The following is a 72,089-nucleotide window of genomic DNA, read 5'->3' on the forward strand; positions in this document are numbered from 1 at the left end:
CTGTGATGCAGGGAAGGGGAATGCGGGCTATGACTCACAGTTATTCCACAGTTGATTTCCTTCCAGCTTCCCTCTCGCACTCCACAGAGCCTCTGTGGGTCTGCTGCCAGGAAAAATAGCTCCAGCCCCTACTGCAGCCTTCTCCTGTGAATGTGATTTAATCTGTTAATATAATTCCAAGTATTTTTTACTTTCAAGAGATTTGTCTGTATCTCTAGTTTCCAGATGCCCTTTCTCCTGCCCCCAGAGCTGTCTTTAGTATTCTCTGTTCCTCTTTACTAATATTTCTGTGCAGTTTCGGAGCAGAAAAGAGGTATATGTAGGTGCTCCTGTCTGCCATCTTGAACAAGAATCCCTATTGCATCTTTAGACATCTTTGTGATATCTACCTTATTTGGGGGCAAAAGGCTCCATGTAGTTTGCACATAGGGCCATGGGACCATACAAGCAAGGCTAATTTCTCTTCTACTTGTCAGCTGTCAAGATATTTTAAAACCAGTTTTGTATCCTCCTATCTTCTCCAGGTCAAATATTTCTATTTCCATTAGCCATGCCTCATTGAATTTTTAGTCCTCCTCTCCTATCATTCTGATCATTTTCTCCTGAACTTCCTCCATCTCTCTAAAAGAATTCAATGGAATGCCTAGGATAGTAATGCTGGAAGCTATTTCATAGTGATCTAATTCTCCCTACCATATCACACATCCACATTGTCCAGTTAGTTTTTCTTCCCTGCCCTAGACACATAAAATGAATGCTTTACCATGAGCAGTTGCTGGGAGGCACTGTACACTATAATGATACATTTAAGAGCCATAAAATTTTGGGAAGATACAAGAGGAATTTCTGTCCAAGAATTTCTAGGCTCTCAACCACAGCTTCCAGCTTTATACACAATTACTTTATCACTTAAATAAAGGTTATTTAAAAACTCTTAATTTTAGTCATTTTGTAAAGAATGGTACTATGTACTGAAGAAGAAATTTGGTATAAATTGTTCCTAAACTGACTGAATCACACAGTTGAGCTCACTATATATTTTTTTCCCAAGTATTTGGAATGCAACTTAAGAACTCCAGCACATTTCCCATTAGCAAAAGGGAACACTTCTAAGAGCCTGAGATTGTTGTGAAATCACTACCAACTAAAATATGTAAAACACTTAAAAATCAGTAAGAAGACGATGAAGACAAACATATACCAATCTAAAACATCACAGCTTTGGTGACATCCCGTTATAGCAGACAGAGTTTTAAAATTTAAATACAATGTTGTCTGACAAAATTACATGGTATAGTTCTCAGATAACACAAAGATTCTTCTGATATGTGCACCTTCCTTGGAATATCCCCTGCTCTTGGTTCCTTGAAGAGCATATTTAAAAACTGTAAAAGAAAAAAAAAAGATTTACAAATATATTAATATATAAGGAATTATTTATAAATCAGGTGTATTAAAAGAATAAAACTTTTCATACAAACTTTAGAGATAATGTTTTCAAAATCTATTTGTTTAAAAGAAATGTTTAAGAAACTGCTTTGTACTAGGGACCTGTGATTCAGTAATATACTAGAAATCTGCAGTTTCTATTTTCAGGGAGCTTAGTTGAATGAAAGATCCTCAAATTTGTTAAAGTGCATTCTTTCTACAACTTCGGTTAAAGAGGATAGATTCAGATGTACATGAAATGATGCCACCAACCTCTAGAAAGCAAGAAGCCTAGCATCTTTTCCATTCTCTGGGCCAAGTGGACTGTGTCAGTAACTTACGGAATGTTGACTAGGAGGAATCAGAGCTTAAAAGTTAGCTGGAAGTTGCTGGAAGTTAAGAAGCCATCTCAGGAAACATTTGTTGGTCATTCCCGTCTTATTTCTTCTGATCAGTGGGAACTTGGGGGAGAAGGCATTCTAGTTTCTGCAAGTGTGTGGCTGCACCTGGTACTTGGTGGGCCTCTGAGATCTCCTGCCTTTACAACTGAATCTCCTACAAGCCTCATGAAACACACGCTGTTCTTGGTGGGAGAGCTATTTTTGGTCCTCTGTGCACATTATGCTCTTTGACACTTCCTTTCCTTCTCCTGAAATGCCCTTGCTCTCCTCAGTCACCTGGAGTCCTCCTCCTCAGGTTGAAAGGCTCTGCTCAAACACTGTTTCCCCTGGGAGGCCTTCACCGACCTCCGGACCGGTTAGTCAACTAGTGGGGTTGTGGCATTATCTATGAGAAGAGACAGATGGGGAAATGTATCCTGGTTCTAGCTTTTACCAGGTGTGGAGTTACACGAACCTTCTGAACCTTACTTTTTCCCACGTATAAAATACAGATATTTGCCTGCCAGGGCTGTTTTGAAGATTAAATAAAATGGTGATGGTCAGGTCCCTAACCAGAGAGCTTGGCACACAGCACTCAATAAAAGGTGCTTTCCATCCCCTCCTCTCTAGTCACGCCTTGGAGTTGGCATGAACTTAAACTTGCTTAGATCACCCATGGCCCTTCTGAGAATCAACAGGTTTACAATAATACAGGTGAAAAACAGTATTACAAATCAAAGCTTATTCAGGATTTTCCAATTCCTTACAAAGATGCTCTGTGTGAAGAATGACTATAAAGTCATTAAAATGATCTTCTACTTGAAGTGCATGCATGCCATACTTTGAAAGACCTTCATCAAAAGCCTCATCAGTGTGCATTCCAGGCCTCTATCAGTTTTCCATGGAGGTCAATTCTATATTCTTAGCAATCACATCTGCTCTTGTAACTATTTTGCAGACTCATTCCTCGGCCAAAGTACACAGTATATTCAGAGCAAAGATGTCAGAAATGTGGTAACATTGTATGAGTAATAATTGTTATATGTAATAAGAATTTCCATACCTCCGGAGTCTTTCACCCATTCCTTAAATGGTCTGCAGATATTCCTGACCCCTCACAACATCCTCGGTGGCAGGTCAGTGGTGCTGTCAGAACCAAGTTGGCCCAGGGTTCAAAGCTGTTGGCAGAAATCTCGTATCGGTGTAGTGGAGTGGTGCTGTTTCTGTTTTCTGAAGAGGTGAATCTGGACACGGAACATGGAGTGGTCCTAAACAGGCCAGAAAGTTTCATGTTAGGGTCTAGTTTTCACTCCATTTTGAAAAATGTGGGAACCATTAGTGCCTTATTCAGTCACTCACTCAGCAACTAGGTTTATAAACCTAGTGGTAAAAAGTACGGAATCTGGAGAGAGAAGCCTGGGTTCATGTTCCTGCTCTACTACCCATAGCTTTGAGGCCTTGGGTGAGTGACTTCCTCCTACTATGGTTTAGCTTCCCCATCTCTAAAATGGGGATAACAAGACTAACTACATCATAGGGCTGGAAGGAACAGGGAGGGCCTGGCACATAATTAATGCTCCTGATTATTAGGAAACATTAGTGTTACCTTTTATTTCTGTCCTAGGCACTAAGAGTAATGGTGAACAAAGGCACTCAGTGAATATTTAGTGGATGACTAATGCACAATCATAACAGAGTAAAGCCATAAATACAGATTTGGGATACCCAGGTGGTTTCCATGAATGGCTGATGTCAGAGAACAAAAATGTAAACATTCATATGATTGTCTCAACAAAATGCTCATTTGCCTGAGAGCAGGAATAGAAAAATATAGTGAAACTATCACCTGATGTCATAACAGGCAAACCAATGACAGTAAGCCAAGTAGCTCTGTGCACACGGTTCTTTTTTAATTTGGCTGTAGGATGATTTTTTTTTTTTTTTAATAAGCTTGTGAACCTTGTTTAATGGTTAGCCCAAAATACTGACTCTCCAGTGAGGTCATGTTTGGAAATATATGTATCAACATTTTAAAGAACTCAGAACCATAAGGAAATCCTCAATACTTCAGCCAAATTCTGTCTTGAAATTGAAATAAGTGAGATGTAAAAATTAGAGGAAGGCATATTCTCAATTGGATCATTGTTCTGTGCTACCCTTTATACAGAATAAGTTCAGAGTAAAGGGACTTCGGGATATCATTAAAACTGTCAGCTGCATGAACCAGTTCTAACCATGGCTAAAACTTCTAGCACTACTTAAAAATACTCCGGAGAGAAGAGCTACAATATTTACATCTGCCTACAAGCACAGAATCATCTTAATTCTCAATTTTAAAGATGGATATTTTCTTTGAAAGTTCTTTAAAACATATGTTCTGTGACAAGGAAACTTTAAAAAGCATTAATGCCTAACGCTGCAAGCAAGAGCTCTTAAGGAAGGTGTTAAAAGAGTAAATGCAAGCAATCGATAGGAATCTAAAACAGGATGGGGGCCAGAGAACAGAGAGGGCTGAGGGAGAGGTTCATGTCCTCCCGTTGTAAAAGGGAGAATGTGTGTCCACATGACCAAAAACACTCTTTTACTATTTTCCCAGAAATGACGAAATATTAAGAACCAGGAGAACTTAGAGAGTTGATCCATACTAAGAAAGGCCTTTTCAGGTATCCATGTAGATATAAGGGGTAGTTTAACAACTAATGAAAACAGACTACTGACAAGAGAGGATAGAAAAGCCAGAAAGAAGGGTGAAGCCATTCTTTAAAATACAGTATTGAGAAGCTGCCTTCAGTATGGGCATCCTGAAACCACAAATGATCCCAGGTAATCAATTAATCTCTCTCTCTCTCTCTCTCTCTCTCTCTCTCACACACACACACACACACACACACACACACAATGATTGCTAAAGGAGCGATTCGCTGTTATTCCTTTGCAGACAGGTATTGTGTTGCTTTAAATTTTGCTCTGTTCAAATAGCGAATTGCATTTACGTATAGAGTCCTTTCATGTTTTTGCTTCTCGTGAGTTATTTTAGTCATAGCAAAGAAAGTAAAATAACGTGGAAGTACGAGTTATATGCTCTTCTGGCCTGCAGCTTATTTGGATTATACACTGAATGTACTTTGTCACCTTATTATTCTCTACAGCAATTTTTCTTTCAGGAGGAAATGAATCCGAAATATATGTGTATATCCAAAGTATTATTTGGAAAATGTTAATAGGTATTATGCCTTAACATGTTAACATTGATCTTCTCTTGGTGGCCAATTATCACAAACTTCATGGCCTGAAACAACACAGGTTTGTTATCTTAGAGTACTGTAGGTTAAAAGTATACATGTCTCACTGGGGTAAAATCAGAATGTCAGCAGGACTGCATTACTTTCTGGAGGCTCTAGGGGAGAGAATACATTTTTTGCCCTTTCCAGCTTTTAGAGGTCACCTGCATTCTTTGGCTCGTGGCTTTCTTCCTAAAAACCCCAGCCTGCATAGTTATAGCTCCCTCTGACTCTCTCCTGCTGCCTCCTCCTTCCATTTCCAAGAACCCCTGAGATTACATGGGGCCTCCCTGGATAGTCCAGGATATTCTCCTCATCTTAAGGTCTGTTGATTAACCACCTTAATTCCATCTGTGCCTTTAAGCCCTCAATGTCATGTATATTAGTCTGCTCTGGCTGCCATAAAATAATACTGCAGACTGGGTGGTCTAAAAAGCAGAAATATATTTTTTCACACTTCTGGAAGTTCAAGGTTTAAAGTGCAGGATCAAGAGGCCAGCAGGGTTGGGGTCTAGTGAGGCTTCTCTCCTTGGTTTGCAGATGGCCAACTGCCTTCCCGCTATCTCCTCTCATGACCTTTCCTCTGAGTCTGTGGGCAGAGAGAGAAGGAGCTCTGGTGTCCCTTCTTATAAGGACACCAGTCCAAGGGAGTAGGTCCCCACCCTTATGACCTCATTTAATCTTAATTACTTCTTGAAAGCCCCATCTCCAAATAAGGTCACATCGAAGGTTAGGGCTTGCTAAAAAAAAAAAAAAACAAAAACAAAACTCTACTTAGAATACTCTGACACCAAAAGCATGGCGTTTTACTCACCAAGAAGCAATTCTCCAACTCTCCAGGTACCAATGAGGTGTCCTACAATTTAAATCAATCCCGACACTCTTGGAATTGGGCAGACTGCGTAGGTTAAGAGCTCAGTCCCACAAGACTGCTTCTACTTCAGATACCACTCACGTGGATCCCAAGTTGTCACCCATGCTCTGACCAAGCAGCTGGAAGGGGCCCCCACAACCTCCTCTTCAGGTTCAATATTTGCTATAAAGGCTCACAAAACTCAGGGAAATATTGTCTTTACATTTACCAGTTTATTATAAAGGATATTAATGAACAGCCAGACAAAGACATGCACAGATTATGCTACAGAAGGGTCCCAAGCGTGCAAGCTTCTGTTCCTGGGGAGTGGGGGTACACTCACCTACTTGCACTTGGGTACAATCACCAAACCAGAAGCTCTCTGAACACTGTACTATTAACAGAGGTTTCATCATGCAGGCATGATCGATTACAAACTCAATTTCCAGGCAGTCTCCCATTCCCAGAGGTCAGGATGGAGGTGATGGTAGAGAGGAGGGCTAAAAGTTCATGGCTTGGTCTTTCTAGTGACCAGCTCCCATCCTGACACTAGGAAGGGGCTCCCAGTCACCAGTCATCTCATTAACATACCGAGAGACATTCTTACTGGTGTGAAGGTTCTAAGGGACTTAGTAGCTCTTGCCTTGGGAGCTGGGGACTAAGTCCAGATGTTATAACAAAAGATGTTGCTGTCATCCTCACCACTCTGGAAATTACAAGAGTTTTAGAAGCTCTGTGCCAAGAACTAGGGACAAAGACCAAGTATATATTTCTTATATCATGAGCTTCTACCTATGATTTTTTTTTTTTTTTTTTTTTGGTGAGGACACATATCAGTCCATGACATCATATAATCTAACATATTCACAAGTTCTGGGAATAAGGACATGGATGTCTGTGATAGAGCCATTATTCCACCTGGCACAGTGCTGCACTTTGAGCTGACTGCAGACCCACTATAGTGAGGTACTCCTGAGGTCAAATGAGGGATCCAAAGGGAGGCTGGTCCCAGACAGGGCCAGGAAGGAAGAGGAAAGACACCGTGTGGGACAATGGCTTTTTGGCCCTTTTCCCCCAAAGTGGTTGTAATTGCTGCTTGAGCCACTTCCAAACAGAGAACCAGCCTTGCTTCCTCTCTGGCACTGGTTCAGGGGAAGATCAATGCAAGCACTTACTCAGAGTAAAACGTGGACGTGGCAGTGGTGTCAGGCCCTCAGAACCTAGGGCTCTGACAGTTGCAACACTGTGACGACTCATGGTGCCCAGAGGTTAATCTGAACACTATTAAATGGCTTGTGCTATCAGATCCTTATGGAGAGCCTGTGGGTCAAGCACTCTATCCTGGGTTTTAAAACCCATTTCAGGATAGCATGATGCATGAGAGAGACAAGAAGTAAGTACAGTGTTCTAGTTATAAAGGAGTATGCCTCTGAGAAGTCCAGTGAGAAGCTGATTCTTAGAGCAGGCGAGACCTCACATCTTTATATTCCCCTTTTATCATTCATGAAGGTCACTGGGTTAATCAGTCCCATTATTCATCATTTGTGTGCCAGGACACACAGGGATGTGGCCATCTTGATAAAAGGCCTTACTGTTCTCAAGAGGAAATAATTAGCCCAGGGAGTAAGAGATTTGCAGATTCCAAGCAGAAAAGGAGACAGCAAGTATCAGAACAAAAACAACTCACCTGCAGCTTCCCCTCCACTTTCATCTGGTACTGTTATCACCTCTACTTGCTGCTGGCTGGGGGCCTGTTAATGAATTTTTACCCAGAATTAGCTACCATTCTGTTATCACCAAAAAGATCAAGCAATCAAAGTATGAAAGAGAGGAGATTAAGATAAGGAAATACTTTCATGTCCTTCTCCCATCTATTGAACACACACATACATCCAAATCTTATTAAAGAATAAATTAGTAAGCTGTACGTAAGATGTAAAAAAATGTAAGGTATAGAAAGTATTTATGCTCTTCATCTTGCATTGGTTCCAAAAGCCACACACACACACACACACCCAAATACCTATATATTAACTCGGTCTCGGCCATATCCTGAGCATAGTGTCCATGTGTGAAGATGAGAATTGAAGCAATGCACACTGGAATACAGAAAATCCTATTAAGTCACTAAACTGCCCCTTCTTATACACACGGCAGACATTGCTAATCAATCATGGCATTATTTCCTATAAAATCCAGAAGAAACTTCAGAATCCCAGGACAGGGTTCTAGGTGGTGGCTACAAAGCATTCAGGGTTGGTATTAGAAATGAAACCTATTTGCCTGCTGGTGTATAACATTTCTAATTTCTTCCTCTCTACTAGCTTCTTCCTCACTTCCTCCAAGTATACACAGGACTTACTCTCAACAGCGAATATTTGTGGAGCACCTACTCTGGACCAGGCGCTGTTGAAGGCAGTAGGAAATACAGTGGCAACATGAATTTACATGTTCCCTGTCCTAATGTAGGTTATACTTAGGGATACAGACTATAAGACATCATTAAACCAATAAAACAAGATAGTTTCAGATGCTGATAAGTGCTTTAAAGAAATAAAACAGGGCGATGTGATGGAGAGAGACCGAGAATGGGAAAACCATTGGTAGAGAAGTGCTGTGGGAGCTGTGAGTGGATCTCTACACATTTCCTCACCACCGGCCTCCTTCTCAGCCACCTGATGATCCATTCCCTTTCCTTTACTTTCGTGAAACCTCTTTCTGAAAGAACACTGATGATCTCTTTTGTGCACATCTCTTTGACCCTTTCCACGTATTCACTCTGAAGTTTTTATTGAGGCCCTGTTTTTGTCCCAAACTCTATACTGGTCACTGGAGATACCATAGCAAGCAGGAATGACAGTCCATTGCCCTCATGGTACACAAAAGCTAATAAACTAGGCCTAACAATGAAGTGTAAGGTCTATGAAGGTGGGTGTTGTGGTCATTATGGGAGACCACGGCAGGGACACCACAGCTAGTGTGAGGGAGTCTGAGTGAGGTGAGGGACAAGGAGGGCAGAGGAAGCACAGGGGGAATTAGCCAGGCCAAGAAGAGAACATACTCCAGGCAGTGAAAACCAGAGGTGAGAAAGAGCACAGCAAGTGGTGGGAGCGGAAACGGTTCAGCCCTAGGTAAATAAGACAGGAAGTCACTTTCCTCACTATTATTAAAAAGTGTTCTGGGGCGCCTGGGTGGCTCAGTGGGTTAAGCTGCTGCCTTCGGCTCGGCATGATCTCAGGGTCCTGGGATTGAGTCCCACATCGGGCTCTCTGCTCGGCAGGGAGCCTGCTTCCCTCTCTCTCTCTCCCTGCACCAGCCTCTCTACCTATCTGTGATCTCTCTCTGTCAAATAAATAAATAAATAATCTTTAAAAAAAAAAAAAGTGTTCTTACTCACTTGGGCCATAGTGTCTTCTTTCAGTTTTATTCCTTCCCTTCTAAATATCTTTCTGCTTAATAATGTATTGTTTTTTTTTAATATCATTAAAATGTAAATGCTCATGAAAATTGGTGAAAAGTAGCTAAAGGAAGTAAAATGAAAATCAACCCCTTCTTAACATATTGTCTATGTCCTCCTAATAGTTTTCCCATCTCTCTGCCTCTGCCTCTTTTGAAGAGGATGGAATTCAGTTTTATGTCCTATTTTGTTTTGAGGAAGAGCTTTTTACTTAACATGACACTGTGAACATTTTGTCCATGAAAACATAAATTCATCATAATCTATTAAGCAATCCTCTGTTGATGGATACAGGGTTTTTTTCCCCCTATGTTTGTGATGCTTAGTATAATTATGATTATCCTTATACATAAATCTTTGTTTACATTGTGGATTATTGTGAGATTCCTGGAGGTAGATTTGTCAAGTAAAAACAAATGAGTGTTTCTGAAGCTCTTAGTGCTGATTGCCAAGTTGCCCTCCAGAAGGTTCTGTTAATTATACCCCAGTAGCAGCGAATGCGTGTTCTGTGCCACTGCATACCCTTGCCAGCATGGCACTTCATTGTTTTATTCATTGTTGATACTTCATGGGTTAAAAATAATCTCGTTGCTTGACTTTACATTACTTTGATTCACATTTATAAATTGGTTCTTTGGGTCAATTTACATTTCTCATATAATTTTTTAAAATTTTTTTAAGATTTTATTTATTTACTTGACAGAGAGAGAGATCACAAGTAGGCAGAGAGGCAGGCAAAGAGAGAGGGAGAAGCAGGCTCCCCGCAGAGAAGAGAGCCCGATGTGGGGCTCGATCCCAGGACCCTGAGATCATGACCTGAGCCGAAGGCAGAGGCTTAACCCGCTGAGCCACCCAGGTGACCCTCTCATATAAATTTTTTAAACCTGTCATTTATCCATTTATTTCACTGGCTTATTAGTGCTTTTCTTACTGATTTAAAAAGTCCTTAATATATTAGTTAAATTGAAGCTGTGAATCTTGAGATTTTGTAGGCAAATAGTCCTCTCAACTTTCCATTTAAAAACTTTTAATACTTGTTTGTAATTTTTATATAGTCACATTAAAAAAAAACACATTTATTTTCAGCCTATGTTATTTGAATTAAAAAATACAACCTGCATGGTGTCTTCAGAATGGTGCATGGTCTTATCCCCACCTCACCTCACATGAAATAGAACTCATGGTCTGGGACCATTATTAATCCTCTCCATTTAGCTCTCCCTAACTTCTTGCAGGCTGTTAGGGCTCCTCTGTCTCATGAAATCTCACCATTTCCACTTGGCTCCCCTCCAGTGTTTCTCCACAGGAAACCAGAATGACTGTTTAAAAATCTACTTTAAATGCTCCAATGGCTTCCGGATGTAATCAGAACAAATTTCCAACCCCTCTACATGGTTTATGCGGTCTTCTCCCTGGGCTGCTCTTGCTTTCCTCTCCCTCCTCATCTTGTGCCATCCTTTCCCTGGCTCACTGAATTCCAGACACCCAGGCCTTCGATCTGTTGTAGAACTCACGTTCTGGATTGTTCTTCCCTGGGTTTTTAAGCTGCCCCCCTCCTTATAAACACCACATAAATGGCACTGTACCAAATGAGGTCTTTGCTGACCTCCCAGCCTCTCATTCCTTCTCACAAAAGATAGCTACTTCTCCTTCATGGCACTTCTCATAATTTATAATTGACATTTTTGTGGTTATCTGTTTCATATCTGTCTCCCTTACGAACCTGTTATCTCCAGACATGACTCTGTTTTATTTGCCATATATGCCCAGAGACAAAGATGGAGGGAAGCAGGGGAAGGGGTTCCTCTTCTTTCCTCAGTTCAGTTCTGCTCATCTTTCCATTGGAAAAATTCCTCCCAGATGCTAAGAAAAGCTTTGCAGTGTTAGCTTTTGGTAAGGGCCACTTTGCCCAACCTCAGGTGAAGGAGAGCTTTGTAGAGGAAGTGATGTTGGGTCTGGGCCAAGTCCCACAGGAAGAGGCAGAGATCAGGAAAGGCATTCTTGAGAGAATGCGTGTGCAGTGGCTGTGAGGTGAGAACATGTCACATTGAGGAAACAGCAAGACAAAAAGCCTTCACCTTTCCAAAGGAATTATCCTACACTTCTTTACTTTGCAAAAGCCTGTCTCTTTGCCTTATGCCAAAAATCATATACATAGGTGCTCAATAAATATTAGATGATCAGATGAATGATAAATGACGTGCCTTCATTAGGACAATTCCCTTCTCATAGAATGTTCTTTTTCTCTCTACCAGTCTGAATTCCATCAAGACCTGGTTAGAGACATACCTCCCTGAAGCTTTTCTTATCCATAGTGACCTTTACATGCTCTGAATTTTGTCTTTTACCATTCTCAAATTGTTTAATGTTTTCTGTCTAATCTTGTGTCTTTGCAATTAAACATAAAGTCCTCAAGCGTAGAGGTCTATCTCCTTTTCCATTTCTTTAAAAAAAATTTTGTTTTGTTTTGGTATATCCAAATACCTTATAGAGCAGATGTTTCCTTTCTATGAAAGTAAGACAAGAGGAAAGCCCAAGAGGATGGCGGTCCTCATGGAGTATTTGGCTTAGTTCTGACCTCTACAATCCTCCTTCTCCCTCCTAATTATGTATTTTATAATCTTTTTAAAATCTAAATAATTTCCTGAATTAATAAATAAGATTTTACTCCAAGCCTTCAAATTTCAGCAAAAGATAAATAGCTTACCAGGACTTCACACTCTGCAACCAAAGGCATTAATTTTCACCTTCTCTTTTCTAGAAGAAATGAGATACTGTAATTCCTTCTGATGCAGTGTAGCAAGTCAGATGTTAAAATAGCACCAGCTGCTTTTCATACACAAAGAAACACCACTGTAATCCCTACTTTAATATTTCTGCATCTTAAAGAGTCTTCCAATCCATCCTCTTCTTTAAATCTCCATCCCTATTCTCTGCCCTGCTCTAAACTGCCATCTCTTGCAAACACTTCCAACTTGTCTTCCTTCATCTACTCTTGCCCTTCTAAGTACATTCTACTAAAGACAGCCAGGGAGAGCCAGGCTGTTCATGGCATTTTCCTAAAATCCCTTGGTTGTTGCCCTTGCAGATAGGATAAAGACCAGAAGCTTTAACCACACCTACAAGGCTTGGCATAGTCAGGGGCCAAACCATTTTGCCAGCTTCATTTCACACTAGGTTCTCTCATTCTTGTGGTTTGAATAGGCTCCAGCCACAAGGACCTTTATTTAGTGGCTCACACACAGGTTGCTTCTTCTAGCTCCAGGATTTCTGTCCATGCTCTCCTTCCTCAGCTCGAGCTATTTATTTCCTAAGGAAGCCATTCTTTTTTTTTTTTTTTTTTTCTAAAGATTTTATTTATCTACTCGACAGAGAGAGAAATCACAAGTAGGCAGAGAGGCAGGCAGAGAGAGGGGGAAGCAGGCTCCCAGAGCCTGATGCGGGGCTCAATGCCAGGACCCTGAGATCATGACCTGAGCCGAAGGCAGAGGCTTAACCCACTGGGCCACCCAGGCACCCCCCCCCCCAAGGAAGCCATTCTTGATCCATACAAGATAACACAAGCTGTCCCCCTCCATTATATACACATGCTCAGCACCACGTGCTTTTACTTCCCAGCTAGTCTAAAAACTCTGGAAAGACAGGAATTACTTCCGTTTTGTCCACTATTCTTTATCTTTAGCATCTAAATAGTACCTGGCATATAGTAGACATCTAATAAATATTTGACAAATAAATGCTATCTGCAGTAAATGTTAATAAGATGGATGTCTGTCTCTTTCTTTTTTTCCCTTTCCCTTTCTTTTCTCTCTCCCCACCCGTTTCTTTCCCTTCCTTTCTTCCTTTTTTTTTCCCCTCTCCTTTTTTTCCTTCTTTTTGCTTATCAAAGACAGAAATCCAATGATCTGAATTCTAGGGAAAGGGGAAATTAGGTTGGATATTCCCTTCAGATAAAAGGATGACAGATTAACTCAAACTCACCCATACCCTTATTTCCTGTAAATATACACAAATTGCTGGTACACTAATTAAATTTCCCCTGCTTATGGGGTTTTGTTTTGTGAGTAACACACTTTATTTTTACCAATGAAGAAATAGTCTAGATATTTAAAACTCCTGAAACTTAGGGGAGGGGAAATAATTTGGGATAAAAAGCAAGGAAAGACACAATATTTTAGTTTGTAAAATTGGTTTATTTACAATTGGTATTTTAAAATTGTATTTGGAACTTTAATTTTTATATATTTCCCTGGCAGGCATTCTGTGTTTTCTTTAGTATGGAGGCAAAGAATAGGAAACCTGAGTAAGTTTGGAATTTAAGAGGTTTACCTGCTGCTACAGTCAGTAAAATTTACCTTTTAATCCCTGAGAATTAGTAAAGAGTCAAAAATATTTTCATACATTCAAATGTTAAAAAGCATATTTTAAGAACAGAAAAGAAGAAAGCTACTATAATTTATCAACCTCCCCAAATATGGCAATGTCAGGAGTCCCTCTTCCACAAATTACCCGAGAGGTGTGTGCACAATGCACGATAGTTATCAGGTCCACCTGAGGGGACTAAGATGCTCTAGTCCTCCGTTTTTTGTATCTTCTCCACTTTTAAAAAGTATCGGGAACTGATGCACAGTTTATTTAAGTAATAGAAATGTTCACTGCTAGCTCAAATCCCCCCCTTTCTAAATTTTTGTATGTGATACAGAGCTGGGGATTTTACTGTCCTAGACCCAAATTCTCTATCAGATTGCAACCTGAGGCCCAAACTGTTTTTGCAAAGTCACGTTGGAACAAGTCACTTCAGTTTCCTCAAATATCAAGTGAGGATAATTATAGCTTACAGGAATATATAAGGCTGAACTGATGTTCATACAACACCATGAGGCCTGTGAAGTCTTCTTCAGAAGGAGCAATGCTCTGGGAACTATCAGTTATACCCTGCTGCTCCTTATTAGAGATGACTAGTTAATAATACTCCTAAAATGTCAGCTTTCTTTGGAGGAGTAAATATAAATTCATTAGTTTGCTCATTTAAGTTCCTTGAGAAGGAAAGGAATGGCAATTATGTCCTCCCCGATATATAGGAAATGTAGCACAGATAGTAAGGACGTGCCACAGCAAAACAGTATGTCAAAGTCAAGCCAAATAAAACCAAAGCCTGTGTAGTAAGATGCAATTTTCTTATGTATGTGCAACACACTGGCAGTCATTTTTCATTTTGGACAGTGGTAAGCGTCACTAATGACAAGTGTTTATTTGCCTAATGACTAAAAAAAAAAAAAAAAAAAACCAAAAAACAAAACCACACAAACCAACAAACCACAGCATAATTCAAAACTTCTTAAACATAACAGTGAAACAAAGTCACAAATACTCTTTCTTCAAATCCCTCTTAATGCTCTTTCCAAAACAAAATAAACTATTTTTCCCTTTCCCAACAATGCCAGATAAGAACATTCTGGAGTGCTAGTTTGAAGGCAGCCTTGAAGTTCCAGAAATAGCTATTTGTATAGGTGTTGATTCCCAAAGCAAAAGGATTACAGAAATTCAAACAGAATATAGCATTAATCAATTTAAGAAAGCGCTTTGAAAAGATCTGATAAGAGAATGAGTGGAAACTATGATCTTCTCTGAGTACATCAGATCTGGACATTCTATCTTATATTGCTGCTTTAGCATCTAGCTTCCAATTTTATGCGTCATGCACATCTCTTAATTTTTTTCCCGAAATACATTGGTTTCTTGGTTAGTTCATCAGTTGGTATTTTTTCACTGGGTAAGAACTCTGATTAGCAAGACAAGCAGTCATGGGAGATTATAGCGTAGGATGTGGTAAGACCAAGTCTGGTTTGGGAAACCCCTACAGTATTCCCTTGTTTTACGCAAATCCAACTTCTGCTGCAGGAAGCCACACTAAGTAGTTTTTCTGCTGTTGGTTGCAGTAGGGGTGTAAATAAAAACGTGAGGTAGTTCTTTCCACAAGAGGGAAATATTTGTCTACATAATATCCCTGCAATGTCTGACAAATTACTAGAGCATCTGCTTGCTGTCATCTGTAAGCAAACTCTTCACTTGGTATTAACTGAACTTGATAAATCACGAGCTAGTTGCAGTTTACAGGCCCTATTTTCTGATCCAGCCATGGCAGAAAGAGACACGAAAACCCCCCAAAACATGAACCATAGAGACCACCAAGTACAAGAACTGCAAAGGCATAAGCATTAAGAAGCATATGGGGGAGCTGGTGAGCGCATAAACGAATCATTTGCCAGAAGTTGGGCGCAGAGAATAGACTGGTGGGGAATAATTTACAGACTCCGCTCCCACAGCTTGTCACCTTGAAGGTTCAAATAAAAAAAAGAAAAAGAAAAAGAAAAAGAAAAAAAGATTTGATGTTTCAGCAGAATATAGAACATGGCTTCAGAGTCTGTATAAAGGATAAGTTACGTGGAAATATTACAGGTTAAGAACAGGATATCCCGAGAAAAGCAAGAGTTGCCTACTAAAATCATTAGTCTTTCTTTCTTGGAGCTTGCACATTTATACTTGCACATTTATACTTTCTTACTTGGAGCTTGCACATTTATACTGAATAAAAAAGAAAAAATTGTAGCTGACAATGTTTGCCTTCTAGACTCTCTCCAGGCTACCAGACCAAGAATATCACCAGAAATAGATCAGGAGTTAAATTATAGTTAGAAAAGGGGAGAAAAGTAAGGTAGGACATTAAATTTTTATTCTGAAATTATCTCTGGCCACGACAATAAAATGTAACCAATATTCACTGAACAGTCTTACTCCTGTCTTCAGCTGTACAATACATACAGTATCACAGAACTGGCCACTAGGATTAAAATCCACCAGAACATATTTCATGTTAAGTGGCGACAGCAGCATCTCACAGAAATGTTTACATACATATATACACAGTCCACATTCAACCATTTTCACATATTTTCAGTACACACAGTTGCAGCATATTACAGTCACGTGTCTAAGTTGTTGCTCGATAAAAACCCAAGCCACTGCCTAGACATAACTGTAGCAGTTGAGCTGAGTATAATTACAATTAATTTTATATGTCCATAGCAGAGAGATGTACAAGCCCCTAAGAAACAAGAGTTGACAAATACTTTTTTTTTAAATGCTACCACAGCATTATGTTGGGCGATATTAAAACCTTTACCAACCAAATCAGTTTTTTTTTTTTAAAGTCTTCTGCTTACCAGAAATATTCTTGATGAAAAAAATTACAAAAATGAATGCTCTCCTTAAAATAATTCACACTTTTAAGATTCCAATATGGCCCAATGCTACTGATGCCTGAAGTGTTGCCTAACCTCCTGATGGAGTCCTTGAACATGACTCCAAACCACACATTAAGTTTAAAAGTGGCTGAAGTGCCTTGCACCCAAATTGTAAAAATCCCTGGCCATCCGTACTAGAGCCAGGCACATAGAAAAGGAATGCACTTTGGTTCAGACCAAATGCCCTGGGATTAATCACACTATAAAATTAAATGGTTTGAGGTAAATTTTTACAAATACAGTTGGTTTTTGTCTAGTGTTAGCGTAACAAAAAAATATCATTTAAAAAATCAGTCTGATGTTCAGATACAACAAAGACCGTCTTTAACCCCTTAAACATAGGAATTTCCTGTGTGACTAACCAGTGGTTACCTTCCTCAATGCCTGATGATGAGTCACGCCTTACGGTTTCTATTAAGGCCTATAAGTAACTGGGTATTTAAGACAGATGTAGCTCTGCAGAGGTGGGTTCCATCCTCACTGCCTGGTATTCAAAGAGTTAAAGAGGCCCAAAAATGCATGCCCTACAACATGGCATTCGGAACAAAAGGCACATTGTTAACACTAAGGGCACAACTTCTCCTCTACTGGTGATCTGCACTGTCCCGCGTCACCATGCTGTTCCACTGTCGTAGCAACGCCCTGACGTGCTCATGCGCACTGTGGAGGTGCAAGGAACGGAGCCAGATGAGACTGCAACCAAAGACAAGACACTGTGCTAGTCTGAAATCTGAAAACAGCTCAGACATCCCTAGACAATGGTAACCTGTGAGACCAAGGACTGTTTCCAAGCCAACTCCTAGTAGCCTATTAGAGCCCTTCATTTATTTAAGATCACAGAGATGCAACATTTTTTTTTTCTTTTTTGGACATCGTAATTAAGCTAGAATTTTTTTCAAAGCAGCCCTATCACGAAACACTGAACATGGTGGCTCTTTGTGAATGAAGTAAATTTCACTGTATTTGGGGATGGGGGTGCATAGCGCTGCACATTATAGTTTGGCTTAAAAGTTTCCGGTTACATTTGTGAATATAGTCACAAATGCACTATTGGCATCTTAAGAACTAGTTTTATGTGGTGGGGGAAAGACAAGCAGTATTAGTCCATTTATAGATTTTCACATGTATTTTAAAGGGAAATTTCTACTAATGGCAGGCTCAGGTTCATAGAAACCTAACTGTGAAGACGAGGGTGGGTATGGAAGAGGAGCATTGCAAGGGGAAAACAGCCTTTATATTTTTGTTTCTTTTACTGACCTCAAGAAGCAAACCATCATTCAGAGGCTTATGGTTTTTACAAAGCCACCATACCAATTATGCCTTTAAGTCAGAATTTCAGTAATAAATACAGTCTTTAAATTCCATAAGCCACTGATTGGAGGTTTCATCATGTGAGCATCATTTAAAAAGCAACTTACTAACATATTATTGCACTTCCACAAATCACACAGAGATGTGTATAGAATGCTAAAGAATTTGGGGAAAGAAGCTCTAATTTCTAAATACAGAAGTACAAAGTAATTTATCAGTGACACCCTTAAATAGAAAAGCAAATAACAACATCACTATCTTTTTAATAAGCTAATCTTATTACTGTTTTTTGGCAAATATCTGTAATATTTCCTGAGCGTTTTTCTCCACCAACAACTGACAAAGCCTCAAGATAAGTGTTTTATTCCAAAAACTACTTTCTTTTTTCTTTTTTTTCTTTTTCCTTTTTAAGTTAAGAGAAACTGTAGGACTAATAGTTAAAGAACTTAACCGGAAACTTTCTTGGCCTCGCCGGGGACCATGCTTTAAGTACTTGTAAATCAATTTACAGGCAATACAATAATATCTGTGCATATAAAAGAGTATTTATCCTAGTTTACACTACCCAAAACCTATTTTCCAAACAGGCAAAAATCTCTCTATATTAAATTGCACATACTAAAAAATTTCTTCAACGTGCCTTGAAATTGTTAAATATCACTGCTCATACATTAGTGATAAAATACTGAATTTTTCACTTTGAAAATAATTATTATTCAGAGACGAAAATATTCTTTTACCTAACTCTCAGTTACTTTCCCAGGTAAAGTGTCATTCCCACAAAAACAATCAGTGCAATCCAAAAGAAAGTAAGATAGAGAAATGCAATTTGGGGTATTTCTAATGATGCAAATAAGTCAAACCATTTAACTTGCAATTGAGCTTCTCCTCCTTTAAATTTGTTATTAAAATTGGTCTCATTGAACAGTCACAATGACTTCTGTTCAGCAAGAGGATTTTCAACCTTCTTTCTCTTTAAAGAAAGAGCTGATGCTTTCCCAGGCTAAGAGAACCTTACAGTGGCACCTGAAAAGTGTGAACTCACTCTAATTTGCTAAACCTTTGGAACTCTGGAAATCCCCACCTTAAGTAGCTAGGCTGCTGTTCTTTTTTAAACTGGGATATGAAACAATGGTCATAATCACAGCTGAAATGTCTCTCTTCTGTATTAACAGTCTGGGATATATATCTGAAGGAAGGAAGAAAAAAAAAACCAAAACCCTAAATGCAAGCACACAGATGTGTGGTAAAAGAGGAACAGAGAGGAGGAAAGCAAAGAGGAGGAACAGTTCATGGAATACATTTCTATATTTAGGTGCAAAACCAAGTCCGTAATCTGAGGCTTCTTTACAAAACTGCTCGCTGATCATATTCGAAAATTGGAAGGAACACACACGTTTCCGTTTACCCACCCAGGTGTGCTTGGCCACCTTTTAGAAAGTCAGAAGGCTAAGCGGGCATTTACAACCTTGGGGCGGTCATGTCTGTTTGACCACTGGTTTGGGGAAAAACAGTCCCTCAAGATGCAGTTCTCCTTAGAGCATCGCTGGCTTCCTGACCATTCTTTCCCGCCCTTGCTACCACCCACGAGACGTACGGCAAACGGAGGCAGGACCTGCTACCCCAGTGCGTGAACCTGGCGCATGGAGGGAGGAGGGGGCCCTTCGGGGGCAGTCGCCTGGGGAGAATATACTATGAACCATAGAAACAGTGAATGTCTTCGACACCAATCTGTAAATGCGCAGCAGTCACGAAGTAATCAATGGCCTGCCACTGATGTTTATTACTCTGCCACACTAGATACAGTAAGGCTCATCATACTTTTAGAACACAAAAACAGTTTCAGGAAGTATAAAAACTTAAAGCATTGTCCCCATGTATTTTATAAAAACAAAATGAACAACTTTCTTACATTAAAATAAGTGCTGAAAAGATACAAATGAGTTGAGTTATTGAGCAAATAAAAACAGGTCTGAGCTACTCCTTTTCAACCCGATAAGGCTCAGCAACGTCGTATCTTTCAGATTACCAGCATCGGGGGACTCAGCTCAGCTAACAAGTTTTGGCAACACTGTCCTCTGCTGAATATTCCCATTGGCATCCGTCATCTGTGCCAAATTAGTCCTCAGTTTGGAAGCTGAGCTGGAAGGTGGAGGTAACTTGGAAATGGATGTGATAGCACCAGTGCTCTCGGTTATCCTTTTCACGGATGTCTTCTCCCCCGTCGGAGGCTTTGGCAACCGCCTCCTCAGCCAGGGGTGCCGTAAAGCCTGGCCAGGGGTCATGCGAACCGCAGGATCCCATTCTAAACACTGTTTTAAGAAGTCAAGGAAAAGGGGATCGTCACACCCCTTCAGTGCATTCCCCCACTCTCTGCTCTCGGGTGGGCCCCTCAGTTTCCCCCGCCGGGAACGGCCTCCATTGAGAACCACAGAGCCGTCTGAGAGAGTCGTGACAGTGCAGTAACGGGGATAACCCTTGGAGCTCACAAAATTTTTGGCTCGTTTGGACGCATCCAGCAGTTTCTGAGAGGGCATGCCCAAGAGTTCAATCATACAAGCCAGCTGGTCCCCTTCATCTTCCCCAGGCAAGAGTGGGTAACCAGTCAGGAGCTCTGCTAGAATGCAACCCAGGCTCCACATGTCGATGGGCATGCCGTATCTGGCGCCGAGGATCACTTCCGGAGCCCGGTAAAAACGGGACTGAATGTACGTGTAGACACGCTGATGCTCGTAACAACTGGAGCCGAAATCGATCACTTTAATCCCGCTTCTACCCTGCTGTTTTAACAAAATGTTCTCGGGCTTAAGGTCACAGTGAATGATTCTGTTCTTGTGCAAAGCATCCAAGCACTGTAGAATCGAGTGGGCAAACTTGCGAACCAGAGGCAGGCTGAAGCCCTGGAACTTATTCTTCTTGATGAGCTCGTAAAGGTTCATGCTCAGCAGCTCGAACGTCATGCAGATATGGTTCCGGAAGGTGAAGTTCTCCAGCATGTGGATGACGTTCATGGTGTTGTCCTTGTCCTGCTTCCGCAGGTGCTCTAGGATTCGGATCTCCTCCGCCGCCTGCCGGTGGAACCGCTTCTCGTTCCGCACCATCTTCAGGGCCACGTGCTGGTGGACTTTGTGGTCGTAGGCCTTGACCACCTGCCCGAAGCTTCCCTTTCCGATGACCTTGAGGACCTCGTACCTGTAAGCCACGTGGTCATGGGGCACCTGCACATAGGATCCCTGGTCGTCGTCATAGCCTCCATTGTTGGGCCCACCGGTCATGCCCTGGCGCTTCTTTGCATTTGGACCCAAGAAATAGATCTCGGGGTAGCTGAAAATCTCATGGTGCTCGAAGGTGGTCAGCTTTTGCATGTATTGCTTCATTGCTTGTTCAGGGGTCAGAGGGGTGGCCTTCGCCTTCCCCAGGCCTTCCATAGACTTCAGAGATGTGGCGCTGCCCTGCCGTCTGTGGACACTCTCCAGCTGCCGCTCGGGCACCACCGGCAAGCCCGCCTTCCCCACCGTGGTGAGCCCATTGGGCTGTGTCGTGAGCACTGTCCGCTTGTTACTGTTGTCCTCGAACAGCTGCTGAACCTGGATCTGGCCGTGGCCGTGGCTGCTGATGTGTAAGTGATCATTCATTGTGTGCTTACTGCCGCCGATCTGGAATGCAGAAAGCAACCGTCAGGAGGGTGCAAGAAGTCTGTGTGTCCACATGGGCTATTTTCCAGGTCAGCCCCCAGCCCACCTTTACAAAACCTGATCTGTCTGCACTAACAGGGGGGAGTCAGGTGCACTACAAGGGAGGAGATGTATGCCCAGGAGCTGTATGCCCATCACAAACACCCTGATGCTGACAGCCTCTGAGAAAATAAAGGACGAGCGGCTTTGGTAAGGCTTTGCAACATGAGATCCTGCAAACAAGGACACTGTGAGCACTTCGCCCGACAGACCAGTCATTGGTTGCACTTATGCAGGATCTTCAGAGAAAGTTCCCCTGGAGGCCAAGAGATCTGTCTTGTTCCCTAGCCTCTACCTAACATTCAGCACAAGGCCTGGTACGCCCCAGGCATCCCGCTCCACCTACACCTAATATGAAACGAAACGGGACAGAGATAACAAGAACATGTGGTCTCCGTGCCGGCTCCGCCCCTCCCCCTTTCACGGTTCACTCAGTAGCTTCCTTGTTGCCAGGAGGGCAGGGGCCACGTCTGTCTCACTAGCTCTGTTGTAAAAACATCAGCATATTCATTCTCGGGTCTTCTCTACTACTTGGAGAACTGACTATACCTAGGAAGATGTATGAACCGCTGGCAAAAAAATCTGCACTTTTTGGTTTGAGAGATTCCCATGTAGATATGCACTGTAGCATCCTGTAAACCCCTCATCTATTTTTAAAAACGTCTGGGCTTCATTGACTGGGATGACCATTTAAGGCCATTCAGCGCGACAAACCATCCACCACACACTTTTGGGCCTTCCTTTGGTCAATGGCTCAGCTCTGCACACAGTGTATTTCTGTGGGCTGCTGGGATACTCGGCTTTCCAACAAGGAATACAAAGTAGCGACTTCTATTTCAGGCGCACATGCCAACCCTGAACATTCCTGTCTAAACAAAACTGCCAGTGCAAGCCAAGGGGCCCCCAGCCTTTTACTGAGAATCTGCTTGGGATTTCTTTCAAGTATTATTATTGCAAAGATGTGAGGGAGGGGAGAGCCCTAGCGGCCACGATGCCTTCTCAGTTAGGAATTCTCACCAGCCTCAGACAACCACCCACAAGTCTTAATGCATCTTGCTTGGTGATTCCTATATAGAATCTTAAGGATCAATTCCTCATTCACAACCCACCTCATTCATTCAACCAGTATCAGCTAAAGTCTAGCCACACAAGGGGCAGAGGCACTGTTCTCTAGGAGCTTATAACAAATTAACTGAAATCTTCTTTGGTATTTCTTTCTGTGTGGCACTTTCTGAATCCTACCTTTCGGGCTTTCTATACTACCAAAAGAGTAGAAGCAGTTTGTATATGTAATATCGCAATTTGGGAAGTCGTTTGGGATCACCTGGATTCCAAAACAAAATTTCACGTCCTTCTTAGTAGCCAACCAAGACCTTCGAATTTTCTTTAACTGACATATTGTCCGCACAGTGATTATCTGAAGAATGACTTTTCTCTCTGCTTGCTTCTAAAACAAAGTAAAATATAGTATAGTCCCTGGGCTTGTCCAAAGTGTGATTTCATAGAGTGAGGGATTTTACTTCTCACACCAATTCTGTGAAGACTTCTAGTCAAACCCTTTTATTAAAGTCATAGATGATGATATTCATGCTAAGTGAACTTTTGTCAGGGTAGCTGGACAGGTTATTATATCCCCATTCGATGCCAAAAGCGGAATGGTCCATAAAGATGAATTAGGAAGTCCATGAGTGTATATAAAAGTAATACAGGCTTGTCCAACTGCTTTTGTTTGTCCAAGCCCACTCTCTTTGCACCCCTCCTCCAAAGACCCACTGTGGTCTTTTAAGCACCAGGAAATACAAGGACCTGAAACTCAAAAGCTATCTCTTCTAGAGAACCATTCTCTTCAAGGTGGGAAGGAGTGATTCAGAAGAAAAACCTACATTACATTTTGTAGTGTACACACTACAAAAAAGCATGAGGCTTCAATAGGGACAAAATTAACCTTGGGGCTTTAGCAACTCCTAAAAAGAGAACAAAGCAAAACTTTCTCAGCATCAGAAATTCACTCCAGTTTTTGCAACAGCAGTCTTCATGTTTTGCACAATTAAAAATTTAACACACACGTTTAGTGACTAGCACCAAAGAGAGCTTGACTAGTAACTGGTTCACCTACTCCCTCTCCAAACACTTTTTCTGACTCTTCTCAGCTGTCTCAACTATTAGTCCACCTACCCTTGGGTGGGTTCAGGGATTCCCCAGGGTTCAAGCCTCAACGCTCCTGGCTTCTCAACTCCCACTAATTCTCCCTACTTGATCCTGACCACAGCTGCGGCTGACATCTGCCACCTATGCCACATCTAGCTGGGGCCTGCCCAATCTACTCTCCTGGGCTCTGGCCCTTGTGTCCAACTACAGACCCATGGCCTTTCCCACAAGCAATTCAAACCCAACTCATGATTTTCCTACCCAAACCAGTTCCTCCTCTCATCCCCTCAATTTCCAATGAACAAAAGGCTTCACCGCCGGTCACTCAAGCTTTACAACTGGAAATCCTTTTCAGTGTCTCCCTCACCTTCCAAGTCCCCATTAGGCCTTGTCATCTCTCTCCATCCTACTTCCTCTCCAGGGACCCGGCATCACGACCCACTCCTGTTGTCTTTCACTGGCACACTGGAAGCGGACTCCTAACATGCCCCCTTGCTTCTAGGTCTAAAATTCCTCAAATCTCTTCTCTCCAAAGTACTTCTGGAGCTGTAACTGAAAACTGTCAATCTGATATTAACCTCAGTTTTGCTCAAGGCCTACAACTCTATGCCATTTCCATAGATAATACATGAACTGATAGGCTAGGACTCCAGGTTCTGAAATGTAGAACATAAATGACCTCAGTCCTTCCTTCCAATGTCATCTACCACTGTTACAATTCTGAGAGTAAAAAAGCTGCATTCCCCAAGACTGGTGGAGACACCAAGCTCTTTTATGCTCCTCTGCTTTTTGGTGAAGTCATGTTTCATAGTGGTTACGAGTTGAGACATCTTCAATTAGACACACGGGGAATGAATCCCAGCTCTATTACTTACTAAATGCGTGACCTTGGGTGATTTACTTAATCTCTCTGAACCTCAGAATACTTGCTGTTAAACAAAAGGCAACAGGGCTTCTCATTAGGGCTATCAGGATTAAATAAGGTAAAATGTACAAAGTGCTTAGTAAAGAAGAGCTATTATTATCATCTTTCCAAAAGCTGCTTGGACTCTCCTAACTCCTAGGTCTTCAATGTCCAGTGCACCTCTCACCTTTCCAATGAACTGTCCCCCTTCGTTCCCTGTGCGTTTAGCCCATGGAGAGACTGTTAATGCCTAGTTCATTTTACCCTGTTTTGACACTGGAGGTACCCATCTGGCTGTGAGCAATTCAAGGGCGGAGTCACCTCTTATCTTTGTTAAGTCCTTATAAACATAAACCCAAACAGACAGAAAGCACTCAGGACAGATCAATTGATTAGAAGAACACATGTTAACAAACCCTTGCTAACTGATAACTCTCTGAGTTCCATGTGGGAACCACCTTTGTACCTTCATAAGAAAACACGAAGTTAAAGCCCGGGGAATTGGGAATCCTCCCTGGTGACCCGAGTCACAAGATGTTAGCCTTCCAGTGCCTCAGCAGAGACTTAAAGGCAAGCGACAGCCAGTTAAAAAGGACTCAGAGTAGATGCATCGACTAAACACCTCAAAGCCACGGGTGTCATTTAAAAAAAAAAAACAAACTCCAGATGTTAAGGGGGATTCGGTTGAGAGGCGGTGGTAAGGAAGGCCTTTGATCTCAAACAGTGCAGGACTCTCTAATCACGACGAAATTCTGAAGCACAATTAACTGATTAGAAAAAAAAAGGGGTGGGGGGAGCTCTAGAAGAACCACACTATTTCCAGAACACATATGCCAGGCCTATGTAAGGGAAAGGATATTAAAAACCTTTCATTCCGCCTCCTGAAGTCTCAGGACGTGGCTTACTCCTATTTGCCGGGGCCCACCTAGAATGGCTGTCGCATTTAAAACACACACAGAATGAATGCTGTCGTTAGACAGGTAGGATGTATGCGTGCAAACAGAGAGACCCACAGAAGCCTTCTCTGACCATGAAATAGTTTAGTATTAAAAATTATGTAAGAACAAAAGCTTGGTAGCTTTAATCTCTTCCAATAATAAAGTGGAAAATAGAAGATCCTTCACTGTGCTAACATTTTTAAGCATCTTGAAACTTCCTGAAGACATCTTAGAAATGGTGTATAGTGTTATGGAATAGAACTGAGTGCAAAAAGGTTGGATTTTAGTTGCTCCTCAGTCACAGACAACCTATGTGGCCCTAAGGCAAATATCTTACTTTTTCTTCTTCAAAATATTCCTATTTTTAAAACGAGACTACTCATTCTTCTTTAATCCCAATTATATTATAAAGGTAAAATGATAACTGGAGATGGCTTTAAACATCAGAATATTTATGAAACTGATCTAATACTAATACTTGGGAATTAAAAAATAAGTATAATATTATCTCCTATACAACGTTAAAAAAAAATAGGAATTGAGACAGTCACTGGGCACACTTTTAGAACAAACAGAAACAAACAAAATGACTAAGTATACAATAATTTATCCATGGAGACAGGTAACAAAAGGGCAATGGACTAAATAAATTCCAAAGTTCACAGTCTTTATAATCACATATTTACCCACCAACTGTATCATTTACAATGGAAAATATGGGCAAGCTCCTGTGACAAGGTCATTTTTCTCTCCTCAATACGCTTTCCCCCCTTATTCTAAAACAGCTCTTCCCAGGTATAATTGCTGTGGGATTTAAAAAAAAAAAAAAAAAAAAAACCTTATCAACACCTGAAAGACATATGAGAATATGAATCTGCAAAGATTCCTGCATTTATAATAAAACAAACACAACTTCCTAGGATTAGCGGTGTCAAACTAGATGTTGAAGCTAGGCTCAGAAGGGCTGGCCTTTAGCTCCAGCCTTGACATCAACTTGCTAGGGAATCTTGACCAAACCAGTTAACCTACCTATTTCCTCACCCGTAAAATCAAAGAGTAAAACCAGGTAAATGCTGTGTGGTCTTTTTAAACTCTCCTGTTCTAGGAAACCTGCAGTGTTGTACAAATAAAATCAAAACTAAACCACAGTCAAAACCCAACTTCACACTTTCCAAACCAAGTCTCTAATGACCAATAGCACACTGGAATTTTAACTGTAAGATAAAAACAGGTCAATCAGGCAGATACCACAAGAAAATAAACACATCCATTCCTGGGAGTCCTCAGAACGACCCTCACATCTTTTCATTTCTGGTCCACGGCAGGCTGTTCCTCCAGTGGACACCTTCTGTATTCTCTAATCTCGTTACGTGTACCCACTGGAAAAAGTAAATCTAGTAAAGCCCACTCCTGGAATCCAGACGCAAACCAAGCACTTCTTTCCAGGTCACGCCAAGTCATGTGATTGCATTCACACATGGAAAAAAGTGGATGTGATCATTTCCAAATTGTCAGACAATTCCGAACCTAACAAACCCAAACCCCTAAAACCAATGGCAATTCCTCAACTAAAACATCACTGTAACAGGAACACTCAACCATTAACATACACAATCAACCAGCCTGACTGATTCTCTTCCACCATCAACAGTGCGACACAATCAGTTAACTTCAGTGTGGTCAATTCCTAGCCCTTGGTCACATGTTAAGGGGAGAGGGGACAGAGGGAGAGAGAGAAGGGAGGGAGAGAGGGACAGAGAGAGAATGACTAGAAACAAAATGTTCTCCTATACAACTTGTGCACATCAGTCCAGGTCTAAGGGGAGATACTCCGCTGCATCCATCCTCTCACAAATTCTCTAATGAAGAAGTTTCCCTTTAACACATGACCCTGAGCTGCTTCTCTGTAGAGCAGAAATGGCCTTTTCTACAAGAATTCAACTTTCAGGAGGCAAATGAAGCCATATTCCTACCAAGTGTCCCTCATGCAGAACCACCTTGGGCTGTTCCTCTGGAGGATCCAATTGGATATAGGACCTGGGGAACCATCAGTACCTCCAAAAGTGCACAGCCCCTCTAATCAGTCACCTTCCAAGGGCGATCTCTGCGAGCTGAGAAAAGGTACATGCTGCAGTCAAATCCAGCTTGCCAATCTGCAGCCACTAGTCCCACGATGGGCTCTCCCCTCCCTCTCCACCCACAGAGGGGCACAGGCACCTGCCAGGCGCCCTGCCCTGCCCTTCTCTCTTCCAAAGCAAAGGCGGCTCTTTCCTTTTGAATAATATCCAAATGCAGAATCCTTACAGGGGTGGCTTGTTGTTTTGACTGCTGCTGTGGCTCTTATTTTTGTTAATGTTAATTACAATTTCTGCTGTGCTCAAACCTGTAGCACTCATAAAACATGCTTCCACACGCGGGGGCAATTGGCGGTGCTCCCTGCTAGCTGGAGCCAGGCTTGGGAGGCTCTTTGGGGGATCGATTTTCCGGGCAGGACGGCCTGACTGTCCCCTAACACAGATCTGTTCTATAAATACCCACTACTCAACGTGGTGGTTGTGGTGGTGGGGGGGTGCTGGGGGATGTTTATCCGGTCAGGAAAAGGAGCTCTGGGAAGCAAGGACGGGAAAAGGAGGGAAAAAGAAGGAAAAAAGCAAGAAGGAAGTTCCGAGGAAGAGGAGCGCAGGGGTGGGCGGGCTCCAGAGGGGAAGTGAGGGGCCCACGCCACGAATCTTCCTTTGTGGCTGCAGCTTTGGGCTCACCCAAGTTGCACAGGGTGGCGTCCAACAGAGGCCACTAGCCAGGGGCGTGGAGACACTCGCACTACGACCTTTCTCTTCCAGGCGTCAGAACACCACCGTCCGGGTGTTTATGCCCCGGGCCCCTCCCGCACCCCTTCCCCCCGGCCTCCCGCGGGGCTGGGTCTCACCGTGTGCGCTGCGGCGGCAGCGTTGCTGGCCCGGAGAGGCGGCAGGGCGATCGGGGAGGGCGGGCCGGTCCCCACTCCGCTCCGGGGAGCCCCCGCACCGAGCCCCGGGGAAGCCTGAAGCTGACGAACGGCGCTGTCCCCTCCTCGGCCTGGGAGCCACGCGCAAGAGGAGACAAAAGAGGGTCAGGGGAGAGAAAGTCACCCAGACCCCGTCGCCCCGCCCCACCCCTCTGGGTAGCGAACCCCGCTCTCCCCAGGAGACAGGCCGGATGGTAAAAACTGGCGTCCGGGGGAACTAAAAGGGCGCCCCGGCCCCGGATCCCAGGCGCGCAGCCCCGGGCGGGGCTCAGGCAGCTGCAAAGTTAAGTCGGGCGCCGGCGCGCGAGTTCGCGACCCCGCGGCGGAGCCGGGCTGGGCCGGGGCTGGGCGGCCCACGTTGCAAGCGGCCGCAGGCCGGGAAGAGGACTGGACCGCCGACAAGGGCGCGATGGCCTCGCCAAGCCCCGGGCGAGGGGGTGGGGGGGGTGGCCCGGGACGGCCCCCGCCAGCCGGGTCGAGGGTTCCACTCGGTGGAGCCCGGGGGCCGGCGTGCAACAATGAGCTGAGCGGAGCCGAGGCGAGGGCGCGCCGTCCGCCCGGGGGCCCCGCCGCGGCGCAGACTTTGTTCGAGGTCCCGCAGGCGGCGGGCGCCCGCGCCACGAGGGTTGGACCCGGGCCGCGCGGGGGCCGGCGGGGGCCGGCGGGGGCGGGCGCCCGGGGCGCCGTGGCGGCCCGGCCCTCCTTACCGGTCGGGTAGGCGGCGGGAGCGGCGGCCGAAGGTTTCCTGGTTAACATGGCCGCTGGAGAAGAAAATGCATTTCAGGGCTGCCGTCTCCGCTGCCGCCGCCGCCCGTCCTGCTGCTACTTCTCCCGGCCGCCGCCGCCGCCTCCCGGTCGCCCCTCTCGCGGGTCTCCGGCGCCTCCTCGCCGCCTCGCGTCAGCTACAGCCAGACACACACAGTCCGCTGCATCCCCGCGGCCCGGGCCCGCCGCCGCGAGTCCCCCGCTCTCCTCCTCGCCGCCGCCGTCCTCCTCTTCCTCGGGCGGCTGCAGCACCCCCCGGCCCGTGCACATGCCTCGCCCTCCCCTGCGCGCCGCTGGCCTCCCCGATTCCCTCACATAGGGCGCGGGGGAGCGGGCTGCGCCGCCACGACCGACTCGCTCGGGAGCCTCCTCCCGGGCTCGAGCGCGCGCGCCCCCGCGCACACTCGCTCTGGCGCCCGCGCGCGGCGCGGCCCGGGAGGGCAACCCCGCCCCCGCGCCCCTCCGCAGCCGGCGCAGGCCCCGCCCCCGGGTTCCCCCTCCCCCCCCCAGCCTAGCCACAGGCGCTCGCGTACACCCCACCCCCACCCCGGCCACCCTCCGGAGTCACTACCCCACCCAGTCATCTGCATAGCCACCCCTCCACTCCCCGGAAAAGTCTGCAGTCTCCGCTCGGCCTCCGCCTCCCCCTCCGGCCATCTGCACGGCTCCCCTCGGCTCCCCTCCTAAAGACCTTTTCCCCTCCCCGGCCCCCAGCCCCTGCAAGCACCCCTCCTTTTTCCTACAACGCAACCTACCACTGCTTCTTTCCCCCGAAATCGCTGCAGAGACCCCACCCCTCCCACGAGTGCCCCCCAAACACAGGCATTTTCAGCTTTCTGAACCCAACGGCTGCGCACAGACAATACTGTCACCCCACTCCGGTCCCAGTGGCTGAACCGCCCCCTCTCCCCAGTTTATCATGTAAATAACTTAGTCGTGCGAAGGTCACCTCGATAAGTCAAGCCCGAAAGAGGGCCACAGCTTAGCTCGGTGAGCCCTGAGCGTGGGCGAAGGAGGGGGTGCCCTCCCACCTCCACCTCCACCACACACACCCTCCCCGATTTACTGACACCAAGTGACCGCTTTCCAGTCTCTAGGACAGGGGAGGCTGAGAGGCGCTTGTGGATGGCTGCTGGGGAAGCAGTTGGCTGTGGGTTGCTAGGCAAAAATAAACATCGGAGACACCTCCCATTTCCTTACAACTCAGAGCCTTTCTCCTGCGCGGCCACGCGGAGAGACACACCTTCTCCTTTCCGCTCCCCGCGGTCAGGGAGAGACACCTTTAACATTCCCAGAGACAAGTTTCTCTCCCCTTCCGAGACACGGGGAGAATGTCCCTGCCCTCCCAGCTTGCCATCTACAGCCTCTTTCCCTCGAAGGCTGAAAAAGTGATTTCCCATCTCACACCTGTGCCCTGTGGTGTGTGGAACGTCCTTTGCACGAAGGTCACAGGTTGTCATTCCAACAGTTAGGAAGGATTGCGGGCTGAAAGCTATTCGGGGCACTTCCTTCGGGAGAAATGCCCAGTTTCTGAAGTTCTGGGGGACCTGGGCCCATTGTGCTCCGCCTCGGCAATCTGCAGGGCCTCTGGCTGGACCAAGTTTGCAGGCCTGAGTTAGAGCAGACCCAAATCACTAGGAGGGCCACCTCCTGCGGAGTCCCATCGCCCCTACTGTCTGCAAATTGTCATAGCAATCCCTTGGATGGGGCACCCTCAGCGTTCTATAAATGAAACGGAGGGTCTCAAAGATGGACTCTGACCCTCTCATTCTCCCGGGACCTTACAGAGGCAATTCTGATAGGGGGCGTTGGCAAAAGAGACAAGTGGCAAAGAATAGAATTTTGCCTATGGTATGTCCCTCCAAAAAACCCTTTCTTCTTAGTGCCTTCAGTGGAAACTAAATATGGCAGCTTTCCGTGAATAAGGGAAATACTAGCTACAGGAACTCATGGTGTGTCAAATTAATATTAATCTACACATTAAACAGGAGGAAAAGGAGCACTGACTTTTTTTTTTTTTAAATAGAAGGACACAAAGAATTATTAACTTTAACCAAAGAAAGAAGAAGATACATTTTGGGAGAACTTTTCCTACTATGTTGTTTTATGACATGGCAAGTATCACTTCAGTTTACATTTTTTTGGTTTTTTTGTCTTAAGGAAGATTTGCTATTAAGTCTAATCTTTGGCTCTTTTAATTATCAATGGCACCCAATTCTTACTTAGCTCAAAATTAGTATTTACAATTTGTTGGATTCCTCTCATTTTGTTAAATATTTTGTTAAATATCAGCCTAAATTAAGGTCAAATACGTATACAAATGCACCCCTTGAACTTTCAAGGAGAATGAACTGGGTAAAAGCTAGGAGTTACTACCCTCAAACTTTATTGCTTTAATGCATCATTATTAATTATACTGAATAGTTACTTCTTTATTAAATTGTTTCCCAAATATTATCATGCTTAATCTTCACAAATCATGGCCTGATCAGAGTAGATTGTTGCTAATAATAACCTCCTCCGGGGACTCCAGTCTGTGGGTAAGTGTCTGCTCTTTGATTCTTGCCTGTTGAAAAAACCCTATCTGTTTCGTATGTTTATAAAATCCAGGCTTCAATAACAAATAGGTAGGCAGGATGTGGCCAGATTAGAGAGAAGGAAACTTTGGGTAACTCAGAATGGAACCTTGTGGAAGGAAGTCAAGTTTTCCCAGGGAAAAGGAGTGATCATAGAAATGGAAATGAACAAGAAAATTGCTGGTTTCACAACACATTCACCCCTTTAACCCTTTTATCCCAGAAACATTTACAAAGAGTTTATTATGTACAAGGCCTCCACCATATGATGACTTATCAGATGTGGTGGGCTAGGCTTCACTCTGGCCATCTAGGACCTCATTCTTTTATCTGATTCACGGTAACCAGTTAACATATTTTTGTACTGTCAGAATTGGGGCTACACAGTTAAGTAAATCATTTCTGGCTCTGGTCATCATTCTTAAGAAGTTTGCAGTCCAGGAGAGACCAGACACTGAATGATGTGATAGGGTCGAAATTGAGGCTGGTGAGAGATCCAATGGGGACACACAGAGGGAATGACGAGCTCTACCTAAGTGGTGACTGGCATCCGAGAAGCTGTGCTTCCCTGAAGGTTTTCAAGATGCTTGGGAGTTTGCCAGTAAGACAAGTCAGGCCAGGATATTCTAGGCAGAAGAAATAGGGTGTGCAGCGGTACCAAGGTATAAGAAGGTGTAGTGTATTCTGGGAGACGGGTCAGCAACCAAAACAGGGGACACTTGGGGTAGCAGGGAAAGGGTTGGTACTGTCGCCTTCACAAAGTTAGGGTTCCTGATGAGAAGTCAAAAGTTATATGGGGATTATAGCTGCATGGGGCTATTGTGCCCCTAATCCTGATATTGTTCAAGGGTAAACTGTATATAATAAATATATATATTCAATATCGACCTCTATTGCTCCATATAACTTATTACATATATAATATATGTATATATTATATATATGTAGCCCATTATACACTATGCATGCATATATATGTGTATATACCCATATATGCAATGGATATATATGCATATATATACATATTTATACATATATACATATTTATGAAATCAATGATCAAGTTCCTGCCATGTGTCAGGCATGGCTCTGGGTATTTGGAAGCAGCAGATCAAGTCCTGGCTGCGTAGATCTTGTATTCTAGCGCAAGGAGAACTACAAGTAATAACACGTAGAGCGCATGTCAAGTGAGTAGGGGCACTATGCGGGCAACGAAGTGAGGTACCCTTGTACCTCGTACCCTCATAGAGAGAGACCGGAGGCAGGGCTCTTTCACTCAGGTCCGGCGGGGAAGGCCTCCCTGATGAGGTAACAGCCTGTGGGCCGGCGGCAATCTGCAGGCCGAGGGCCTGCGGTGGAAACATGCTGGAAGCGCCGGAAGAGGCTGGGCAGCCGGCGCCCGGCCAGGGGCAGCGGGAAACATCATGGAGAGAGCCAGGATCCCGGTCATGGTAGGGAACTTGGATTTTTACTTTGACTTGGAAAACCGAGGCTGCCTTGCTTGAAAAGATACCAGACTTAGAGGGGGGAGTTACTATTTATTTATTTACTTACTTATTTGATGATCTTCAATGTCTGTGAAGTTTTACACCTGTTCTAATTTAGAGCCTACTAGGCCCTGTGGAGGGTAATAACCAAACACACACTATTTTCAAGCCACTTTCCACCTAGCTTGGGAGAAGCTGCACGGTGAAGAACAGGTGCTTTCTGTTTTCCGGTTTCTCCCCCAGACGCACGTTTCCACCCTGCTCTGGGCCATGGGAGGCTTTCCAGAAGGTGTCCATGGGCTCCCTTGCCCATGACCTTCTAGTTGGGTTTAAACCATTGGAAGGTCCTGACAAGAGACCCAGCAGCTTGAGGACAACCAGGTCAGGCTGCTTATCTCCCTGGCTCTCCCCGTGCCAGCTCACCACAGGTTAGCTGTGTCCCTTAACTAAAGCCATCAGCTCGGTCAGGCAGCCCTTTCCTATAGCTAGAGCTACTCCGTTGGAGTTCTGGACAATGTTCAGTCCCCTCGCCCCCTTAAGTCTGGAGGTGGTCAGGGTTTCTTGCTGTGGCTAAATCTGGGGGCTTGATTTTCCCTTGTTTGTTTCACTTTGCCCTATCCATACTCAATGTACACAGTCCTTTAATTAAACTCTTTGTGCCATGTTTTTTTCTCCCAGTTCCTGATACAGAGGGAGATATAGATTATATATATATATATATATATATATCCATCCTATCTAGTATAGGTTATGGAATCTAAATGCCATATAACTCTAGGGGGCCAGGAGAATTTGCTCATTGGAGGAATCGAAGAGTGGGATTCCTGGCAAAGGCAGAATTTGATCTGGGTCTCAGAAAATGAGCAGACTTTTCTTAGGCAGAAGAAAAAGCTCTCCAGGCCAAGGGCACAACGCGAGTGAAGGCAGAGAAGTGGGAATAAACTGTGCAGAAGAATAGCAGCCCCCGGAACAGAGAGGGGAGCTGAGGAGGACCAGGGAACAGCATGGCGGGTAGTGGAGTGGGGTGCATCCGGGTCCTGGACTGCAGGGAAAGCCAGAGAGAGGAGTTCCCACTTGGTGTGGATGAAAACAAAGGACACTAGAGATTTCTGAGCCGTGAGGTGACCTGAGGAAAGTGCTTAGCAAGGAGTGATCAGTTTGGCTGCAGTATGTTAGAAAGACACAAGTAAGAGTAGAGACAGAAGTGGCTTCCAGAAGTAGCTGAGGGTAGTGGCACAGGGAAGCAGGGGCAGATGCTGATTATTTGGATGCCCTCTTTAGAGCCCAAGAGAGCGGCCTTTGAAGTAAGGAGACACCAGGAATAATGGAAGCACCAGATGTTTTCCTTGCTACCTTTGGGTCTCAGAAGCATACAGAATTCTTAAAGCTGCTTATCAAGGTGTTTTGCAATAAAGGTTATTAAAATGATCAGCTAAAGCGAGACATAATTATGAGATAACAAGTCAGGGAAACGTGGAATCCAGAAAGATTTCCCCCATCACGTCTCTTCCCAGTGGTCCATTGACAGGATTGATCAATCACTCAGGGAGGACAAGTTCTCATAAATGAGGAAAAAAACTGTGTTCCAAAGCCCAGTTTTATTGGCCAGGTGTCATTTATCCTGAGGATCAGTGCATTGGCTTCTGACTGATGCTGAGAATAGACTGTTTAAATTCAGACTAAGGGGTACGTGTTCTTAACGGAAAATGCAAAAGTCTGAAGACACTCCCCTCTTCCCTTCACTATCTTGGAGGTATTATAAAGAAGAGACACACCATCAGGATCTAGAATGATCCCAGTTCGCTAGGTAGCCTTGGACACTGAGGTCCCTCAGCCTTGCAGGTATGAGCCACTCCTGCATCTTTGGACCCTCTGACTCCATAGAACCCGTCTGGGGATACAACTCTTGGCCTCCCTTGGATACAGGTCTGTTCTAGGGCAAGTTCAGAAGAGTCTGGTTCAGTGTAGTCCTGCCCATCAGAGAAACCCAGAGATGCTGAACTGACTCCAGTTTTGGGGGCCTCCAAAAGCTCAGTTAGATGGAAAGAATGCAGCACAAAGTCTAAGGCCAGGAACCTTCCTGAAGAGTAATTTTATGTCCAGGTAGTATTCCAAGAACTTTACTGTGTGAACTAATAGGATTTTCACACCCATCTGTTTGGTTACCACTTTCAGGACTAAGCTGAGATTTAACGGGATCACCACCACCATCACCTCAATCTCAGAAACATTTCATGTCATAAAACAAACTTTCAGAGAAGCTTTTCATGTATACATGGTTGTGCAGCTGTGGTCATTCTCGGTAACCCATTACCCAAGGCAAATCGTACTTCACAAATGAGAATGGTGAGATGGGAAGAATAAAATGGCATGCCCAGAGCCCCAGGTAGGGGTGGAGGAGACATTAGGGTCAGAAGCCAGCGTTGTTGACTGCGACAGTCTTTTCTATTTTTTCCCAAACCAAATGACTACAAAATTGCCTTCATTTCAGAGATGAAGGGAATGGGTATTCCCTGAGAGCACGTGCCACAAGATGGTCAAATTTTGTTGGCTTAGGACTTTGGGGACAAATTCCTATTTTGACATTTCCAAGAACAATTTGATTCTGATCTTTATTAAAAACCGGTTTAAAGGATTCACTTTACCAGATTCAAAAAAGTCCAAGCACAAGTTAAGGAATTTTGTGTTTCTCCTGTTATAGTAAATCAGCCTCTTTGGCTCAAGCAGATGGAAAAGTCAAGGAGTCTACAGGCAGTAGAAGGGAGTGCCCTCCACAAACCTAGGTCCTTGGGGAATTGCTTTTCATTAAATTATATGTTTATTCATAGTCACACTCTTGTTCAGTTTAAATGGGTTGACAACGCGCTTGTTCATTAAGCTTGTATAAACAATCACTGGATAATCTAAGCCCCAAATTCACTTTTTTTTGTTGTTGTTTTCAATGAGCTTGGCAAAAGGAAGAGAAATTGTTTTTGGTGATCGAACAATTTGAGTACTCATTAAATAGTCCTTTTAACACTTTTATATTCCAAAACAGCTTTGGCTGAAGAAAATCTATTACAGTCAATACACGGTGCTTGTCAATTGTTTCGCCTAAGACAGTGTTGGATAAGCCCACTTTTTACATAGCAGTGTTCTCTACAGAGGTTCTGAAATACAAAAAACTCTAAAGGCCTGAGAGCAAATGTGTGCATTTTGCACATGTGCAGGGGAATGGCCCTTGATTGGCATCTCCAATTTACAAAAAAAAATAGAAATGACCCAAGAAGTAATGAACTACTAGTGAACGGATAACATCAATATATAAAGAAGAGATTAAGAAGGAGTGTGTCAGTGGGTTGGTAAAAAGAGGATTGCTTTTTGGAGAAAGAAAAAATATGTTTCTCAGGATGGGGAAGGGACAAAAAAATGTAAAGCAGCTGGCAGACTATAGAGAGAAACGATTTCATCCAACAGCAGAAGAGAAATAAACCCTAGCAGAGGGACTGGGAAGAATGAAGAGGAAGAAAATGGGTGTGGGTGTGGGGAGGCAGCAAGAGTCAGGAGAAGAGGGAGAGACTACATAGAAAATTTTATTTATTTGTTATTTTATTTAAAAGATTTTATTTATGTATTTGACAGAGAGAAAGAACACAGGAAGGGGGAAAAACAGGTGGAGGGGGAAGCAGGCTTCCCACGGATCAAGGAGTCAGATGTGGGGCTTGATCCCAGGACCCTGGGATCATGACCTGAGCCGAAGGCAGGTGCTTAACTGACTGAGCCACCCACCTGTCCCCAAGACTATATAGAAAGTTTTATAAGGAAGATAGGCACACGCCGAAGCATTTGAGGTGAGGCTAAGCATGAGGTAAAGGGGAGAAAACAAGACATGAAAGTAGGACCAGAATGTTCGCATCCCATGATGTTCTCATGCTACGCGTGGCTCACCTTTCTGAGTGATCTGACTGCTTCTGTGTCTGCCTCTTTCCACTTAGAGCCCTGTGTGTTCTCCCTCTCACGGGGATTGTTCCATTCCAGTCCTTTTATTTTCCCCTTTCTCTTGTCTTATGCCAGCGTCCTATTATCTTTTCTCTAGGCCTAATCCACAGTGAGTGAGGAACCTGACAAACATTTCATACAATACATACTTCAGAGGAAAGAACTTCTCGACTGCTGTGTCCTTGAGCTACGTGCTGAGCTCTATGCTGTTTTGCCTGCGCCATGTCCTTGAAGCCTCCCCCAAAGAGTGAGGCAGGTGTGTTATTCTCTGATTTTAAAGAAGAGGAAATGGAGGTGGTGAATGGTTAAGCGACTTGTTAGAAATGGGCAGTCAACGGATTTGGATTCAGGGAAATCTGAGGTTAAAGCTCACTTTTAGCCGCCCAGAATGACCTGCTGATTGCTCTGGGCCATGGAGAAGGCCCACACGGTTCCTTCTGACCTACCAGGGGCATCTTTGGTTTCTGTAGCGGTTCATCTGCATTCCCCTCCATGGCTGGCGAGCGGAAGGGAGGAGAAATCTCCTCCGCAGAGGTCCTGACATCAGCACTCTCAACCCAAGCAAAATCGAGGGTCTCTTCCTCTTTTGCAGGACTGTTTCCATGGTGCTGTTTCCCAGCTCAGCCCTTATGTTGCCTTTCCTTATGTGCCTACCTCTGTTGAACAGAATTGCTTCCTCTAACTACTGAGCTATTAAGACAGCATCTGGGAGGGGAAAAAAAAGAAGCCAGATCCAGGGAATTTATGCAAAGAAATGATCTCTCAAGAATGTGGACCAGTACAGAATTACACGTTCCTGATGTGATTCAGACAAGTACCATCACATTTGTAGAGGGGAATGTTGACTAATAATTTGACTTGGTAGAGAAAGACTATCCAACAGCAAAAAATTACTGCCTATTTCCGATCTTTGAAACAAACACAAAAGTGTCTGTATCATGGTATTTGGTGAGATTTTCCTCCTTGAGGAATGAAAAATCAACATAATCTTTCGCTGAAAGCATTCCTTTATCTAAAGCTGTTGTGTGTTGTGAGCACAGCCAAATCTTGTTAAATGACTAAATATCCATAACCCAGAGCTACTTAGCAAGAATAAAATAATATGATGACCCTCTAAGAAGAATTTAATAGTCTGTAACTTGATAAGGCAATGGAAAAGAGAAAGATACCTCTCCTCCACCCTTCTTTTATTCAAGTTTCACACGGAGCTAATTGGTGGTGAAGACTGTCTAACGGGACTGTGAAGAGTAAATCAGTGGGTGGCGGGGGGGGGGGGGACACTAATATCCTGAAATCCGACAAGGTCTTACGCAGTGCCAACGAAATCACTGAGCACACACATGTAGCTGGCACTTGCACCAGGGTCCAGAGCAGACTGAGAACTTCCTTATTTGTGAAGAGGGACACATTTTTCCACAGCAGTTTCCGACCTCAGGCTTACCCCTCTTAACCCTCTGTCAGCAAATCTCTTGAAGTTTGCAAAGCAGGATTGCAATATTCTGGTGAGTGACCAAGTCACACTGGTCTGTCAGCTTCCCCTCGAACTGAGCTCTTCCAGCCTCGTTCTTTTCCTCCCTGGCTTTCTGCACATCTTTTCTCTCATCATTAAAAGTTTTCCTAAAAGGATTTGGGGTATCTATAAAATGGGAGCGTGGGTGAAATTCACTAAAACAGTCACTCTTCTCTCTAAATTCTAAGTCACTTTTTCTTTTCATCTAAAGGCGTAGATGATTTTGTCTCAATCCCCTAACAGAAACCTGAGGACACTTTGAGTTGTCACTTGTGGGACCATGTGAACAGTCATTTGGAGACTCTAGCTGTGCTCTTGCTCTCTTGGGAATCAGAGCTAGCATGAGGTGGAACTTACTGACACACTCAAGCCTCCGGATCCTCCTCCTTCCCGACTCCTGGAGCTCGGCCATTACTTTAGGGTCTTGTTTCCTCAGCTCCCTGCCCCTGTTTGGGGAGTAGGAGGGAAGAAGTCACTCTCCCACCTAAGGCATTAGCTGGTAAGAACTTTAAGATATTAATCTACTCTGGAGAGATCTGCCTCTCTCAATTATTTTTTTTCCTCTCAATTATTTTAAGAAAAATAAATACATACATATATACAGACAGACAGACAGACATCCCCTGCCCCCCAAATCTATTTGTATGAGTAGAAATGAAGCCACTCTAAGACAAGAGTCCTCTTAGGAAGGTTCCCTAGAAGACAGAACTCTTCCCAGACCCCTGCTCGAATCACAGCACCTGACCAAGGGTCCAGCCGCCTGCTTAGACGACCCTAGCTTAGAGGCTATCACAAGATCTCAATTGAGTTCAAGCTTCCCCCCAAATCTGTTCAATCATCCAGTATTCTTGCTTTTCAATGAAGATTTCTATATAGAATGATGGAGAAAAATGACTTACTAAGAAAAACTATGAAGGCTAGTCTTAATCATAATGGAAATCTCTCCTTCCACTTGTTCATTCCAGCCAGAGCTAGTTCTTTCCCATCAGCCTATATAATTTCTGAAGCCGAACAGCCTTAAAAAAAATTGTTTTTTTGGGGGAGAATCTCATAAAATGTCAACCTATTTTGGAAGCAGCAGAGCGTGGCTCTGTCTCATTCAACATCATACTTAGGCAACTTTATCCTCTGTAGACAACTTTAATTTGAGAAGATTTATGCAAAAATAGTAACAAAAGCCAATAACTTTCATTTTCAGAAGTTCTGAAAAGGGCAGGGATTCTTGTGCACCCTTACGTTGTTTTCACACTTCTGTATTTGAATATTGGGACTTCCTATTGAAACAGAAACTTCAGGTCACATTTGGAAAAAATGGTGTCTCCTGTGTAGGAGTAATGATTGCTATAACTGTGTAGGAATTTCGTGGCTGGATTTAGTCAATAATTAAGACTATTGGTATATAAATGGCAGTGCTGCAAGTTGTCCTGTGTTCCAGAGACCCAGGGCAGCTTGCAGCCACACAGGTAATAAGTTTTGTTTGGCTTTTACACAGTGCTTTTTGAAAATGTGCACTAAATGCCAACATTTCAAAATCAGGAGATTTCATATAAACATCTCGATTTCTGGCAATAAGGGTCAATCTGGTTGCATGGTGCTCCCAGCGCTGCAGAACAATGAAGGACCGCCCCCCTCCCACCTCCCCCCCTTCTCTTACTGCTAATCACCGCAGCCCACATCACTTCCTGTTATCCCTCCAGACTGGTTCTCTCCCCTTTGACATGATCTGCCTGTCAGCAGCAGCGTTTGGGTTTTTAAACCCCTACTTGGAGTTTTGGATTTCCTGAAATCTCCCCCCCTGCCATCTGCCATTGTTCCCAACTGATCCCTACATTGCTTCCTTTTGTACCTCTCACCTCCGGTTTCTTAGTGCTACTGTCCCGCCTGACAGAGGTCGACCACAACTTGGGTATTTATGCTGAGGCCTTTGAAACTTGTGTTGTGCAAAAATAGTTCTCTGGCACAGGAAACATGGGGTTCCCTCGTGCTTGAGAACCAAACAAGTTGAGACTTGGTGCCAAAGAGTGTGGAAACTCCAAATACCACTGCCTCTTTGAGACCTAACAGTTAAACAGGGTCTGCCCCTTGGAGACTTGTGGCAGCTGCTGTAGACAGCCCTATTCTGGGATGCTCTCTACTCCTTATAAGCATGCAAGTTATATTCTGACTGCGAGCGATTTACTTTCTCTGAAAGCCAGAGTTGAGGTTCTCAGCTTCTTACAGAAGTTCATCAGCATGTTTTCTATCAAGGGGCAATTCAAATATGTCTCAGTACTACGGAAGCACTTAGCTGTAAGGAATACATTCAGGATGCAGAAGAATTAAAAAGCAAAGTGCTTACTCGACATTGCTGCTTAGAGAGCTAATACATGAGTATTTTGAACTTAACGGGTCTAGTTTTGCATGTCTGATTTCATCTCTCCGAACCTGTTTATCCCAATGTGCTCTCCATCTCAGCAAATGGCAACTCCAACCTTCAGTTGCTTGGGCCAAAACCTTAGAGTTGTTTTTGGTTTCTCTCTTGCTCTTACACATCATCTCCTATCTGTCTGCAGAGCCCGTTGGGGATCCATCCCCAAAATGTCTGGAGTCCGTCCATGTCTCGCTGCTGCCATGAATATTACCGTGATCAAAAGTCCTTATCTCTCACTGGAGTTCCAGAAATAGCTTCTTACCTGGTCTCCTCTGCCTCCTTTAGTCTATCCTCAATGCAATAGCCAGACTGATCTCGTTAAAAGGTAAATAAGATCATGTCACTCCTGGACTCAAAACTCCTCAAGTTTTCCATGAGCCAGCATAAAAGCCAAATTCCTTAGAGGAGCCAAAATTCCTATATGACTCATATGCTCTCCCCTTATCTTTACGTCTCTCCACTCAGGTCGTGTTCCAGCCAGCCTTGTTCACTTTGCTCCAGCCACCCCTCTCCTGTTGCCCATCCCCAAACACATCATACGTGCCCTGCCTGGAGCTTCTTTGTGTCTTGGGTCCTTGGCCTGGAATGTTCTTCCCCTAGGAAAGTCCTCACCTCCTTGAGGTCTTTGCTAAACCTTGCCTTCTTGGTCAGGCCTTCCTTGACCATTCTATTTAAAGGGTTCTTTGTTTCATTATGTATTTTACTCCCTTCCCTTAGTCACCCTCCACAACATGTCTGCTCCACAAAGTATAGTCTTTGAGGGCAGTGGACTTCTTTGTCGCTCTTTTTTCCATTGCTGTTTTTCAGAACCTAGAACTGTGCCTGAGATGTAATTGTCCCTCAGTAAGAATTTGATGTATAAGTTAGGTAGAAATGCCATCAGTTTAAACTTTTCTATTTTCAACATTAAAGTCTGCAAGGAAGAATGTATGCTTCCAAACATGAGCACATTTGCATTATCCTTAAAAGGATAGAAGCCCAAATTAAAAGATTTACTCTTTAGATTTTTCTGGACTTGACCAGCAATTCCTGGTTTTTTGAAGCTAGTCCCTACTGCTGAATTCCAACCATGTGGAGCTTTAATTTATAAATAAAGGACAATTCACCCTTTCAAATTAAGTCATAATAAGGGGTAAATGATTCAGTTTGAATATTCTGGTGACTCTGTTAGCTCTTGTCAACTGCACAGAGGATTCTAATGCGTTTTAAATAAGGCCCTTCCGGGAGGCATATTTAGCTCCTTTAGGTCTGTGGGGCATGTTTCTGGGTCTGAGCTCCGCTATTAACTCATCATCATTGACTGCTACATTTGTCTGGCTAAATTAATTAAACAAGGAGGCCATTAGACGGAGACAGCTCTGATACCTTAGTAGCTTAAATAGATAAGCAAACCGAATCCTTAGCCTGTAAATCCCTCAAGGTTAAGAAATCGAACCCTAAGAACGACTAACTAATCACAAATGGCTATAGCTTTGCCTCTAGCCAATCAAGCAATTTCCTTGTTTTGCTTCTAAATCTTCTCTGTAAAATTCTTTACCCAGCCCCTGTTGGTGGACCTCTCCAAGCCATTTCCAGTTTGGCACTGCCTGATTCAAACTGATTTTTGCTCAGATAAACTCTTAAAATTGTTACTATGCCTCAGTGTCTCTTTAAATAGTTCTAACACCTTGATGTGGGTTCAGACGTTACAAACTCCCAGGCTCGTATGATTTCAGCGCCGTGTGCTGCTTCTGAACTTGAAAAAATACAACCGCAGGAAAAAAGGCAGACACGAAGCCCAGCAGAAAAGTCTGCTACTTTAGTAGAAACAATCACAAAGCATGAGACCGACTGCCTTAAAGTTTCTGTCAACTGTTTGTTAGGGTTAATTTAGGCATGGGTGCGATCCTTGTTCATTACATATGCCATCAAATAAGGCAGGAAAACTGAGTAAATGGAACGCGATCAGATCAGTTGTTCAATGTGATTATTAATCCTGGAGCTGGTATTCATGAATTTCACTTAAGTGTTTAATGCAGACTTTTGTTCCAAGCCCTGGGTGGATAATCAGAGCTAATATTGACAAAGCTCTCACAGGGCACAGGCCCTGTTCCAAGCCTTTATATATATTAACTAACTACAGTGCTGTGATATGGGAGAGGTTGTCCGGGAGAAAGTTTCCCTCTACCCACCGAGAGTCTCCAGCTGGGTCAGAAACTTTAACTGACAAAGACAGACTAACAGGAGAGAAGCATCCATATTTTACTAAGTTTTTACTCATACACGGGAGCCTTCACAAGAGAATGAAGACCCAAAGAAGTGACCAGAGCTTTTATACCTTTTAGGCAAAGAAACAATAAACTTGTGGAGAATTCAGACAAAGGGGTTTGGGCTTGAGGTCTAGATGGGGAAGAAGTTAACTAGGAAGATAAGAGTGAGTTTAAGAAGGTTTGTTTGTACAGATTTCTCAGCCCCAAATTCCCATCCCTGGTGATAACAGTATCTTCCTTTCTCTCAGAGTTTCACAAGGTGTGTCAAAGAAGGACAAGGAGGGAGAGTTCAGAGTGATCTTCCTACTTCTGCCATTCTAAAAAACAAAAAAAAAAATCCTTCAGGGGTGCCTGGGTGGCTCAGTGTGTTAAAGCCTCTGCCTTTGGCTCAGGTCATGATCCCAGGGTCCTGAGATCAAGCCCTGCATCCGGGTCTCAGTGGGGAGCCTGCTTCCCCACCCCCCTTCCGCCTGCCCCTCTGCCTATCTGTGATCTCCCTCTCTGTGAAATAAATAAAAAATCTTAAAAAAAAAATTCCTTCAGTTTAAGATATTTAATCTGCCAAGGTGCCATATCTTGGGATAGTGTATTCTGGACCCCATCATTGTTTCTAATCTGTGTTTTACAGATGAAGAAACTAAGACCAGAGAGGGTAAGCAACTGGCCTGAGGTAACAGATCTAGTTAGTTGTAATGCCTGATTTGGACCCAAGTAGCCTGGTTTTAGAGTCCAGTTTCTTAACCAGTGCTATTTAAAAAATGAGAATACAATAAAAAAAATTATTTGATTTTTATCCCCTGCTTCTGGCAGAACTTCTAAAATCCTTGGAATTTCCTGAGAGATAGGAGTGTCTTTTGTTATTCATAAGAAGAGTCTTTGGAGCACATCTGAGGTGGGTTCAGGAGGGGGTTCCTGGAGAGCCTCACAAAGGGGCTGATCATCAGAAAGACTTGTGTGGTGGGTTGGAACTTTCAGCCCCACCTACCAGTATGTAGGGTGCCTGTGCGGGAGAGGGGAGCCCAGGGGGCCGGGTGGGGGAGCTGGTTGCTGGAGATTAAGCTCTTAGCCAGTGGGATCTCACGTGATCTCCAGGGACACAGTGTTAGAATTAAATGAAATTTGTAGGACACCCAGGAAGTGTCTGCTGAGAATCGGACAATGACTTCCTTGATGGTATTGGAAAACATGCCAGAAATACAAAAACAGTGCTCAAATAATGAAGTTATTTATAAGTCTTTTTCAAAGATCCGAATAGAGTTCGGGGGCAGGCGTAGGATACAAATCTAACTCTTGCAGAATGAGTAGCCCTGCTTTGCTTTTGGCAATCTTTGAACAGAGAGATCCAGTCAAGAACAGGAAGATCTAACCTTGAGCAGCACAAACTTGTGGAAATGCTTTCATCTTACGGCTAAGCCCCGACTCTCTGCTAGGAAACCCCAGAAGTGACTAGATAGCATGCAACCTCAGAGAGGTGACATAAGGGCATAGCAGGATATCCTCCTCCAGGGGTTTTTTCACTGAGGCCAACTACCAGCACACTCCTGACGCCACTGATGTCCAGAGAGGGAAGCCCGGTGGGGAGCGTCTCACATGTCAGGTACACCCATGGCAGCGTCTGGCACCACTCACAGGATGGCTCTCCTGCCCAGCCGCTTAGAAGGAGCACAGCCTTGCCTCTTCACAAATTCTAGTCACTTGCATCAAACATGCTTTCAGAATTCATATCAGCTTGCTTCTGTTGCCCATTTCTGAAGCCACAAGGAGGGCTCTTGACGTTTTAAGTTGTAACTGTATGTCCTTTACCTTCTCAGCCAGCTTTGTGCGAGACCTACAAAAAATGGCATTTCTTTAATTATTTAATTTAATAATGCAGCAAGAAGAAAAACGAAAAAGAAAATTTAAAAAGATCTTCCTATCTTTTCCAACATAAACACATTGCAATCGACTGTGGAAAAATAAAACTCTTAATACATCTTATTCTGATGTTTAAAACATAGTTTTAGTTTTCCCCATAGCACAAAGGGAGGGCATTTTGATTATGGTAAGTACTCGTTAAATGCCTAACACACCTGGAGAACCAGAGGACATAATCATCTTCCTAAGATGTCAATCTGGCCGTATTAGACTTTATTTCAATTTCCACGGGTCCCTACTGTTCTAGGAGAAAGTCCACATTGCTTAGCCTAGAATTTAAGGTAAGCAGGAGCCACATCATGGCACAGGGCACCGTGGACATGCTAAGCCCTTCATCTGGAATGTTTTCTGCACACACTCCCTGCACCCCTCCTCTGGCCTGTCCCTGTTTGGCTCTCAGTTTGGGCCTCTCTGTCTCTCCTGAGCCCCTCCTCTGCTGACACTGGCTTGGATGTTCTCCTGTGTGGCGCTAGGTTCCACTTTCATTGAAGATAGGGATGATTATATTTTCTCTCTCTCGTCCCTGGCATTTAGCACAGTGCTGATGCATAGTCGGTGCTGATGATAAATGCTCATCTAATGAATGAATAAACAATATCATTTCTATTAGCAAAAAGGCAACATAAGACGAGGCCATATACTTCTTCTAGATTCCCAGGCAAATGCCGTCCATGGCACTCTTTATGTGTATTTCCCTTTCAACGTGTTTTATATTCATTGCACAAATATTGTTTGAATGCCTCCTGTTTACCGGGGACTGTTCTAGGTCTCTGAGGTATGCACTGGTGAACAAAACAAAGATCCTGCCAGATTGGAACTTAGGTTCTAGCAAGAAGACTGACAATAAATGTTACAAAGAAGTAATTATGTGTGATGTCGGGTGATAATTATTATGGGCAGAAAAGTAAGAGTAGGGTAAGGAGAATCAGAAAAATGAACGGTATAGGTTTGTGATTTCAAATATGGAATTAGGTGGGCCTCACCCAGAGGGTGACGCTTGAGCAGGTATTAGGAAGAGTAAGCAAGCGTTTGCCCATGGACATGTAAGGGAAGAAGGTTCCAGCAGAGAACAAGTGATGCAAATTCTCGATCTGAGGTAAAGGTTGGCTTAGCTTACTCCAGGCATAGCCCAGAGGCCAGAGTTGTTGGAGCAGGGAGAGTGAAGGGGACTTGGCGGGGGGTGGGGGGTGGTGCAGATGAAGGATGAGGTGCAGAGGGAATGGCACAGGTGGGCATGTTGGGGGAAGGGGTGTAGGGCTTAAGTTCTGCTCGGAGGGAAATGGAGAGCCAGTGCAAGTTTCCAGCAGAGAAATGACATGATCTGGCTTACATTTTGAATATATGAGCCCTATTTGGGGAAGAAGTTCTATTTTAGTCAGCTCGAAAATGATCTTTCTTCATTGATCGTTTCTTCTTTCATGTTCCTTGAACATTTTCTTGGCAGTCAATTTTGTGCCAGAGGTAGAGCTTCATCCTATATGAAGGAGTCTTATCCAGTCTTTCTCAGCCAAGTTGTCTTGGCACACAGGAACATCGTGACCCAGGGCGAGGGTTTTCCCCAACATTCATAGCCAAGTTGATTTTTAGGACACTGTCTTGAGATGGAAAATAGAAAAAGTATACTTTTAATTCTGATTTGAACATATTATTTCAAAATAAGTAGCGATGAGCATTCTTATAATCGGGGGTACATGATTCATTATGTGGTACAAGAATTTATAATTATAGCTAGTAATTATCCTACAAAATGTTACAGCATCATTGAATCAAGGTGCTATGTGACCACCAGTGTCAGAGAAATAATCAATTCTGGATTTTTTTTTTTTTGTCAGTTTCTATCATATCAAAAGAGAACATATACATTTATTGGAATTGGTCCTGGGAATGTTCTGACTTCAGCCAAAAGGCAAATCCTACAACTGTCCTTAGCAGGGACACAGTGTGGAGAGGAAGTTGTGGTAATTTGCAACACTCGATGAATCCTTTCAAAATCTTCCATATGGGCAATAGAGGTCAAAGAACATCATTGTTTTCCAGTTTGGAATTCACTCTTGGTGCAGTTTTTTTTTTTTCAAGGATATTCTACCTTAGTGTCAGGGTTGATACAAATAAACAATACGCTCACTTTTTTCTGAAGAAGACTTTGTAGCCTTTCAGAGACAAGCTGTTTAATTTTGTTGCTGGTAAAGATTTGTATTGATTCTTTTAAGAACACGTGAGAACACGTGCTTTTTTCCTTTTCTTTTTCTTTTTTTTTTCCCCAATGAAGTCCTTGGTCTAGAAACTTAGGAAAACCGGTGTTTTACAACTTCATTTTGCTGTGAGGCAGTTGTGTTCAGTGAGTTCAAGGTATCGGCGAGAGGTCTTCCTGCTCTTGGGAGTTCTCATTCTTCAGTTGGCGCCTTCTCTACACCTTGCTGGGCCAAATTGTCCCAAATCTCTTTCAAAGCAAGCCGAGTCCAGGGGCATTGGAAGAGTTTTCCGGAGACTGTATTTTTCCTGGAGATTCATAGCCTGGTGATTATAATGGGGGCAGATTCTGAAGTCTCCAGAATCAAAGCCGCATTAACGCTTGCAACATTTCTTGTTTAATTCTCTGTAAAGGCAATTTCCGGGAAGCTCTCACCTAGTTCACCCACGTGAGCAGTTTCTTCTGGCGAAGGTTGTTCCTCATCCTGCTTCATTCTTTGGTGCTTTTGTATATTTTCTTGAAAACCTTCCTCTCCCAGGAGTTGGAACACTTGATGCAAATTTGCTCTTCTGCTGCTCTGTCTTCAGTTTGGTTGGGTGAGACAATAGATTTTCTTACCAATGGTCACACAGGTATTTAGGCTCTTGCATTCAAGGCACAAAGACCAAGAACCCAAAGCCTACTCCAGGGAGATACTTTGCATTTCAGAGCACTCCCACATCAAGAAGAGGCATAATGGGGGCACCTGGGTGGCTTGGTGGTTAAGCCTTGGACTTTGGCTCAGGTCATGATCCCAGGGTCTTGGGATTGAGCCCTGCATCAAGCTCCCCGTTCGTTCAGCAGGAAGCCTGCTTCTCTCTTTCCCACTCCCCCTGCTTGTGTCCCTTCTCTTGCTGCATCTCTCTGTCAAATAAATAAAATCTTTAAAAATTATTTTCAAAAATAATAAAAAAGAAACATAATGCTATCCTCGAAAGTAGTCAGGTGGGAACGGCAGGAGCATTGTTGTCTATTAATTTCCTTACTTAGCCTGGAATCACTTACCATTCTAGAGGTCTTTTTTTGTTTTTGTTTTGTTTTAAAATTTCTTTTCAGTGTTTCAGAATTCATTATTTATGTGCCACACCCAGTGCTCCATGTACTATGTGCCCCCAATCATACCCACCACCAGGCTCCTCCAACTTCCCACCCCTCTCTCCTCCACAACCCTCAGATTATTTCGCAGAGTCCACAGTCTCTCATGGTTCATCTCTCCCTCCAATTTCCTGCAACTCACTTCTTCTGTCCATCTCCCCATGTCCTCGCATTATTTCTTATGCTCCACAAGTAAGTGAAACCATAGGATAATCGACTCTCTCTACTTGACTTCTTTCACTCGGCGTAATCTCCTCCAGTCCTGTCCATGTTGATATAAAAGTTGGGTATTCATCCTTTCTGATGGAGGCGTAATACTCCATAGTATATATGGACCATATCTTCTTTATCCATTCGTCTGTTGAAGGGCATCTTGGCTCTTTACACCGTTTGGTGGCTGTGGCCATTGCTGCTATGAACATTGGGTACAGATGACCCTTCTCTTCACATCTGTATCTTTATGGTAAATACCCAGTAGTGCAATTGCAGGATCATAGGGTAGCTCTATTTTTAATTTCTTAAGGAAACTCCATGCTGTTTTCCAAAGTGGCTGTACCAACTTGCATTCCCACCAACAGTGTTAAGAGTGCTCCCCTTTCTCCACATCCTCTCCAACACTTGTTGTTTATTGTCTTGTTAATTTTGGCCATTCTAACTGGTATAAGGTGGTATCTCAATGTGGTTTTGATTTGAATCTCCCTGATGGCTAGTGATGATGAACATTTTTTCATGTGTCTGTTAGCCATTTGTAAATCTTCATTGGAGAAGTGTCTGTTCATATCTTCTGCCCATTTTTTGAGGTGATTATCTGTTTTGTGTGTGTTGAGTTTGAGGAGTTCTTTATAGATCCCGGGTATCAGCCGTTTGTCTGTATTGTCATTTGCAAATATCTTCTCCTATTCCGTGGGTTGCCTCTTTATTTTGTTGAGTGTTTCCTTTGCTGTGCAGAAGCTTTTGATCTTGATGAAGTCCTAAAAGTTCCATTTCACTTTTGTTTCCTTTGCCTCTGGAGACGTTTCTTGAAAGAAGTTGCTGAGGCCGATGTTGAAGAGGTTACTGCCTATGTTCTCCTCTAGGATTCTGATGGATTCTGATGGATTCCTGTCATTGAGGTCTTTTATCCATATTGAGTTTATAGAGGTCTTTTAAGAGAGTCATTCTGTAATGAACTTACCAGAATATGAGCCAGCATCTTGTAGTTGAGCTGGGGAGCAGATCCTCCATGCAGCCTCTGCTGAGCACAGCCCAAGCTCACATCCACAGGGGTTGCAGCTGCTTAGGGACATGTTTACATTCTAAACTGCCTTTCAGTGTTGCAAGGTCTCCATTCAAGGAGGCAACTTGGTGTCACTATGGCCACCTTGGAGAACAGCTTGCTCAGGGAGACCATGGTGGAACAACTCCAAAAAATTTCCTTCTGCATTTAGCCACAGGGAAGACGCAGAGGAGACTGGAGCTTTAAACCTCAAAGTTCAGGACTGGAGGGGCTAGCCTGCCTGTTGCTGGTCATCGGCACCAGACTCATTGGGCGAATTTCCCACTGGGTGCTGTGTGTTAGGAAATACTCGCTGGGTAATCTTGCAGCCTGTCTTTTTGGGTTCTCTCCTCTGCTTTTGTCCATGTTTTATTTGGTGAGGAATCAAGAGACACCGTGTAATTGAGTTATTCAGCCTCCCGAAATGAATGGGTTTGATTTGTAGTCACAGATGTTCTGCTTGTGTTTACCTGGTGTTGCCTCCAGCTACTCTGGAGATACGGTCATTTTCATATTGTTTACAGACAAGCACCACACACACTTGAGAGATCTTAATACCAAGCATGAAGGTTTTTTTAAACCTTGATTTGGCAGTTTTATAGAAATCTGACAGAGCTGGATAAGGAAACATAATGGCGTGTCTGAGAGAAAGAAGATGTTTAGGGCCTCGAGCCATGTTGTGAGATCGGCCGAGGGTTTCTTCTGAGGAGCAACAACCTGGCTTTCTCTTCCTGGCCTCTTCTTCCGAGTATCTGTGACGAATCATTAGCCCAAATAAACTGGACTAGCCAATTCATCAGAAAGTTCTGCGAGTTAAAGCAGCTATTCATATCCACTCCCTCCCTCCTTTTTTTTAATAGTTAAGGAAACTGAGGCTTTTTTTTTTTTTTAAAGATTTTATTTATTTATTTGACAGAGAGATAGAGAGCACAAGTAGGCAGAGAGGCAGGGAAAGGGAGAAGCAGGTTCTCGGCTGAGCAGGGAGACTGATATGGACCTTGATCCAAGGACCCTGGGATCATGACCTGAGCTGAAGGCAACCAACTGAGCCCCCCAGGCACCCCATGGAAAACTGAGGCCTAAAGTAAAATGCCCGGCTTAGAGGTAAACAGCTTGTTAGTATAAACAAAGGACTTGAAGACAGATTTTTTTTTGGCCTAAAACTCAGTGCTTTTCCCTATGCCGATGATGCCTAAATGAACATTGATTTTATTTTTGCCCATAAAATGATCTGTACGTAAGAAATAATTGGCTTCTTTTTCTTTGTAAAAGTGAAGATGGTTGTGATTACCACTGATAACACATGCACGGAGGGTCGAAGAACCAGTCAGGGTCACTGTGAAGGTAGAATGCTAAGCACCGAGCCCTGTGTCTGGCCAGTCTAAGCTCACTGCCCACGCTTACCTGTGTGAGCTGGTACCTGATGGCTACACACCAGGATTCCAGAACAGAATTTCACTACATGGTTATGTCACTATAAAGCTAAGTGAAACCTAAAGGCCTTTTTCTTAAAGTGTGAAGACCTTGCCAATGAACATACATTTTCTGTTTTAATATTAGCAATAGTTTACTAACTTCTTCTCTGTTGCTAACTTCTTAGCTGGCTTATCCCTGCACTCTTAGCAATCCACAGTCCCAGGCCAAGAACCCAAACAGCATGTCTTTCCTTTTCTACTAACTTGGAATCCCCTAGTCTTTTCTGAGAAAGGAGAAGGCATGGAATTAACTGACTATTAAGACTATAGTCTTAACGATTAATATGGAATCTTTCCTTGGGTGTATATTCCTTTGAAAAAAGAATAACCAAGGAAAAGGAATATTTAACTCCAAAGATTGAATAGGTCATAGTGGGATTTCCAATAATGTACATGAATAACACTCTTGTAGACTAGGGGAAAAGAGGCTATTTGGGGCCAGGAGAGGGTGTCCCTCAAATTATCCCAAATTCTTTGCTTTGTGTACAAATGATCCTTTTAATAATGATTTGAGTGCCTTCAGGGAATGAGATAAGAACCTCACTTTTCCTCCTCTGCTTGAATCATTGAACCAGATTCAATAAACCAAAACTATGAAAGCATCACAATGGGAAACCCAGGCTTTGGGGGTCAGATGAAGCTAGAATCAGATACTCAGACACATGTTAGCTGGGTGTCTTGGGAAAACCACAAACTGACCCTTAGTTTTTTCCTCTGAAAATACAGGAGAAAATAGAGGAGAAAAAAAAAAGCTCCCTTGGCTTGCGGGATTCCATGAGTCAGGTCAGGGAAACCACGGGCCCTCATACTTGCTCCTTTATATGCAAATGCTACTCCGTCTATGTTTAAAGCGTGCCCACTGCAAATACCTTTCTTTCTTCTCTCCAGATAAAAGCTGTGATTTCTTGGCTATGTTTCTTGAAACCAGGGAAATTTCTAGGAATTGGCAGCAGTTAGGAACACAGGGAATGATTTAGAAGCTCCCCTAAGAAGTTAGAGGACACAATTCCACAGTAGAGATAGATATTCTTCTTCTGCATCCTCAAAAGTTTATTTCCTATTCAAGACTCTGCAAGTTAAAGAATAGAAAGATTAATTAGATCCAAATCCCTACTCTCCTTTTCCAAGACCTAAATTAAAAGTCATCGCAAGATACCTGTGTGCTGCTCCAACTGCCAGCATTTGAAATTTACAACCCCCTCGACTCTGTGTTTCAGGAAATTTGATTTTGAAATCTCATTTTAGGATAACAAATAGTCCTGCACAGAGTCCAAAGTGTTCCTGGTTCCCAAGGAGCTGTGGTTTCAGAGCTTCTCAACAAAAATCTGAATATACAATCTTTTCTTTCTTTTTTTACCCCCAATAAATCACTTAATATATGCGTTCTATAAGAACATTAGGATCTTATGCAGAACCATCATTTAATTCTCCAATAAGGCAAAAATCTCCTGTAAGTATTCCATAAGGTCTCAAGGATTTTTTTACAAAGGCCACAATAAGTCTGTAAAAGATGTATGCACATAGACACACTTTATTTTAAACTGATACGGAACAAAACTGTTCTCCTTATCTGAACTCTTCTCAGCGCCCACACTCACAGTTTAATGTCAGCAACTACCTGAACGATCATTTCGTCGACAGCTGAATGTTTGGTCTCGTGCTCTGCTCAGAAGATAGCATCCAGCCCAATTTTGGGTACCATTTCACCCTTGAAGTATGCTTTTATATTGTTTCTCCTTTCTCTTACTTTTTATTAAAGAATGTGATCTTACTAAATGGGTTCAGCATCACCTGTATTTGCTTTGTCATTAAAAAACAAAAATCTAGGGGCACCTGGGTGGCTCAGTGGGCTAAGCCTCTGCCTTCAGCTGAGGTCATGATCTCAGGGTCCTGGGATTGAGCCGCACATCGGGCTCTCCACTCAGCAGGGAGTCTGCTTCCCCTTCTCTCTCTGCCTGCTGCTCTGCCTACTTATGATCTCTCTCTCTGTCAAATAAATAAATAAAAATCTTTAAAAACAAAAATCTAGGTTGAACAGAATGTGACAACCTACGGCTCAAAGTCAATAAAAAATCTATACCTCTTTCCCAGTAGAACTCCTGACATGCCAAAGCTTCTAAAGTTTGAGATTTATTGACAGAACTTGTATTCAGTCTTCTCTAGATTTCTCATTGAACTTGCACTTGGTGTGTGGGTCGGAATTGTGTTCTGCTGTCACACACTCATTTCCAAAGCAGCCTCTTGCCTCCACAAGAAGATTCCACCTTCCCAAGGGAGGAATCCATCATGCCTTAAAGTGTTCTGGAACCCCACACTGCATCTAACCCTGAATTCGATGATTTATAGGTCATCAATAAATATGAGATGAGTTAAAACAAATGCCTGATATTTGGGGATATTGTCAAATAGCTTGCTCTGGTTGAATAACTAAGAGACTCCATTTAAACAAAACAATTTTTAAAAAAAACTTTATTACTATGGAAAATTTAGAGAGATGATGTATGATCAAACCCATGTACCCATCACCTGCTTCAATCATTATGAGCTCAGGAACATACCTGCTTCATACAGCTAGTCGAGTTTTTTTTTGTAATTAATAGATTGCTTTTGAGCAGCTTTAAGGTTACAGACAATTAAAGTGGGAAGTACAGAGTCCCCATGTATTCCATCCTCTCCAATTTCCCCTATTATTAAATTCTTGCATTAATGTGGTATGTTTGTAACAATGGATGAGCCATTATTAATACATTATTATTAACTAAAGTCCAAAATTCACTTAAGGGTTCACTTTTTCTGTCAGTCATTCTATGGTTTTAACAAATATATAATGACATATATCTGTCATTACCATGTCAAACAGAATAGTTTTACCAGATAGTTTCTGATATTAGGAAAATTGCTATACCTAACTCTTAATTATGTCAGAGTAAATTAGATCTATACTCCTGAAAGTGTTTTCATTTAGATTCAATTCATACTTTTTGCCTACTGTGATGATTTCCCGTATATTGTGTCATATAATTCACAACAGTCTCCTCTAGTAAACTTTTTATCCCCATTTTCTAGATGAAAACATCCACAGCTCTGAAAGGCTAAATAACTTTCCAAAGGTCAAATAGCTAGTAAAGGGGGAAGAACAAGGATCCCAACTGAGATTAAGTGGGATTAATTCACACTGCAAAATTTATGACGTGGCAAATAGCAGAAATGCTAAAATTAGTTCTTTCCACCATTTGTGGAGCAATTAGGGATGTAATCGAAAGCAGATCCAGATGGTAGAGGGCTTCCCAGGAGCAAGGTTTGTTCTACTCTGGTAGAGGAACGAGAGGATCTGGGAGCATTGAGGGGGAAATGCTCAGTGCCCGACCACCTCCCCAGAGGCATGTGTTATGTGTGGGAATGAACAACTACAAGAGGCAAGTTGGGTCCAGGGAGAGAGCCAGGTTTCAGTCAGGCTGTGGAGCTGAAGGTAAGAAGTGTGTTTGCCACGGTATAGAGGTTCCATATGGTACAGAGGAAAAATTACTGAGGGAACAAGGAGCAGTGAGGCTGTGCAGGGCTGCAGAAGCAGGAAGAACCATGTGGTGAGCACAGAAGCCAGACGTGCTTCCAATGAGGTAGTAATGGAGGCAAGAATTCCAGGCATGATGGGTTTAACGGACCACAAGGTTTTCGAAGATCCCCCTCTTAAGCCCTCAGTGAGTGTTGGGGTTGACCATCCCCACTCTGTGTCTGGGAAGTCTGCGATCAACAGCCAGCTCTCCAGTTGCTCAGAACCATGCTGCCTGAGAGGGAATCTGATGCCCCATAGCCTGGCCCTGTCACACGGAGTGGCTCTACCACAGCCTAGTGGGTGGTGTCCTGATGCTGAGCATGGCCTCGGTTGAAGCACAAGTCAGGTATCCCCTGGAACACTGGGCGGTGGGCTTGGTTTTCATAGGGGGTGATTACTGGAGAAGAACATAAGGCTTATGAGCTGGGCTATGACAATGAAAATAGCTTGGAGAAGTATTCTGCCCTTTCCAGGTTTATGAAAAATCATGTCGTAGGGGAACTATGAAAAATCATGTTCTATGAAAAATCATGTCGTAGGGGAACTACACTCCCAAGTTTCCAAACTACTCTCTCCCATGATTCCACCATCCATGCTGCCATGGCCCACCACTAGGGTTTCTCCCCTGGTCATATTTTCATGCACACTTTTTGTCTCTCAGTATTCCATAAGAAAGTACCAGTTTTATGTCTAATCTTTTATTAATAGACCTTGTTATTCTTATAATCATGGGATATGAGTCTTATAAATCTCTAGCTTCTCATCCTATGATTAAGTGCCCCTATAACACCTCCTCCAAGTGGTCATGTCACCTATGTTTAAACAGATTCCGAGACAGAAAACTCCCTCCCTTAAAATGTAGCCTCGCTTTGGTTAGGTTTGAATGATAGAAGCTTCTTCCTGAAGTAAAATCCTCCTATACCCCTCAGATGATAATTCTGCTTCTAAAGGCCATCCCCTCAAATATGTACCTCTAGGTTTATCTTACTAGCTGCCAAATCCCTTGTGCCTCAGACACTGAATGCCAATGGAGCAGGGTGAGATCATCGTTCCCAGATAAGAAATCTGCTTCCACTTTTTTTAGAAAGCTATATTATATACTAACTCCATGCCAGACTCTGACTAATTGTGAAGATTAATGTAATTTGATTAATCCTCCTAACAATTCCAGGAGGGAAGTATTGTTTTCTTTCTGCACATGAATAAACAATGGCCTAGAGAAAGACATTATTTACCTTAAGGTCATGCTAATGTTTTAGGGGCAGAGCCAGAACTGAGGCCCAGGTCCTTTGATGCCAAGGCCCTCTCTTGCCACCATAGGACAGAGACAATGACCCGTTGAGCAGAGCAATCAGATGTTTGTAAGTCCAGACAGGTTTTCAAATGTGGAGGCTGAAGGAGAAATCAGAAGCTTCTCACTTGGTTGGTTTCTTTGTTTCAGCATTTCCCAAAAGCACATATATAGGAAAATTCTAATTTTGTTACCCTCAAGTCCAAGGCTAGTATGACGGTGGGGTTGTGAATTACGGTAAGACACTAGCTGCTAAGAGAGTCAATGTCAGAGTCTCAGCAGTCTAACACAAAAGTATCTTAGCCCAAGTCGAATGCAGAATGCAGGGGTCTTCTTTGGCACGTGGCCTTCCACAAGGCTGTTACGGGTTGAAAAGTGTCATATATTGAAGTCCTAACCCTCAGACCACAGAACATGACCTTATTTGGAAATAGGGCTGTTGCAAATGTAATTAGTTGAGACAACTAGGGGGGCCTCAAATCTAATAGGACTGGGGTCTTTGTAACATTGGACATAGGCACACAGATACAGAGAATGTCAGGTGAACATGGAGACAGCCATCTACAAACCAAGAGACTCATAGAACAAACAGAGACCACTTCTAGGAGGCTAGATAGGACTCATCTATAATCCACTCAGCCCCTCATCCATTACATCCAGAAACCATGTGCTCACTAAGTGCCTACTATCTTCCAGCATTGAACTTCATACTAGGGATAAAGCAGGAAACAAGAGACATATTTCCTGCCTCCCAAGAACTTGAACTATGGTAACCTATGAAAGAAAAGTATAGATTGCCTGGAGGAGATTTTAAAATGTAGTTCTAACCTACTGTGGGTGGTCAGAGGTGACTTAGAGGATGACACATTTAAATAGAAATAAGAATGAGCTACTGGTCACAATTCCATCTCTGCAATTCCAGAATCCAATAAGCTCTGAAAAACAATTGTTTTGTTTTGTTTGTTTGTTTTTTGGAAGTTATTAGGTAATAAAAGCTGACCTGATCTTGACACAGTTAGTGGAAGAGTCTGATCTGAATGGACACGAGATTACTTGTAATCTTTACCCATTGTACTTGGTGTGAATATTTACAGATCTTGCTGAGGAAATGTTGATGTTTGATATGGATAGATCAAGGAAGAGTATCAAGGAGTAGCTCCAGGAATAGTATTGCTAGGATGCTGGATGGGGTTACCAGGAAATTGAAACAAAGGGGTGTATTTGGATGCGAACAAAAGGTGCTGCTTATTGTCTTCAGAACAGTCCCCCAGTTTTATGGACATCTTTAATATTCATCCTTCCCGTGGTTCCAATAATTGAGTCATTTCTAAATCTCTGACATCAAAGAGAAATTGTCAGTGCCTCTTGTAATACCTGGAGTAGTAACAACAAGTGATGAACAAAACAGAGAATAGCACTGAGAGTAGTACCTTTATCAACCATCAGGCTGGACCTGGAGAGTGGATTTAGGATCTAGGACTTCTGCTGGCTGGGAACTTGGAGACAAAGGTAATTAGTGGGGCCACTGTGATATAAAATTTTCTTCTTCTCCGTAACTAGAGGCATGGGGGAAATAATAACAACATTAATGTTTCCAAGATGTTTTGTTTGCTTACCTTTTCATAGGTAATACCTGGAACCCACCATGAAAGGAAATATTAATCCCAGTCACTCATTTACAAGACTTACACACACGAATAAGCAATGAGGAGGGCAATGTTCTTCAAGTCAAGAAATCTGGGAAATGATTGATAAAAAGCGAGGTCATCCAACAGAGCTCTCTTGTGATAATGGAAATCTACTATAATCTGTGCTCTCCATCATTTTAGCCACGAGCCCCATGTGGTTACTGAGCACTCGAAATGAGGGTAGTGTGGAGGAGCTGATTTTTTATTTTATTTTATTTAACTTTAAAATCAAATGGCCACCTGTGGCTAGTATTGATAATATTGGAAGGCTCTGGTGTAAAGAGCCACCTTTTTTTCCAAATAAATATTGTACAATGATTGAAACACAGGGCTAGGAATCCCTTTTCCTTGAAGATGAAACATACATAGACTGTGGTACATTTTTGAAGGTGCATTGACACTAACTTTATATCCCCTAGAAAGATGTTCTAACCTGGAGTCCATTAAGAACCCAAGGAAAGACCTTCTTTGCTCTAAATTTTTTGCTCTCCATTACTTATCTCTACACCCTTCAGTCTCCCTAATCTTCTCAATCAAGCAGAGAGTAAAAAATTAGAGACTATGTTGCAACATTGGTACCTGGTACACCTCATGTTTGATATTTCTTTGGCTAAAATGTAATCATTCCACTTCTCTTGGTGCTGTGCATTTATTTCAGGTTTTTACCTTTAACCCCTTCAGAGGGAGAAGCAGGTTTCCCGCTGAGCAGGAAGCCCTATATCAGGACCCTGGGACCATGACCTGAGCCAAAGGCAGAACCTTAACTGCTGAGCTCAGGACCCACTGGGAGAGACAGACAAGGAAACAGTAACCATGTAGTTGATCAGTGATCCATTCAATGCAAAATGTATGCAAAATAGAGTTCCCGGAGTGAACAGCTGAATTATCAAACATACACAAGGTCAAAGGCCACTGACATTTCCAGTTATCTAATGGGAAGATTTAAGATACCTCATCATGAATGGTGACCTACACAGTGAATTTCAGCATAGAAAATATTTTAAAACAACCGATATATTGGAAAACAGTGTTTTATTTTAAATGTTCCATGTTGAAAATTTGTCTCTGTTGGATGCTGAAAACATTTTCCAGAGCCAGTTTCCAGTTAGAAATGAGACTAATGTAAATAGTCCAACAATTAACTACATACAGTTGGCCTTTCTGAACTAAAATAGTTACTGAGCCCAAATCTACGACAAAACACATTGCCAGCCACAAAAACAAGGTTGAATCATACTAGAAAACATATGGATTTCAGAAAGAGCATCAGGTTTCATCTTTTTTGGATTCCTTTGCTTAATCCTTATTTTAATAGACCATCTACCTTATCACAGCAAAACTCCGTGTTGCCATTTTCCTTGTGAACCACCGACACGAACTAATATTTCGTTGTGTAAGTACCAATCATTTCACAAGAAAAGACAAAATTGCTAAGTTAATAAATCCTAGACAAGAACTAGAGTTTGTTTTTGAATAGGAATGGCAGACTGGGGATTATTAACGTTCTGATCTGCAGATGCCTTAAATATCTGCGAATAGTCAAGTCCACAATAGTTTTGGGACTTTCTTTGATAGTTTGTCATGGCAAGATAAGTTATACATGTCCTTCATATTTGTGGAATGAGATGGATTATGCCAAAAATTCAGGATAAAGATAGAAGAATATTTTCCTTACACACCTTCTTTTACTGAAAGTGCAGAAAAATCAAAAGTAGTAACAAAAAGTCACCCAAGCATTCATCATTTTGTTTTCCTAAATCTTGGTTTTAATATAATGGGGGTTAGTATCGTTTCACTTTGTTTTGCATAATACATGGAAAGGTTTAAAACCTGGAGAAAAAGGATGAATTTTGAAAGCACCAGAAACGTGTATTTTTTTGGTCTTACAAGATTCTTTACAGTCTACTAATTCAAATACATATGCTTTTCTTTAACTGAATCTTTAAGAATATTACCAGAATGCTGATGTGTCCCACAGAAAGACTTTTCGTACTGTTGGGAGCAGGGATGGGATTTATATGTGGGATGAAGGAAATTGAAGGGATGCTGAGATAAAGAGCTTACTAGAAGTCATGATCAAAACCCAATCTCTTTTTCATTTGAAAATGTAGGATCTGCAAGTGTTCATAAAAGTGAGAGAAACTTTAATTCTAGTTCAAATCATTTAATGGCAGAAAACCTAATTGATTTTTGTTTTTAAAAGCTTAATTAGGTATATTAATATGGTCCATTAATATCTAGATTTCTTACCTGCTGGGGCATCAACCTGTCATGTCTGCATTTGTTCTCATCAGTGGTTTCCTTTTCACGGAGCTTCTCAAATGGGGAAGAAAATCACAGCACTCTTCCTTTGCAGTGTTAGATTGTGCATGTTTCTCCCACTTATTTTACCTGTGAAGGCAGCGTGAGAGAGGAATTAAGAGAACACTGGCAAAAAGATCAAATACAAAAATGAGTTGTAATTTTTAGTCTCTTTTAGTTTTATCTTCAACAGCATTTGGGAAAGAAAATTTTCATCAATTCCTCTGAAAAGTAATAGACAGACTATGACTTTATCCACTTGGCCTCCACCAATAATATATATGGTATATGCTAACTAAGCTGAATTTAAATAACAAAAATTCTTTTTAAGTTTCTCCAAGAGGATCTCATTACAGATAATGTGCAGACACTGCTACAGGCATGCATGGTAGCCATTCAAACTTGTCAACAGCAAGAATACACACATTTGTTTTATGTTCTAAATTAAATTTTAAGATAAGCTTGAGCACCCAAATGCCAGATAGATAGGAAGTTCAGTCTCTTACTCTTGAAGCTACTCCTTCCCTTCCAATAACCAAGAAGTCCAAGGGGCATACACAGTCCAAGGGCGGGATCCGACCTGACTTTCACACAGGAGCCAAGCTCAGCCATTTACTGCCAGCATTCTCACCAACACATGGTGTTACTAAAAAAAGGTGTCCCATAAAATCTAAAGGCCAAGAAGAAATATTTCTGGCCCAGGTCCCTGTTGGTAGATTGGAGGAGGGAGTCATGCCTTTGAAGAAGCTGGTTCTACCATTTTGGATTTTTGAATGAGGCTAAATTTCTTTCTCAGAGTGAAGCAGGGAGTCCTGTCATTTGAGCTCCCAGGTTCACAGTTTCAACTGGTCTCTAGGGACACCAACTGTCCCAGGAACACTGTGTCACAAGACACCCAGTAGCCCACACAATTCAAGGGCCCCCACTAGCGTCCATCTAGTCTTCTCAGGGATTTGAACACCAAGAGTGAGGCTGGGAAGCTTCTTACCCACAAGAGGCTTTTATTGCCTCTGAGAGTCCCAGACACTCACAGTAACAAAGGTCTCCTTCCATCTCCCCGATATCAGACCTGATTACTCCCAGAGTCTACATTCTTCACTGTCTTTCTGGCGGTGAGGCCATTTGTACATAGGACAAAAGAAAAAAAAAAAAGAAAGAAAGAAAAAAAAGTAAGAGTGCAAGTTAAATTTTCACAGGAGATATTGTACCACATTTAGGTTCAATGATACATGACCATGCCTTCCCAGCAATAGCCTATAAATTCTTCTTCCCTGCTGTAGATGTGTTAGGTTGCTTGGGCCGCAAAATACCGCAGACTGCGTGGCTCAAACAGAAATTTATTTTCTCACAGTTCTGAAAGGTGGAAGTCCAAGATCAAGGTGTCAGCAAGGTTTGGGTTCTGGTGAGATCCGTATTCCTGGCTTATGGATGGCCACCTCTGGTTGTGTCTTCACATGGCAGAGAGAGATAGGAGGCTCTCTGGTGTCTCTTCTAATTGGGGCACTAACCCCATCCTTCCAGGCTCTACCCTCACAACCTCATCGAACCCCAATTATCTCCCAAAGGCCCCATCTCCAAGTACCATTACACTGAGGGTTAGGGCTTCAGCATAACAATTTGGGGAGGCCTCAAGCCTTTAGTCTGTAGCAGTACCTAGGCCTCACTGTCTTTGTTTTATCTCTTGGCTAAATTTTAGAAAATGCCCCTTGTTTAAGATTTATTTTATTCCTCAGATGCATCATTTCAACCATAGTGAAACTGACCACCCACAAAATTTGTCCCATATTAGATCATTAATATTTTGGAAACAAGAAGAAAATAATCCATACTTCTATACCAATAAACTCAACTTAAGCTTTCATTTTGTCCTACTTATTGTTTCTTGTCTCACTTGGCTTTTTAGAGAAAAATCAAATATCCCAACATGGAAAACTATGTAAGTATACATGCATACGTACACTGTGTATCTTAGTGTGGTTAGAAAGAAAATATACAGAAAAAAATATAAAAAATTCTGAGTTGTGGGGCGCCTGGGTGGCTCAGTGGGTTAAGCCGCTGCCTTCAGCTCAGGTCATGATCTCAGGGTCCTGGGATCGAGTCCCGCATCGGTCTCTCTGCTCAGCAGGGAGCCTGCTTCCCTCTCTCTCTCTCTGCCTGCCTCTCCATCTACTTGTGATTTCTCTCTGTCAAATAAATACATAAAATCTTAAAAAAAAATTCTGAGTTGTTCCACCATTTCCATAATCAAACAAGTCTGAGCATTTTTATATCTAAAAATTCTGAGGTTTCCTTCTTCATGCCTAAAGACACTAGCAGTTTCATTTACATATAATTACTATTTTATACACTTTTAGAGCAAGATGACCGTCCCTAATGTGTCAATAGATTCATAACTGATTAAAACAGAAAATATTAACATTAAATTAACATTAGTATTAAATCACTACTACATGAAGGCTGATAGGAGATGACTAGAAGCAACATAATTCAACTTTTGTCATCTGCATTTATGCAGTTCTTTAGCGATGAAATAATAATGCAATGAGGCTTTTACCTAACTTAAACTAAAAGTCACTTCCCTAGGCCCCCTTTTTAAAAATACACACCCATCAGAATTTATTCTTTATACAAATGGGCGAGGAAAATCAGCATGACATCAAATAGAAAATATCTTGATCACTTTGGAACCCAGCAAAAACGTTGGAAGGAAGATGACTGCATTTTTTTTTTTTTTTTTTTTTTTTTGGCTAGGTACCCTTCTAGAAGCTTTTGCAGGCCTTATGCCTTTTTAGTTCTAGAGCCTCTCTGTAAGTGAGGAAATGACTCAGTTGTGGCATTACAATGGGTATCACTCAGGGTGAAGGTCCAGGAGATCTGAACCGTCTACCTATGTCGTGTACCCCTGAGTGTGTGGACATGTGTCATTAGTTTTCCATAAAAGAAGAAAAGGTCCGTGCAGGTTTTTCCACGGTGAGCTGAAGATACTCTTCTATAATCATTTCAGGTGCTCCAAAGAGCTTAAGTATTACAATTTGTAAAACAAGTATTATGGCTTAATCCTGGTGTAGGAGAGGTGGTACTAAGTAATGGAAGGAGCTCACCACGTGTCATCTTAGATGCGTCAGGGACTCAGATGCGTCGTGGAACTGTGGAAAACTCCATGAGGTTTTAAATACTTCAAAACTTTCTTCTGTTCTGTTTTCTGCATCCTAGTTTCAGGAACAGCAAGGCAGAGGGAGCTGAGGGGACATGTTTTTACACCCAGGCTTGGGGAGAGGGGATACCAAGGGTGGCGCATGGGGCAACAGCTACTATGAGAGAGGAAGGAGACAGGAAATGACGTGAATGAATGGAATGAGTGCTTCCTGCCTGTCAGGCTGCATGCTGGGCACTTCGCCTCATGATCCTGTGTGAAGAGTACAGCAAGTCTGTGAGGGGTATGTACTCCTATTCTCATTTTACGGATGAAAAAATTGAGACCTGACACCCACGTTCACATACCCAGCACACTTGGAGTTTGAGCCTGTGTTTGTCTGACTGAGAATCCCAAGCTTTTTTCTCTATACTGTATGTACAGATATCCTCTGTTGCTCCTCCTTCATCTCAGAGACTTTCTTTTACTAGCACAAAACCGCCTAATTTATACTGCAGGTTTTGCTTACAACATTCTCAAATATCAAACGGATTTTTCTGCTTTGAAAGACAGTATACCGGGGCGCCTGGGTGGCTCAGTGGGTTAAGCCGCTGCCTTCGGCTCAGGTCATGATCTCAGGGTCCTGGGATCAAGTCCCGCATCGGGCTCTCTGCTCAGCAGGGAGCCTGCTTCCTCCTCTCTCTCTGCCTGCCTCTCTGCCTACTTGTGATCTCTCTCTGTCAAATAAATAAATAAAATCTTAAAAAAAAAAAAAGAAAGACAGTATACCAATTTAAATTTGAAAATCTAAGCCATTATTATATATTAAATGCTGCTTGAAGTTCTGAAAATGTCCATGGAACAGGCTGTAGAAGCTATGGATTCATGATTTTTCCTCCTAGATATTTACACTTTGGTGACTGTCACTGAAAAATATATATGGACTTGATAAGTTTGGATTTGATTGTACTTTCCCTAATATTTTTTAAGGTTTTTGTTTAAATTTCAGTTAGTTAATGTACAGTGTAATATTAGTTTCAAGTGTACAACACAGTGATTCAGCACTTCCTTTCGTCATCTGGTGCTCCCCACAAGTGCCCGCCTTCATCCCCGTCACCTGTTTCCCCCATCCCCGCCCCCCCAACTCCCCTCTGGTAACCATGAGTTTGTTTTCTAGTTAAGAGTCTGTTTCTTGGTTTGCCTCTCTCTCTCTTTCTCTTTCCCCTTTGCTCATTTGTTTTGTTTCTTAAATTCCACATATGCGTGAGATCATGTGGTATTTGTCTTTGTGTGAGTGACTTACTTAGCTTAGCCCTATACTCTGTAGCTCCGTCCATGTTGTTGCAGTGGCAAGCTTTCATTTTTTTAAAATGGCTGCATGATATTCCATTGTGTGTGTGTGTATCACATCTTTTTACCCATTCATCAGTCAATGGACCCTGGGCCTATTTCAATAATTTGGCTATTGCACCATCCCTAGTGTTAAGAAGGATTTTCCTTCCAGTTGTTACCAAGTTATATATGTCATGACCAGGATCTAGATACTCTCACTGGTCTTAGCTGAAATTTCAAATGCAGCCTTAACACACTGCTGTGTTTTATGAGGAAAGATAAATGCTGAGTTATGTTTCTCACCCGAGAACCTTGGGCACCTCTTCACATTTTTAGGCCCTAAGATGATTCCCTCTTGGGCCTGTCTCCTTGCTTTAAGATGCATGGTGTTCTGTCTCCTTCTGAGAGTCCCCACTCTGCATTCTCTGTGGGATTGGCAGGCCCTCCGCTCTTCCTTTTATCAGGAAATCACCACAGTACCTTTAGCCATGATATTTTACCATGCCCGTGAGTGGAGCTATCATCCCGGCATCCATGCTCCCTGTTGGGTAGCGGCTGGGTTGGGGGTGGGGATGGCTAATGGTCATATGCATTTTCATTTAATTCTTCTTCACTGCTGGAATGCCAGCATCATGAAAAAAAGGCTAAGTGAGGAGAGGAGTAACTGCGTTCTGGTTCTGATTAGAGAGGCAATACCGCATCGTGGACAGAGGACACCTTTGGCTGTTTGCTCCAAATCCATCTCACTCCATAGGGAAGCAGAGGTGATGCCTGAGTCTTTTCTCACCAACCAGCTGGGCATGTCACCGGGCAAGTCACTTAATCTTTGTGACTCAGTTTTTTGTCATCCTGAGGCAATAATAATCCCTACTCTGTCTTCCTCAATTTGTTAGAAGATTGAAATGAGCTCATGTGTGTGAAAGTGCGTTGTAGAGTACAGAGCACTCTACCGAACTCCCAGCCTGTGTGATGTGACTGGCTTCAACCTCCAGCAGTCTTTATTGTCTTTCTTACTCATTTGGCACCTCATCAGACACTGCCATCATTAGGTGACCAACTTCTTCTGTTTGGCCAGGAACTTTCCCAATTTTAACAATAAAAGCTCACCTTTGGAGTCCCTCAGTGCCCAGCCAATCAGCAATAATGAAGATACTCCATGGGACGCCTGGGTGGCTCAGTTGGTTAAGCAGCTGCCTTCGGCTCAGGTCATGATCCCAGCGTCCTGGGATCGAGTCCCACATCGGGCTCCTTGCCCCGCAGGGAGCCTGCCTCTCCCTCTGACTCTGCCTGCCTCTCTGCCTGTGCTCTCTCTCTCTGACAAATAAATAAATAAAATCTTTTAAAAAAAAAAAAAAAAAAAAGAAGATACTCCATAAGGAGAAGGCTGACTGGGGCTAAACCTCTCCTTTCATGATCCCCTCTCCAGGAAAGAGGCCAGCAAGGTGTTTCCATGAGCCTGGGCTGTGCTTCCCTAAACTCTCCTCAAGCAAAAAGGTTTTCTGAGGAGGTGTAAGCTGTGTGGTCACCAATGCGAAGAGGATGGAAAAGACATTATAACTGATGTTTAGTCCTATATTAATAAGGAAGCTGAGCACTGGTGCCGCCCTGCTGTTCTGTATTTGTGGGAAAGTGGGAATCTGCCCCGTGTTTCAGGCACTTTCACATTCACATGAGAGAAGGTCACTTTTTTTTTTTTTTTTTTTAAACCAGAACCGATAAAGCAGTTATCTCAATCTGAACTTCAGTCTCCCAACCACCTTTGGGCTCCTCAACTCCATTCCTCAATTCTGCCCCCCCCCCCCCCCCCACCCACGCCCACCCAGCGCAGGAGACGAGCAGAGATGGTATGGCCAGGCTCCTCCCTCCCTGAGGCGGTGACCTCCCGTGCTGCTGTAGATAAGGCAGAATCAAAGGCCTGTTGTTTCCTTTGGGCTCTGGAACTCACAGGTTGTGCGTGTCTGCAGCATGATCATGGACGCTTTGGGGAAAAAAAAAAAAAAGAAAGAAAGAAAGAAAAGAAAAGAAATAAAAAGGACAGGGCCAGTCCCAGTAAAGCTCTGGTAAAGCAGTTTATGGAAAGAGAAGAGATGAAATGATTCCAGCACGGGAGTTATAGCGTCAACACCTCTCTGAATTTCCGAGGAGAAATGCAATGTCAGGGGATCAGAGGAGACTCCAGGAGCCCCAGAGCTATTAATGGCTGTCAGGAAAACCAAGAACTGGCCAAACGAGCTGGGCTGCTTTGCTGTGAATCATCAGAATTAGCTCAGGCCTCTGCTGGGCTGGGCCCACGTGCCCCAGGTCTCTCTCACCTGTGGGAAACAGGCTCTCAAAATAGAGAGCAGCCCTCCTCACTGGTCACGGTCATGGGCTTCTTGGTCTTCACCAGGGCCCAGCACCAGACTCAGGCCCCCTGTCTTTATGCTTATGCTTTTTAACTTCCGTTACCCCTTTAGAAACATCCCTTTCTCTGAAAGAAATGACATTGTGGATGTTTTCGGTGATGCCAAGTTCTTTCACTGGGAAAGGATCAGGGCTGTGCTGACAAATGTTTAATTGGCACTCCGGGGAAACAAAAACAAAAACAAAAGTTGATTCGCAGTGTTTGCCAATTTCCATGGTGTCACTACTCCCACCATGACCAACGCAGCTGGCTTGCGCACACGGCTGGAAGGAACCTGGTTTGCCTTTGCCAGGGTCAGTCTTATTGGACGCAGGTCATAAACATTTATTTATTTATTTCTAATGTTGGCGTTTCTTGAAAACAAGAAGTATGTTTAATAGAAATTAAAATGCATAAAAAAATTAAACTTTGTCCAAATGACTTCAGTTAGAATACGCTACCAAAAATGTCACTTGCTTCCTTAACTTCCCTTTGGCAATCTGGTCTCTGTTTCGCACCTCAGTACCCTGCCATGCTCATTTTCTACTTGAAGTCTGTTTCTTGTTCTGATCTAGCTCCTGTCCATGTTCTCTGTGCTGAGAACTAATTTGTAGCTGGAAGACTTTTCCTGCTTTTACCTTTCACCTTTGCTTTTTTAGTAAAACCCTTATCTAAAATTTAATCATGTCGCTCAGCAATTTCTCTCTCTCCTCCACATTTAGAACCTCGATTGGCTCCCTGTGGCCCTGGGGATAAAGTTCAAACCCCAGGGCCTTTGAGATATGGCTTGGACCCCAGCCTCCGGCTCTGGTGCCCCCTCACAAAGCTCGAACTCTGATGGTCCAAAATTCTTGCGGTGCCCTGACTATACTGAGCTGCTTTCTGTCTGCACACCTTCCCGCCTGTGGCTTCCTCCGGACATCTCTAATCACCAGGCTCCAATGCCAGGTTTGCCCTGGCATTTAGCCCCCGTAGCTCCAACATCTTTTGCCTATCTACATCGTGGTGGTGACAGGAATTACTGCCACTGAGCTCTCTCATTCCATTTATACTGTGACCCATTTGGCATAGTGACAGTTATCCTACTTGGTATTCTGGAACCAGCTCTAGATTAGGTACTCAGTAAATTCTTGTTGAATACATAATAATTAGAGTAGTGTCATTTGTGATTCCTATTAAGTATCAAAATCCCTTAGTCATTAATCATTAATTGGAAATAGTGTCCATCAATACATTTGCAAAGGAGATTGAGTCAATAAAATAAATACAGCCTTTGAGGAGAATTAAAATATTAAAGTAGAATTCCAACAGGTGAAAAATCCAGATGCAAGCAAAAATATGAGTGGCTCTATCTATGTTATATAAATAAATAAAAGACCACACACGCAAGATTTTGGAAGCCTATGTAAATACTTACTTTCTGGTTTATAATTCTTCTGTTTGATTTGGTTCTAATCTGTATTTATGATTTTTATATACAAAAATCATATGAGAGAAAAGACTTAACAGGGATTACAAGAGGATAGAATTATGAGCCACTTTTTTCTCCTTTATTTGTCTGTAATTAGTAAACATACTTTTTTTAACTGAAACTAAAGGTAAGAGATGTCCCCCACACTGGAAGATCTCTTGTCAACATTGCCTAGGAACCCACCTCCTGGTAATAAGGTTATCTTTCTAATTTACAGCTTCAGTGAAACCTGTTTCCTGGCAGTGGTTGTCAGGCCCACCTCCTTCCCTCGGGTTCCTCATCACTTTCACTGTGAAGGTCTTGGAGCAGGAGAGATGCTGACAGGGAAACAAGAGGTACCAGTTAGCATCCTTTGTGTGCGCTGGATCAGAGGGGATCTAACACTGACTCAGGTGAGCACGGGCAGGGGCCTCTGCGGCAGCCCAGGCCCCACACACAGGCTTGTCTTTCCTTTAGCCTTTGGGGAAAGTCTCAGAGCACAGCCCATGGCTGCTCCTTCTTGCCCTGGGGCCCGCCGGCAAAGCCAAGTCTTCCTGCAAAGGAACATGCTTAAGAGGAACATTCTCGTCTCCACCCTGATCACGTGTTAGTCTCTTAACAGAGCGCCACAGACTTAAAAATAGGAGCAGGTTGTGAAATGATCCAGAAAGGTATTTTTAATTAAAAGAGTCCACTTATCAACGCTAAAAATACAAAAAGAAGATGGATATGATAAGGAGCTTCGGAGACCCTCCCTTGCCGGGAGTCTGGCCCTCCCAAGGGCAGGTGGCAGGCAACAGCATGTGCCTCCCATGTAAACCCTGAGGCTTCCGGGAACTCACGTGTGACCCGGGGTGACCGTGGTTGGCGTGGAGGGCTTTCCAGCCCAGGGTCCCGTTTTCCTCATATGAGGCCCTGGCATCGGTAAGAACCATCGCAGAGGGAGAAATGGAGTGTTTAGAGCAGGAATCCCGGCAGACCCAGTGAAGAGAAGCAGCAGGAACCAGCCTCCCCCCTGGGCCTGAGACGTGTGGGCAGGTTGGCACACCCCTTTCCCCATCCTCTCTTCTTTCTCCTTCCCCTCCCCAGGCTGAGGGGAGCAGCCGTTACAAGGCCGGTGAGGTGGGGTGGGAGGTGTTGGGGACAACACCGTGAGATGGAGGACAGCTTCAAGAGAAAGGCGTGTGGGGCATTTTAACACTAGGGCTATCAGACCTGTTTTGAGCTCTACAGGACCTTCACCATCTGAAGACAGCCATGGTTGAGGAAATCTTTGGGTCCATAGAGATGTGGGGTTCTTTGGGGTCCAGATTCTCTCCAAGTTGGGCTATTGGTTTCTATTTTGTGGGTCCCTTGATTTGAGTGTTCTAGAAGCCAAGGTATAGTCTGGAAGCTAGCTGGCTTTTTAGACCTGACCCTTGACTTAAGGAGAAGGCAGTTACATGGAAGTCCTTGTTTGGAGCATCAAGGCCTTGTCTCTTGGCACCTAAGGTGCAAACATAATGTAGGAGGAAGGAACTCTTAGATTGAAACTCCAGGACTCCGGTGGGCCCTGTGACATTATCTGAGGTTCCCGGTACAGTCAGCTGCAGTTTAAGATTTACAGGGTTCTAAGTGTCAGCTGAACTCTTAGAGATCATCTATCCCCACTGTGTCAAAAGCCATCTCTGCAACTTTCTTTACAACTAGTCTCAAGTTTATAAATTGGTATTTAATCCTGGCTTCTGATCTTCATGCATTATGTGGCCTCTCCCTGCCTTTGTCTTCATCTGTAAAAGGAAGACGGACTGGAGGAAGAGTAGTCTGTATCTCAGTAGGGTGCTTTTAGTTGCAAGGAACAGAAAAACAATTCCAGCTGGCTTGAATAGAACAAGTAATAAGGACAAATAGCCTGTCTCATGTTGGATAGGCTTCAGAATTAGCTGATTCAGCGATTCAATGATTTTTATCAAGGATTCACATACTTCTGTCTCTCTGTTCTGCAATCTGTATCATCTCTGGTGGGGTCCTTTAGGGTTTTAGGTTATTTAGCCTACAGTGTTTGGGGCTGCCTCCTTCATTCCCACCAGGTATAAGAAAGAAACCGATTTCCTCTTTCTTCAATGTGTAAAAGAAGTTTTTCAGAAGCTTCTAGAAAATCTTTCCTTATGTCTTATTAACCAGAATTGGGTCACATGTCGTATCTGAGCTAATCCGTGGGAAGACGGATGATATTGACTCAAGACCTATCAAATTCACTGTCAGAACTCAGCTTCTCCTGAGATTCATGGGAGAATGAAATAACCTGAACAAATTTGAGATCCTTTTGTGAGGAAAAAAGTGGAAGTGGCGGCTAGGTTGACATCCTAGCACCTGTACACAGCCTCTCAGATCAAAGAATCCATTTCCCCCTCAGATGTTGGATACGGTATCAGGGTGACTTTCCTCTGAGCTGTGTATTGAAAATGTTTGTGGCTAGTTGTTAAAGTTTTATTTTCCTCTGACAAGAAGAGAAGATGAGTATGTGTTTATTTTTACTTTTTTGTATTTGCATCCTTTATGCAGTTGCAAACTGTCCAAACAAAGGATTTATGAGAACAAAGACACTTTCTCCAAAGTATTTAAGATCTGTCCAATTGATAATGGAAAGAGCTTCTATAAAATAGACCTATATGTAGCAGAGAAGTTCATTAACATGTTAACTTGGGCTTGTTTTAGTATTTTCCTTTTCTCATTTAAAGGAGACTTTGTGGGCTTTTGTGCCTCAGGTATTTTTACTGGGAAGAAAGCAGAAGCCACCTGAACTTGGCATTCTTCCTGTCACTTGTGAAAACATAAGCTCACTAAAACGATAATAGGGAGTAGGTCTTGGCAAAGGCCAGGAGAAGGCGAATGCTTTTGAAGACAAGGAAAGGGAGAGATAATGGGAAGGAGGAAGAGATTTGTGGATTCCATGAGTCCTGAGATTTGGATCCTCTCCTTGGCTTTGTCCCAAGGAAGTAACGGACCTGTAAGCTGGGTGGTGGACCTCAAGAGAGCAAGAGCCTAGCAAAATAAGGAGAGTCAAGAAATCTGGGACCACTGCAGGTTTGGGATTAAGACTAGGGTGACAACTAATGTTGCTTGGGCCAGTCCCTAGGACTTTGGACTTCCAGTGCTAAAAGTAAGAAAGTATAGGCAAATAAGGAGAAGCTGGTTTCCTTACAGGAAACTAAGTGGCAACATGAAGTGCAGATAGGAAGACTTTTCTCCTGCTTTCTAGGCACCATGCATATCTTCTCCAACTGGGAGTT

At 43.2% G+C, this 72,089-nt stretch overlaps 1 protein-coding gene and 1 long non-coding RNA gene across 2 annotated transcripts; both read right to left on the reverse strand.

Moving 5' to 3' along the window:
- Positions 1-1,237: 1,237 nt before the first annotated feature.
- On the reverse strand, positions 1,238-7,694 carry LOC132020571 (uncharacterized). The gene is made up of 3 exons (XR_009405031.1): positions 7,630-7,694; positions 2,872-3,076; positions 1,238-1,385 (listed from the first exon to the last, which is right to left on the reverse strand). It is a non-coding gene; the product is annotated as an uncharacterized LOC132020571 (long non-coding RNA).
- Positions 7,695-16,115: 8,421 nt separating this feature from the next.
- On the reverse strand, positions 16,116-29,915 carry DYRK2 (dual specificity tyrosine phosphorylation regulated kinase 2). Its single transcript, XM_059402520.1, has 3 exons — positions 29,450-29,915; positions 28,665-28,813; positions 16,116-21,670 (listed from the first exon to the last, which is right to left on the reverse strand). The coding sequence occupies exons 1-3, from the start codon at positions 29,496-29,498 to the stop codon at positions 20,063-20,065; spliced, it is 1,806 nt and encodes a 601-aa protein (XP_059258503.1). The 5' UTR covers positions 29,499-29,915; the 3' UTR covers positions 16,116-20,062.
- Between the last annotated feature and the right edge of the window lie 42,174 nt (positions 29,916-72,089).

The sequence above is a fragment of the Mustela nigripes genome, chromosome 6 (genome assembly GCF_022355385.1).
Source record: "Mustela nigripes isolate SB6536 chromosome 6, MUSNIG.SB6536, whole genome shotgun sequence".
Lineage (NCBI taxonomy): Eukaryota > Metazoa > Chordata > Mammalia > Carnivora > Mustelidae > Mustela > Mustela nigripes.

What these genes read in the sequence shown, in the direction of transcription:
- DYRK2 (XM_059402520.1), bottom strand. Translation starts at nt 29,498, where the DNA reads ATGTTAACCAGGAAACCTTCGGCCGCCGCTCCCGCCGCCTACCCGACC. An exon ending in TCCCGCCGCCTACCCGACCG is followed by an intron (nt 28,814 to 29,449) that starts GTAAGGAGGGCC and finishes CGTGGCTCCCAG; the next exon opens with GCCGAGGAGGGGACAGCGCC. An exon ending in CTGCCGCCGCAGCGCACACG is followed by an intron (nt 21,671 to 28,664) that starts GTGAGACCCAGC and finishes TCTGCATTCCAG; the next exon opens with ATCGGCGGCAGTAAGCACAC.